Genomic DNA, 60948 nt, shown 5'->3' with positions numbered 1-60948 from the left:
TGAAGAACCACAGTCCTTCAAGGGAGAGGAAAAACAGAATTGGAACATTCTAGCTGGGTCATCAGGACCAGATTTGTACAGTCCCTGCCATGGTATATGAAAGGTGAATAAGGAAAGAAATACGTATTTCTCCTTTACCTTCCCCCCAGCCCTAGACATCTCTAATCACAAAACAGCTCTCAACACCTGATTTAAACTTTCAGCATCAAAGATCAAAAGCTTCAAGACTGGACTATGTAAAGGACAAATATAGGATATATTAATGACACAGCCCGTTGGGGGTGGGAGGTGGGACAGTGTGACTCATGGGCATTTGTAGGTGAAACTACGTGGGTGATCTTAGATTAGTAATGTTGATAACTATTATTTGGCCATTTAATATAGGTGGATACAGTGGACAAGCTTTGGAACATACAGTCCCTGGGCAATGGACCGTGCACAATGCTGCAGAAAAGGATAAAACTATAGGAAGCAGAGACATGTTGGTACCTGCTGAAGAAATACTCTTTCCTCAGCCCAAATCTCATGACTGATTTAAATCTGTCTGTGTGAAGAAAACATCATATAGTTACATTACTCACAGCACTACAGTGCCCTCATGTCCTTCAGCATTGGGTATCCCTGGGAAGTGTCCCCCTCTCTGAGTCACTCAGATCCCAAAACAAAACTTTGCCATGCTGAGCTAGATCTGCCACTGTCCTGGTATAAGAGTGATGGTCATCAGGACATGGTGTCATTAAGACTTTTTGTACACCAAGGAGCTCTGCTGCAGATCAGTGGAGAGCCAGCAATGCTAGCACATTTCAACAGACAGCAGACTCTTCTTTAGTGGATACTGATGAATTTACACTTCTTTCTAGATGTATAGCCTAGAGTGTCACAAGAATGCTGTTCCGTGCTTGTTCAAGGTCAGAAAGGCACATATTTGAAGATATCCAGGGATTATATATCTTGGTAATACATGATATCCATTGAGTCATATATGTGCAAGGGTCTGCCCACCTGGGGTAATTCCTCTCCATCATCCCCACCCAGCAGTCTAGAAGGAGTTACAATTTCTCTTTACAAGAGTTAGAAGTTGTTTGAATAGAGGATGCTAAAAGGCCTGAACGATCATGTTGGGTAGGGAGCATCAGCTAGTTTAGCTTTGTCAGAGGAGGAGGATGAAATAAAGGCAGGCAACTGCTATTCTGGCTCCTGCATATGCTCAGTAGCTAGACCTAGTTAGAAAATCTACTCTGACGTTCAAGGCAATACAGTCTATTTGTCAGCTGATTGGTTTGATGAGGACAATCAAATCTGACAGCAATAGATACAGCAGAGTGAGTAACATCCATAACACAGCAGTGCCATGGCAGCTCATAGAGAACATGGGACTTATGGTGTTCTACCAACATGGAAAGAATACCTGAATCAGGATCTGTGATTGTGATAATTCTGTGTCACTAAGGTATCTCGGGGATGATGACAGAGAGATGAACATCTAGAGATGCTTTCCATAAGATTAAGAGAATAAAGCAGAGCACTACAGCTCTTCCCATGGGAAGACCAGCGTTACTGGGAAGCCTAGCATGCTTGCTTTGGGCCACCATCCTACGATCTCCTAAAGATGACACAACATCAACATCCAGATTTGTAAGAAGGCAGCTAGGGAATACTGTATCAAATTTGTGTGCATAGCAATAAAGTGTCTGCTGAAATGGATATTGAAGTTAGAAACTGAACCTTCCTAACAAAGCAGTAGAGTGTCTAGTCCCCACCGGGTTTGGTTCCCAAACAAAAACTGTCAGGGTGAAGTAGCATTAAAGGAGTTCATGTGGAAGCAACATATTTAGGACATAGGAAGTCAGACTTACCATTCACTCAAGAGTCCTGGATCAAGCACATGGCACATGAACTCAATTAGAACATAAGAATGGTTATAAGATCAGAGGTCAAACCAGATCCATGTAGTATTCAACTGTGAGACTTGCCATTCACATTTCTACGTATCCCTCTAGCAGCACACTGTGAGATTTGCCATTTACTCTCTATTTTACACATTTTAAGCTATTTTAATTCATGCAATAGTCTATCCTCTTCTCCAACCATTACTTAGTTCCCCCAAAAGCACTATAGTTTTTAGACATCTGGGTAATAAATACATATTGGCTTTCTCTTATCCACGTGCTTGCTCACCCCTTCAAAGAACCCCAGTAAATTGTGATGCGTGAGCAAAAAAGGTTCGTTTAGTTTCTCTGCCAATCAGACACTGGCCAGTTGTCTTATGATGATGTGTCTGAAGCAATAGGTACTTTTATTCTTGATGCCCTTGAATAATGGTTTTTAGGGTGTTGGATCAAAGTACTCTGTGGTCACTATTACAGAGTAACTCCTTGATTACTCCGTGATCTATTTCTTCAGCCATACCTCCAAGATATTTAAATTCCCAATAAATTTGCAGATGGTACTTTTTTCACTTCCTTTTCTGAGGCAAATAAGATACTTAGACTCATCAGTTGTGGGCAGACAACTTGACATAAAAGGTAGGGTTCAAAGCCTGAAATTTTCTGCATTCTAATTGCCAAATTGAAACAAAAATAAAAGATCTTATCTGAGATAAATTACTGTTACATAATTAACACAACTTACATGAAAATATGTTATGTTCTAAAAATGCTAGAGGGTAAAAAAAAATACAACAACAATGATGAGATGAAGGAAAAAAACAGTGTACTCCAATTTTCAGGCACGAGTGGGAAGGAACTGCAGAATGCTGGGACAAAGATGTGTAGGACAAATATATCGCCTGCTTGTGTACTGTTACCAAAATACTCACTGAAACACATGGGGCATAAACAACCCTATTTAGAATACAAGATTGCACACATAGTTAAAAAGCTGGGAAAATAACTTGAAAACCTAATGAGCATCAAATGGATACTGTGGAGGAAAATGCCAGAGAAATGGCAGGTGTGAAGGCTACGTAAGATCATCTTCGATGAACAAGTCAAGAGGGTTATGAGTACTTAAGATTTGTATCACTTCTTCAGATCATAGATGATAGCTCTTAACAGGAGGATGCTACTGACGAATTACATTGTCAAAATATTGTTGTTATATAGGCATGAAGGGTAAAATATGTTTAAACACACAGTTTTGGATATAGTGAGATATCTGTTCAGCTCAAAGGAAGAGATGCAGATATTGCTTAAAAAGTAGGATCCTTTCCACAATCAGAAATGTGCATGCTGGGATAAAACCATTCATGTGAGCTGTAGGTATGACACTTCCAGAAAGATACAGAGTATAAAGAGAATAAAGCATGAAAGGTCATGAATTTATAGACCTCTGACCAAGAAAGTAATGTTGACATTACTGTATTTGGAAGAGGCTGGGGATACATAATGGTCTGCAAATATGCAAAAGATTGCTTTGCAGAGTAAAGTCAACATTTGTGTTTAACTGCTTTAAAATTGTGACAAAGATTAGATTGATATCAGAAAAAACTTACTAACTGTGGGGGTAGGGAAGCTGTATGATCACCTAAAATGACTGAAGAATCCCCACAGTAGGAGCTTCTCTGCAAGCATGTTAATAGCTGTTGGGAGAAATTCAGGTGTGGTTGATCCTATTCTGTACCAGAGGACCCCTCTAAGTCCCTCCAGTTCCATCAATGATGTCTGTATTTTTATGAAGTTATGTACAACGTCAGGTGTTTATGAAAGGATGATGATGACTTAGCTCACCATATTTTTTCTAGATCAAATCTACATATTAGAAATATTCATTTAAAAAAAGGTCAGAATTTAAAAACAGATATTCCCCTGAAAATTATTTTTGTTTCTAAAAAACTAGACCCCTTCTCAAAATTTTTCAAATGAAAACAAATATTCTGATTGAAAAAAAAAGCTCCAATTTAGGATTGTTTCCCTGGTAACCAGGAACACTGTCATTCTGTGGTCTCATTCTTCCCATTCTCCCTCGTGTGCCAGGCTTCCAGCTTGCCCAGCACTCCTGTGGCCAGGACTCCTGTTAGGGTTGCTCCCCCTTCTCCCAAAGGGTGGATCTTGAAATATCATGGTATGTGCAGATCAAGGCAGATGCATAGCTGGAAGAAAATAGGATCAAGAGGAACAACACAGTTTCAGTGAAGTCAAAATATGTAAAGAGAAATAGGTTTAGGAGAGATTTTTATTAAATGAACCTCTTGGTTTTTTTAGGGAACAAATAGCTGTCTCTTGTCCCCCATAGACAGCTGGAGGACAAATAACCAATTTCTGAGAAGCTCTGGACAGCAACTTTTGTATTTCTAATACATCACAAGGAATTACCTGATTCTGGTGTTTGTTTTTTTTTTACTTCTTTGATTTCCCTCAGATGAAGAGATTGCTTTTGCCAGCATTCATTGCAGCCATTGGAAGTGTCAACACAGTGCACTTCCCCTAAAGTGAGATTCAGCCTCTGCCAGGCTATGCTCAGGGGCTCAGCACTCAGCTCAAAAAATGAGAAAACAAACCACTGATAAAATAGACATTCCTTCATCCCAATTCAATGGGAAGTCTATCACTCCTTATTAATAATGTCTGTTCCAGATGACTGATCCATCAGGACAGCAGTTTCACTGTCCTGTGTTCACATTTCAGAGGGGTACTCTAAAAGGAGCAGCTGGTCCAGCAACTCCAGCGGAGCCCAGAGGGGTATTTTAGGAAATATACTTCAATAACAACTTCGCATAGTGCTCAGGTGAGTGGTGTTGCCCCACCTAAATATTTGACCTGAAGTTGCTCACTGAGCAGGCTCTCTGGGCTGACTTCTTTGATAGATCAATTTGGAACGTGTTAATGGCATTACTCAGCACAATAAATAAAATGCGACTCACCTTAACATTTCTTGGAAGGAGTCATGGAGTTTATGACACCCAGTGGGAACAGCAAGAGAGGGTCATCTGGAAGGAACAGGGAAACATGCCGAGTGTTCACAAGGGAAATTTCGAGAAACAGATGGAAAAAATATCAGAATTCTCAGTAGCCTCCAAGAAACAGATGAAAAACTTTTGGGTCAATAAGCCAAAGAGTGAAAGGCTCAGAAACAAGGTTTGTGGTCAAATTATCTAATCCACATACTGGAAAATACTAGTAATCCACTAGCTCCTCCAGTCTTCATGGGCACAAAATATTGAAAAACTTCTGAGGTGAAGCAGTAGAAAAGATAATTCCCATGTTATTTATGGGAAATAATTTTTTTTGTTAAGTGGGAAGGAAGGTTTTTTATCCTCAGAAGGAATATGAATTTTCCTTTTTTTTGATGATAAAATCGGTAGGAGAGAAGGAATTTTCTATCCTGATCATCAGATCTGTTACTGAAGGCTCAATTGGTGCAGAAACACAACACAATAACAATTTTAGATGGAAGTACCATTTGTAGCTGTTAAATTACCCAAAGGATCTTTCACATGAATGCTCCAGACTGAATAGCATGTGCGTACACATTCCAGTCATGGATCCAAAACAAATTAGGAAGCTAATACGCACCCTCCACTGGGACTTAATTGACCATTAGTTTCCTAGGTTCTGAAAAATCATGTCATTATATCTAACTTATTTCAACATTGCTTTTTACCCCCATAGGATCCAAGTGCTATACACATTTTTAAAAAATGCGTCCTCCACCACAAAAATACTATTGCCTTTTGAGGGTGAAAGCTTCTGCTCAGCAACACTTCAGAACTGGTGTGGACATTTTTACTCAGGAATTGAAAGATACCATATCTCAGTACAATTACGCAGAAGAATGTAGGTCAGACAAACATAATTACCAATTACAGAGTTTAGACGGGGATGTGGCAGTAACAAGCTCACTGCTGGGAAACAGTATAGCTAGTTCTTAATAATAAATTTCCTTTAGACATCAGCCTCTCCCCAAAGATTCACACCAATAAAATGTAGCAGAAATATAACACAATCCCTTCAAACGTCTGAAGGGAGTTTATGTTTTGGGAAGAAAAAAAAAGCAGATAAAAATTGAAAGTAATTATAATTTCAGGGCTAACTGTAGCCATTCCAAAACTAGACCTTTCATGAGCAAGTTCTGGGATTTTAGCAGTGCAGCCACTTGCACAATAGGCAGCCCAGCTTCACGTTTGAGATGAGCAACAACCCCCTAGGAGTATGACACCTCTAATAACACTGAACTGGAGACTCAGTTCGATACTGACTTGCAAAGTGCCAGTACGGACTCAAGTGTGTAACTTCTGCAGAAATAACCCAAAATATTCTTGGCAGATCATCTCTACTTGCATGCTCTTTGATCTTCTGAAGCTGGTTAGCTATGCTGTGGGGTAAGGTTGAACTTGAAGGTGATAAGCCAAAGGAAGACCTGAGCTTTGTGGTTTGTTTGTGAGCTCTTAACCTCCCTGTACGCAGGGCTCTGGAGCATGAGTTGGCAACATATTGCTTGGCTGGTTTCCTTTGAGCATTCAGTTTGCCACCTTCTGTATTCTAGTGAGTGATGAGCCAGCCCCAACCACCCATAGCACACCCCTGATTTTATGGTCTCTTGTATTCCTCATGAAACAGTTAATCATGTGACTATCTGAGTCTGAAGATTTTGCAACTGTCACAAGGCTGCACCAGACAGGTACCTCGGTCAGGTATTTGGACTTTCTTTAAACTCCATAAAAATAACAAACAAAAGGGTTGACCTTGTGCTGTACGTGCATGAACGCAGGATTTAAACAGATGCAGAAAAGATCAAGAATTTCAAATAGGCCCAGGAGAATGCCATTCTGCAGGAGTATATTAGGGTTCAGTGTAAAATCTCACCATAGAAAAAGAAATTAAATTAAATAAAAAATAAGTGTAAACCCCAGGAGTACTAGTAAGAGGTTGAACACTCTATCCCAGTTTCTGCTTTCTGAAACTAATCATAGATACAAAAACATTTGTCCTTTTCACAGAGCAAATGACAATACTTTCCTAATTCCAACAGTTGTAGCTCCATCCTCATTTGAAAGACATTACAGAAAAACGTAAAACATAACAATCAGAGACACAGTCAGTCAGCCCCTGGACATGTGTCTAACAAGTATGGCACCATAAGCAACTGGATTATTTTGTGTTTTTTCATGCCTCTTTCATTAAGCATCTGTAACTCTCAGTGACTTCCAGATCCTGAGAACAATATCCACTTGGAAGAAACTAAGGGCAGTATTTTAGGCAGGGAGAAGACAGGTACTGAAACACAGGAGTATGACACTGTTGCACATTTATAGACAGCCATTGGTACTGTGATGTTTATACATCACCAAGAGACTGAATTTTATTCTAAATAAGGAAAAATATCTAAGTGACAGAGGCTTTACGTGTCCACGAGATGCTTTTCTAAAAAAGACATGCCGTGTTTCAAGTATGAGTTATAGGGCCAGATGCTTGAATCCGGGTGAAGAATTATAGGCTGCGTTTATAGGAGGTCAGGTCGGGTAACCACAATGGCCTGAAAAATATATTAATCTCATTTGAAAGATGGAATGCAATCTTTAAGTTAATATAAATACACCATCTGCAGCAGTGAGCCCTGAGGAAGGCATCAGAATATGGAGCAATTTAGGCAGAGAGGAATGAACCGAATGTGAGATAAGGCCAAAATGAAAAGCAAAGCCTGATGTCTGTTATTCCCTGGAGAAGGTGAGGTCCAGGCCTGAATCCGGTGCACAATTCCCAGACCTAACCTGTGTTTCTGGAGAAATCTTAATGATCTTGTTAATCCTGAGTGCAATACAGTTCATCCAAATCAGTGAGGAAGTGATTGTATGACACTCTGCACTTACACATTTACATAAGGAAAAGATACTGCATCCAACATGAACTACTTATTTTGCAACTCACTCTGATTAAGAGAACGTAGCAGTCATGCAGCTGGCAAGGGACATTATCCTAAGAGCTCATAATTAAAAGTGGACAAAATTAAGACAATTGTAGCTGGTGCTTCCCAATGGCTAATATCCTCCAGCTGACGAAAATTATGAGAAAACAGTGAGTGGGAGGAAGAAATCAGAGAGGAAAAATGAATGGAAATCAGAAGTTCTTTCAGAATAGAGTCAGTCCATCAGCATCATCAAGGACAGTCTGGCTAAGGCTCAACTACTCCAGTGGTAAACCAAAAGTATTTTAAAGATTCAACAAATGGGAAAAATACAGCAACTGTCTGAAGTGAAGAGAAACTGATACTGGAAAATATAGAGATTGTGAAAAATTGGTCCATGGTGATGCTGAGCAAGATTTTTGAGGAGCGTTTGAATTGCATAAGGCAAAATTGTGAACAACAATACAAAAAGCCAGACTTGTTCAATAAATATTTTTGTTTGGTATTTTGCAAAGCAATATCTTGATAGTATTTATATGAGACCAAGGTTGAATAAGTACTTTCCAGCCCATTAGGAAATAAGCAGGATGTTAAACATCATCTAGTAGAGATAAACATTTTTAAATCAGCAAGCCTGGATAAATAACACCCAGGGGTCCTAAAATATTTGACTGAGGAGAGCTCTGGCTTGCTAATGTTAATTTTTAATAAATTTTAATATCGGAGAGATTCCAGGTGACTGGAAGCAGGGTAGTAACCTGGAAAAAAAGAGAATGTGAGAGACAGAGATAAAGAGAAAGGAGGGGAGAGAGGGAGAACAGGAAATCAAGTGCAATTACAAGGGAGTTATTGAGCAGCTAACCTCACTTCAATCCCAGGTAAAACAGTGGAAAAACTGAGACAGAACTGAACTGCCAAAACATGAAAGAACAAGATTTTAATTACTGCCAGTCAATGTGGGTTTATGGAAAATAGCTCAAATAAAACTGGTTTCATGTTCTGCCTGCAAAAAAAAGCCAACTGTACAGATGTAGCAGGCTTTCTCGAGGCTTTAGACTTAGTGCATGACATACTTACTAGATAAACACTATATAACATGAAGGAAACTTATGTTAAATGGCTAAGACATGGCTATTTAGCATAACTCAAAGCCCAGCTGCGTCAATCAGATCATCATCAAATGAGGATTCTTTACTGGCTTTCCGCAGGGCTTTGAAGTATACTCGGTTCTATTCAGCATTTTCACTGACGCTTCTGCAAGGGAATATAAAGTCAGCACTGATAGACAGATGGCTGAAACAAATATTAGCAGCCTGGTAAATAACGATGAGGAGAAAATACTAATGCTAAGAGTATTTTGGGTCACTTGTTAGAAGGGAACCATTTGAGTGAAATGCAGTCAGTGCAAAGGTGATCTAAAGGCAGAGAGCAAAATAAACCTGATAGGACCCTGGATCCTGGAAAGTTGTGATTTTGGAGACTGGTTTGGGAATCACAGTGGGCAAGTAACACAGCATGAAAATACTAATTCCAGAAAGACTGAAAAAAAGGACAAGTTGTCCCATGATCCATATACCTACAAATAAGGGAGCAGCGAGCAGTAATGTGGTTTTATCTCCTCACAGTACATCTCACAGAAGTCTAGAGTCCAGTTTTGACCAACCTCTGTTAACAACTTAAATAGCAACTAGGAACAAATGCTAGACTGAACTGATGAAGGAAGGAGACACCTGACCTTGAGAGGTTTAGAAACCCATCCACTGAGTTTATTGTGAAGAAAAAAAAAAGAGTGATGTCTTGATTACACTGCATAGTTACTTCCAGACAAGAAAGTACTGGATACTAAAGGGTTCTTACATCTGGCAGAGAAAAGCATAATGAGAACCGGTGACTGGAAGTTGAAATCAGAAATTCAAAACGGTCACAATTTTTCAAACAGTGACAGCGATTAACCACTGTGACAAACTTCTAAAGGAAGTGATTGATTATCCATTTCCTGATGTATTCATATAAAAATTAGATGCTTTTCCAGAAAATATATTTTAGCCAAAATAAAAGCTATGTTTAATTCAAATGCAAAGTATTGGGTAACAGCATGAAATATAAAAGTCTATGACATGTGGGAGAGAAAATGTGATGACTATGTGGTCCTCTCTGAGTGCAGAATCTCTGGATGTCTGCAAGGAAGATATCTCTAATCTGATACAGCAATGCAATCTAGTAGGGGAAGAGATTTTTAAACCAAAGCTGAAAATTAACTAAAAAATAATAAAGCAACTCTAATTAACTGGACATGTTGTTGGTGATACAACTCCAACAACTGTACATCTAGGCTGGATTTTTAAAAATAAAATAAAATCTTAAAAAATTAAATAAAAAATCCACAATGAGAGACAGAGAAATAATTGTTTCTAGCTGTAAGCATTGCAGATTAATTATCTGGGGGAACTGTAGAATCACTGGCCATTTTAAGACTTCTTTGCATAAACAATTTCAGTTCCTTGTAGAAAAGGGAGCTGAGGGGCCAGCTCATAGCTCTGTACAGCTTCCTGAGGAAGGGAAGTAGATAGGGAGGTGCTGATCCCTTTGCCCTGGGATACATGGGAGTGCTTCAGAAATATTCCAAGAGGAGGTTTAGACTGGACATTAGGAATTATTTTTTTACCAAGAGGGAGGTCAAAACCTGGAACAGGCTTCCTGGAGGGATGGTCGATGGCCCGAGCTTGTCAGTGTATAAGGGGCATTTGGACAATGCCCTTAACAACAGACTTTACCTTTTGGTCAGTTCTGAATTGGTCAGGCAGTTGGACTAGATGATCATTGCAGATATCTTTCAACTGAAATAGTCTATTCTATGCCATTCTATTTTATTCTATTCTATTCTACTCTACTCTATTCTATCCCTATCGCACTGATTCTGTGTAGGGCAGGGATAGGACTCGATTACCTTCTGAGGTCCCACCCCCATCTACTGCTATAATTTCTGTGCTAAGATTCAACTAAAAGTCATGGTCGTGATGCTAAAAGTAGGGTAGATAGGTCCTCTGTTATGCAGAAGATGTAAAACAATGAAAATTTGAACAGAACATTATGTGATTTTACAAAACTTCCATATCTGAGTTACTCTAGAAGGTATGTTTGCCTGCTTTTTCATTCTTTCGTTATCCTAGTGTCTGAGAGAGATCAGAAATGGAGGTTCTGGTTATCTAATACCTATCTCAGTACTTACCTGCCCTGAAGCCCTGTAGCAGTTCAAGTGCTTTTTGAGAAATGGTATTTTTCAGGTCATCTGAGGCCAAATTGGATCATGGTGAACTTGAAAATCAAAGCATCATGCAAAGGTGGCAGGGGCTAATGTGTCCTCCCCAGCAGAGACACATCTGAGTCAAGATGATTCACAACCAGGCCTGTACAAATAACTAATTTTTCAGTTTGCCAGGTGAACTTGAAGGGAGAAAAAACATTCATGCTACCCTGAAGAGAAGTTCATGTCTGTTTGTTGATGGAAAGAACTATGAAAAAAAAAAAAAAGATGTGTCCATCAGTCTGACTAAACTGTTTTGTTTGATCTGAAATTGTTTTGTCTTTGTGGTCTGTTGCATATAAACATAAATTTATTGGAAAATTTTCTTCAAAAGTCCACTCATAACAGAATTTTTGAGTGGTGAACAAATGAATCCCCTCCCAAAATTTTTGTGGCTTTGTTCAGACCTTTCTATGCATTTCAGCTTCAAGAGCTACACCGCTGGATCCAGACAGTATCAAAATAGATCAGAAAGTCACAGCCCTTCAAAATCCAGCCAGAATACACCTTGCAATGGAAAAGTCCCTCGAAACTTATTGAAAGGAGTTAATCTCTGGAAATTTCCTCAAAAAACAACATTCAGGTGGAGTAAGCTTTGTGCAGCTAGACCTTCTCCTTAAGACTGCTGGATATGACTAAAAGAAACTGGAAAGTCCTGCCTTTTTTCCCTGTCTGTGATACTGTCCATTTAGCAGGAATGATTTTGTTTTCTGTCTTCCCTCTAATGTTGCAGCCAAACAGCCATGAGGACCACAAAGTGTCACCCCTTTCTCAGCTACCAGACAGAAAGCCTGGTACCCAGAGGGAGCCAAGTTGCAAGACTTTATATGGAAATTTCTCAGCCAAAATACATTGAAGAAAGAGGTAATGTTTTTCAAAGAGAGAAATCCATATAATTAGTGCTGCAAGATGTGCTTTTCAAACACATAAACTGAAGAAAGATAATACCTAGTGACCACCTACTTCAGTTCAGCTTGGGATATAGCTGTGCAGAAAAAGTGCTCCCACTAGTTTGGACAACCACATGAGACTTGATGGAAAGTTCAACACCTTCCTATGAAATAAAAACAGCCTCTGAAAGTGCAGCACAACCACAGCTGGCTGAAACTTACTTATTAAAAAAAAAAGGTTAAAAAATTATTAGAAAATGGAGAAGATGACCTCTGCAATAAGCATATCTTGGGCATGATAAGGAACAGATATTTAACAAAACAGTCAGAAACACTTCTTTTTCTGTGATTAAAAAACTCTCAGTTTGTGAAAATATTTTTTTTTCAGAAACATGTTGGTGTCTAGAGAAACTACACCAAGAGCAAAATGCAAAATGCAGTTTTGAGTCTACAGACAGAAAGATTTTAGATTTATTTCAAGCAAATATGGTAACCAAAAGGCCTGAAAATCCTTGTACTACCTTTTTCTGTTCTGGTGAATGATAATCATTTTACAAAGTGGAATAACTTAATGCAGATATGAAGAGAGACTTGTAGCCCAGATTTAGAGTGCCCACCTTTAGGCAGCTCCAGTTTAGCTTGTGTTCAGTTGTACTCAAACTGTGCTCAACCCAAAAGGGTAAAGGGTTTAAGCCTGAAGCGATTCCATATAGCAGCTATTTTGATTTATTAGACATTGAGTTACTGTTTGTGTGGGCAAACATTGCAAAACTTAAGATTGCATTGGTCTGTCCACCCAGTGATGCCCCAGGAGTCTGAGCACTGTTGAACAGCCCTGTCCCTCCACAGAGTGCAGTGCCCAGCAGATGTCTTTTGTTCAAGTGCACAGTGGGAGCATTTTACAAACTGCCAAGTTTTACTCTTGAGGTGAAATTTTGTTTTTCCAGCTACCCTCTAGAATGGAGTACCTACATTTGATTGAGGACTACATAATTCTTATCTACGTTCTTTAAATTATTTGAAATACATTATTCTTCGGTTGGCTAAGTATCACACCAGCTTAAAAATAAATATTTCCTAAGACAGTGGATTCCCATGATGAAGAGCATTAGATCACACACTTGAAATACTCGACTGCAAGTGCATTGATCAGACCGAGCTTCAGTTTAGTTTCATAGAGCTCAACTGGATTTACAATGCCAAGAAGAAAAAATAAAAATTAAAAAATTATAACAACTCCTTTTCGTGCCATGAAAACAGACCAACTTTGCCATATACTCCAAGTGCAAATCCCCTGGAAAATGAAGGTGCCATTTTTCCAGCCTCCTGCTTCCAGAGCCAAATTTGAGGGCTGTACCAGGAGGGGGCAGGAGAAAGCCGTCCGTGCCTTCCCACCGAGGGAAACCCTGGCAAAACCGATTGAAAACTTCCCCAAGCTCCAAGCTAGCTTCTGTGCTCCTGGCACCATCTCTCTTTTACACACATCAAATGATACGTTCAGAGCACTCTGAGTGTGGATTATTTGCAAGCAGAGATCCTGCAAATCCGGGTTTGTAATGCATCCCACGGTGTGATAGCCAGGCTCCCTGAAAGCCTCCAGCTTGGTCCAACTTTGCTTCCTCCCCAGTTAGCAGGAATTTTGACATAGAGATAAATGAGTTTTGGCTAATTTTCTCTTACAGCCCTTAGACGTTAAGACCATTTCAGCCTCAGCATTTTGCAGTGCTTCTAAAGAGCCTTACCATGCTCTGTGCAGTAACCCACAACAATAACAATGCAAAAGATGAGACTGAATGTGGTCTTGTATAGCTAAAGGCAGGGCAGATCAATTCTGATAAAGCACCTGGTGGTTGTCTGAATAGAGCAGCCCTGATACACCTCAGAGTCACTTGCACATCACGTTCAAGGTGGCTGAGCAGGTCTCAAAGGGTGCAGGGTACAGGCTGCATCTGGGTAAGTCTCAGTTTTCAGAGAAAACAGATTCAGACACCTATCTGTGCAGGGGGGAACTGAGAGCTGGGGATAGTGGGGAAGACTTACGTTTCAAAACTTCCAGCTTCTGGGAGGGTCAGGAAAAAAAAGTAAAAAACCCCAGTCTTCTCTTGTGGTATTTGGAATTTCTGCTTTCAATCATAGCCAGAAACCAGAGATGTGAAGCCTTATGAGAATTAAATATGTAAGGAAAAAAAAATCAACCAACCTTTGCTGAACAACAAAGAAGACTTGGCTCACGTTGGTTTCCAACTATGGGTGAAGGTTCAAGTCACTTACTTCAAAAATACATTACTCATGAATGAGCTTTATTAAGAAACCTTGTGCTCCTATAACTCTTTCCATGTGAGGTTTTCAAGTACTTTATGGAATTAAGCAAAACAACCCTGGGAGGTAGATTAGTTCTAACATCCCCACATTACAGATGGGAAAACTGAACACTAAGCACATTTGTAGGAGAGCCAGAAATAATATTACCTAACTCTCGTGTACTGCTTTTCAGCAGTATATCTCACATCTTTACAATGGAGGAACCATTATCCCTGTTTTATAAAAAGGGAAAGTGACTTTCTTGGTCTGGCCAATAGCTGAGCCAGGTGGAGCAAGAGGAGCCAGTTCTTCCCAGACCTGGTAGTCTCAAAGCCTGATTTTACTAACTAAACAACCAAACCACGCTCTCTTTCTTTAATATTAAACAATTATGCAAAGACACACAAAAGAAAAATGAAAAACAAAGAATATTCATTGGGGTTGCTTTTGGGAAGCTAAAAATCTGGTTTCTAATACTGAGGAGTTTCTTGATTGACTGTATCTCATATCCCACTGATACACCGCATCTTTGCTTTGCTAGTGAACATGGGAAAATAAGCAAATTGAATCTTTTCAGATTAATCATGTCGTATTACCTGACCACAGACAGCATCAGCAGAAAAATTTAACATCAAAGGAGACTGTTCTATGGTCCTTTTGATGTTGCAAACCAGAATACAGAGGAGATAGTTCAGATTTTCACAGAAGTAATGACACATGAACATGGAAGGGGTCATGATAGTGATGTTTAAAAGAAAAAATAAAAATCCAATAACCCTCTCCCTCTAAATAAAACTTTCATTTCCTTTTGATAGCCTTTTCCTTTCTTACAGGACAAGAAAACTCTTGAGCTCTCTTACTCTAAAGTTGTCTTGCATTGCACCCAATTGCCTTTTGGCAAGATCTCTTGTCCCAGAGCAAGTGCCCAGTGAGCTGGGCACTCAACAGACAAATTAGGAAGACGGTCCCCAAAGAGCTCTCCATCTAGATGCATCAAAGACATTGTTCCATGCCAAGCAATCCCCCATGCTTCCTCTGTGCTATCCCATTATTTTGGGCCCAGAAATAAGAGTCTAAAAGCAGGCAGTGTAGAGGCTTTTGAACTAGCAAGTAAAACAAGGAAAGTTCATCCACAGTTCTGGGAGGAAAAATTATGACCAAGAAACTCAGAAAAGCAAGTTGAAGTTGCTGGTTTCAAGGCCATTTCTGACCTAGAAGAGTGACAAGTTAGAGGATGCTGCCCTGGCCCAGCTGTAATTCTGTATATTGGGATGCACAGTGGTGCTTTTCTGCAGAAAAAATGAATCTACAGCAACCACACTAATATACTGTAATTATATAAATTGTAAAGATTAGGGTCATTGCACATAAATGATAAATATCACCATATAAAGAGATTTCATGAGTCCCCAAAATGGGCTGAACTTAAGCCAATCTTTAAAATGGTTTTGAGAGTTGCTTGTGGACTGAGCTTCCTTCTCTAATTCAGTCAATCAAACATCCTTCCCAAAGGCTAAGCCAAATTAAAGCCACTATTACACTAGAGAGAAGGATGCAGAATCATTTACACATGACTTAAAATGAAATTCAAATGGCAAAAGAAACAAATTCCCACTTCTATTTAATGCATTTATCCATTTTTGTAAGATTGGCTTTTAGCACAGGCAGGCAACAGAGTCAATTTCATTTGCTCTTTGCTGTGCCCCAGCTCTCATGTGTGTATCTGATGAGTCACTTCTTGCTTGTGACATGTCTTTGCCACCTGCAAAATAGTCACACTGGGACCCAGTGACTGGGTGGGTTTTTTTGAGTTTTTTTTCTTTCCACTTGCAGAGTCCTTTGAGATCACTGGAAGGAAATTCTGTAAACCTGTGTTGCTACTCCTCTGAATTACAGAGAAGAGATTCCATTTGAGTGATGTAGATATTATTACTGTTGCTATTTGTCTACAGAAACCAACCTTTTACTGTGCTGAAAAGAGCCAGATGCTGCAGGAACTGGTGAGGATGACAGCGGATGTCCTCCACTCTGTCTGACAAATCCAGAGGACTTCATGTGTGCCTGACTCTGCGGGCAGACAGAAAGCAATTACTCCTTTTTCACTTGTGTTAATTTAAGAAGAAAGGTAATTTTGAACACCTAAGAGAGTTTCTGTAATAATATTTTACTTATTTAACCAATCCTCAGTTTTAACAGATTTATATCTTAATGTCCGCACTAACCGTCTATTCAAGGACCAGAAAAATGCTTTTATGTCAAAGCACTATTACTCTCCCTTAAGTACAGATGTGAAAATGGAAAAAGAAAGGTATTTGAAGATTCTTTTGTGACGTGGGAACAGAACTGAGATTTCCAATTTTTATGTGCTTTTCCATAGTCTCTGCATTGTATTCATGCCCAGTTTTAAGCTCCCTAAGGCAATGCCAGCTGAGAATAACTTTTGGGCCAAGTGCCATGCTATACCACAGCAAGAGACCCATGTTGAGATCTCTGCCAGACCGAGTGTGGAAAAACTGTCTCAGGGACTCAGCCTGAACCTCTGTGTTGCACAGTGTAGGTGCATCCCTTTCCCCAAACAGCCTTGTTCTGTACTCTGCAGAGAAACATGCTCATAGTTAGCTGTCTCCAGTGTGCAAAACTCTGGCTCTAAAGCACCTGGTGTGGCGGTTTTAGCAGAGACTAAACAAAGGTGGAAAATGCTGCAGCTCTCAGCAATGTTAAGATCTCCCAGGGCTTGGCTGATACACTTGTTCGAACTCCCAGGGTTAAACCATTATTATTCAAGAGTTCAGTGGAAAAGCCTGCAAAGAAAGCCGGGGACAGGGGAGTTTGTCTTCCTCTGTGCAGTAGGCTAGGGCTGCCTGCTGGGATCATCAGGGAGCTTTATACAATACTTTAGGCTCTTGCAAAGGTCTAGACTGTTGCTAAAACTCTCTATCACTCTTGCTTTTTTTCCTTTGATTTTCCTTTCTTTTTAGTTGAGGTTTTTGGGGTTTTGCTGTGAGGTTGCAATGATGCAATGGAGCCTGGGGAAGCATGGCCTGCAGCCCATGGATTGCTAGAGGCTGGGTGACTCAGAAACTGGATACCATGACCCAGATGGTCCTTTCCAGCCCTATGTTCTTAGGCTTATAGTCACTGATAGCTGCAGGACACTCTCAAAACTAAAATATGGTCCCTTTTTATACTAACCAAAATGCAACCATGAAAGAAATCTCTCTTGTTTAGTCATCTGGACTGCTGCCGGAGAAAAAATGAACAAGAGGTTTTCTCTGGGTCCACTGAGCAGAACCTCGCACTGTTCACATCCCTGAAGGTGATATGCTCTCATCTAACTAGTGCATCTGCTCATTTATTGTCCCCAGGAGTCATCACCTGGAATTGGGAACATCAGGGTTTCGCTTGAGCGTTCAGCATTAAGTTGTTGGCAAATCTTCACCATAACATTTTTTCTTATCTAATGATAATTTGATGTATGAGAAACCTGCCGAGTGAAAGCATGACTATTATGTGAGCAAACAATACAGCAGTATGTCCAGTATTATCTGTGAAATGTATTTCAATACCTGTGTGATTAATAATGGATTTGGAAGGACAGTGAAGTATAAATAATCCAAAACAATATGCAAACTTCTGTGAAAGAAAGGGATTAATACTAGAACCAAATGAAGCCCTGGAAAATGTAGCACTCAAAATAAATTATCCAAAATGCAGGATCTTCCCTCAATGTAATTAAATAATAACATAAAACTCACAGATCAACAGCCCAGTGGTTTTCTCCAGTAAATATAAAACAAAGAAACTCAGCAACAGTTGAGTTGCTTTTTAATTATACCAACCACTTCAATAGGAAAACCCTATGAGGGTTAAGAAAAAATTGCTGCTAAGGCTGGGCTACGGCTTGCTTTGTTGTGCAGCATTCCAGGGAGGGAATCTGGAAGCAGAGGGAGCAATTCAGTTCTACACATTTGGTCCTTTTAGCATGCATACAGGAAAAGAACCATCTTTAAAAGACGGCATCATACTTTTGCAGCCCTCCGAAGAGGACCTGAGAAGAAATTTGACCTAAGCACTTACTAACACAGGACATAAACTTTGCTCTGTTGCACTCTTCAGCTCCTCAGAAACCCTGAGATCTCTCTAGTACAAAAGTTAGTCCTGAATATCTGGAACAAGCCAAGTCTTCGCTGATAGATGCCGTCTGCTTTGCAGGGTGAGGAAGGCTGATCTGTTCCACTTCCCTCTACAAGATGGTGTGGCACATTCACTAAACAGTTTTCAAACACGTCATCTCTGAAGACATCTTAAATACGGTGAATTACCTGAATGCACAGAATAGTGGGCTGTTCGGGAACACAACTGATGCTCAGAAAATGGTGCCAGAGACCAGAGAGGACGCTGGTCCCTTCCCTGATCAGCAGCCAGTAAGATTATTATTAGCTATTGTTTTAATTGCCCTGCTGATGTGAATTTATGGCTTTGCAGGATTCTCTTTTTTTTGGTTTGACTCTTTTTAACACACTCACTGAAATACAGGTATAAATTAAGGAGTTACAGTTCAAAGTGTAAAAAGCTGGTGTGACAAAACAGCATGGGTACAAACTAAAAACTTTTTTTAAAATACCCAAGAATTGCCTCAAGACAAATCTTCTTTCACTGAGTAAAATGTTATTCACTAAATGAAAAAATACATAGTACAAGAGTAAGTCCTTGAAAGGAAAACAGCCTCCTAAACCCACAAACCCAAGCAAATCAAAAGACAACTTGTTCACAGAGATAAAGGGAAAAAACAGACAGGAACGTTTTTAACAAGGACTTTTTTCATTCTCTCTTTTTAATCTAGTATCAGTATCAAGAGCTGAATGGGGAGAGCCTTTGAACAGCACCTGCATGGGCCAGCAGTGAAGGTCACATACCAACCTACAAATCTCTCCCCCCTGGCACTGGAGAGACAGTGTTACATTCCTCCCTTTGTACTGACATGAAGTGGCTTCAAGTCCATGTCCAAGTCTAAATAGTCATGAGCTGTAACCCAATCATAACTGGTGACTTCTGTATGCTGGCCAGCAGTGGAAACCAGAGACTGCTGGTCCCCACTCTCCTGCACACCCCTGAGCGTCCTCCCTTCAGCTCAGCTTTTCCCCTTCCCCACTAGCAATGTCAGCTCCAATTCTCTCAGGCTGGCACCAGTTTGCTGGGATATCTATGCAATTAAGTGTTCAGAAAAAAACCCCTAACCTCCAGCAACTTTATTAAGGAGGGCTATGGGCAGGAGTAGGGGAGTAGGTTCCTTTCACCAGGTTCAATTGCATGAGAGTCTTGGGAAACTTTCTGGCAGTTTCCTGCAAGGTTATTGAAGCAATTGCTGCATGCCTCAGTCCCGCCTCTCTTCTTTTTTAAGCAAAACTTAATGAAGGCAAGTGGAAGAAAGAACTTTTAGTCACCTTCACTGACCTACTTTGACTTTTAAAAAGGAAAGTGATAGTGCAGTTGAAGGGAATTTTAACCATTGCTGCTGAGCTGCTCAGCAAAACACTGTACAGTTCTTTTAGAGCTTTAAATCACAGGCAGTGACATTCCCAGCAACATACAGAGGAGTTGCTCAGCACTTGTTCTACCACAATTATTTTGTAGTGATACATAAAATGCCTTTTTCAATACATTGAGACTTGCCGCAGTAAAAATACGTCAGGTGAAAAATATATACTGTAGTACTCTATCTAGCTTTCTTAATTAGCTTTCTTGATTACATTCTTAAATGATGTAATTAGGGATAACAGATTGTATTCAGTTTTAAAAGAAATGTCAAAGATTAAAGGATTAGTTCATATTAATATTTTGGAAGACTTGATAACCAAAAAGAAATACTCACACAAAGGGAAGAGAATACTAACTGACCCCAGCACGCTCACAGTCCATGCTGCCTTCCTCTGCTCAGGCTCTTTTTGTAGGGGATCACACAGAAGATTTGTGCCCTGGTAAAGGAAGAGGGCCTGGATGAAACCCCGAAGAATCTGTGAAAGCCATTGTGCAGGAATGAGGGTGTAGATTTATCCTACGTGTGTGAAGAGCAATAGGCCATCTTCAGAGAGGGCTGGTTGAAAGAATTGCACGTGCTGCAGACAGTCTGTGCTTAGCAAGATACCATTGTGGACCTGAAAACCTAAAAACTGACCTTGCCAGAATCTGAGAGATAACAGTTATTCTTCTGACAGCCATTGCACTGAGAACATTTTACCTCAAGCAGACATTGTGCTCACACAATGGATCTCCTTGCCCAAAACCCTGGTGCGACGATGCTTATTATGGGGCTGACAGTCCCATTATAGAACACAGCCTGAGCTGCCAGTCTTTGAAGGAAAGACGTTCTGTGCACTGCATGCATGTGACAGGCTCAAGTTCAAGCCCTCAGGGCAACACGGTTAAACCTAGGGGCACCAGTGACTTACTTCCATAGGTGCTTGTGGATCACCAGAGACTAGGCCATTGAGTTTGAGTAGGATCACTGGAGTTTCACGAAACACCCACTCTTTCCAAGCAGCTGCCTTGTGCTTGGAGCTGTACAGTTGAGTGGTGATGCACAGAAATTCTAGAACGTGTCAGTTTAATCAGCAGTCCACAGCTAAAGCCCTCTTTAATCTCAGTTACATATTAAAACATATTTATTGGGTATTAAAAATATTTCAATTCAAATAGCAAAGCCTCCTTGCACCACAGAGGATGTTTAAGACCACTAAAGACCACTTAAAGCTAGCACAGTTTTTTTAGAGGTGTTTAAATAGTTGTAGAACAGGAAACCATGGAGAAACTGAAGATCAGCAGAAAATTTTAAAGAAAGAATTGTACTTCCAGGCAAACCACCCACTTCCCAAACATCATGAAGGTAAAAGGCATCTGCTGTGCAAAGTTTTCCATACACCCCTGACAAAATTAAATATACGGCCACACATAGTGATAGAGCATCACAAAACCAAGCACTTAGAATCCTTGCTGCATAAACTCCCAGTCAGCTAATGAGGAGCTTGCAAAATAGGCCTCTATTTTCAGATCTAGATATTGTGTTTACTTGGAAGGGTTTAATGTATCAATACCAAATGACAGAATTTTTTCCTTGTGATATTCTTCATCCCAATAAACTACATACAAATATTCTATGTGGCAATACTTCTTCAAGTAATTTTTGGCTCATCAAGATCCTAAATCTTATCATTCATTTAATATTGCTCAAATTAACCATTATGCAGTGGGTGAGGTGGCAAAGTACCTAACGTCATCATGACATAATATTGTCAAGCAGTGTTGTGACAACTTTTGCATTTTAGAAAAAAATAGCTTAGCCAATCTTGCACTGATTGGATTGACAGCAGCTAATTATTGGGTAGTCAGATAAAATTTGAGTGTATCCAGATGAAACTGAAGTAGGAATGGCAGCTATTAAAAATAGCTTTAAAGACAGCAGCAACTTCTCAAATTGTTAAATAAGAAATAACAGTTATCTTCTGGATGTTATTGACAGTTGTCTTTATAACGTCAACAACCATATCACATCATTAGAGTATAGTACTTTTCAATATTTCAGAAGATATAAATTAGCTTTTCAAGGAAGGTTCATGACCCTAATTTAATTTTCTCCAAATAAATCCAATGCAATGTCCTCAGAGAAGATAATGAAGATCTACGGCTCACCTGAGGAATCATTTAAAAGACCATTAATCATCTTTAAAATACATTGTGGTGACATGCATTACCAGATTGTCCTTCTAAAGAACTGTATGTAAGATATTCCTGGCATGCAGTAGATTACACAATATTGCCATCAAACTTGGTCTCTCTTTACCGGCAGATGTGGAAACTGGAATATCAGACTCAAGGGAAAACATCTTTGATTTGCAGTGTCCCAGGACAATGGTCAGAGGAAACCAAACAGGCAAGGAGAACAGAATAGTTGAGATAAGGATGGCTTAGGAAACAAGACATACAACATATGCACACAGCCTGATGGAAAGATAAATATTTGTTGTGAAAAAACATGCACAAAGGCACATTTAAAAAAATCATGATCTCATTAAATCTCTGTGCAAGGTAGCCCTCAGCTGTTTGAAAACTCCAGTCCGTTGGGTCTAGAAAGGGTCCCCACTAATTTAGCAATTGCATAAGTAAAGTAAACATTAAACGTGGAACAGAAGCTCACTTCATTTCATCAAAACTGGACAAAAAGCTGTCAGTTGAAAAAATCTTGAAATTAATTCCTTTGTAACATCATTCATGTGTAAATTATCTGTTTCAACACTTTTCTTAAATTTATAGTTATATACAAAATTGGTAGCGATAGTCACGCTTTGAAGTTATGTTTCAGTAAAAAACAGAGCACTAAAATTACGTCCACTTACAGCATTTTTTCCTGTGGATAGTCCCAACATTTAAGAAGTATTAGTAGCTGTTACTAAATGCCAGATGCTGTCAGAAGTGATGAAGATGTTAATTTTTAGTCTTCACCACTTCAGACATTATCTGATATTCAGTTTCTCTGACAAATGCAGATATTTATGAACTGACTACAGTGATCTTCCAGAACTGGAAATTGGTCTGCACTGTATGATGATGACTAACAAGTTGATCATGATTAAAAGCAGAGTCCTGTAACTAAAGTTAGCCCTGAGCTTAACTGAGGGGCTGTGGTTGTTCTAACTTCAGTAAGTAATTTTAACTGCCAGTAAAATGAGAATTATAAAATCAATTACTTCCAAGCTGAGTTATTAATCAAATTTCTTTGCTGTATTTAGACAATCAGTTTCCCATGTCCTTATCTGCTTTTTTTAATAGAAATTTCTTATCCCTCTGGAACTTCAGGAACTTTTTGTACAACTTCAACATTTTCTGGTGAACAAAATCCCAGGTCACTGTTCAGATCCGATAGACTGTGGTCAATTAAATGTCATTTCCCTCTGGTCTTCATGCATTTATGCTCTTGTGCAATTCATACTAGGTCTCTGGCAGAAACGCAAGTGTGGCTGGTAAGACACCGTACACAGGTTCATTAGGTGAACAGATTCATAAGAGGAGTGAACTTTAAAAGCAGAAAAGAGGAAAGGAATGAATAACCTATTGATATCAAAACTGACCAAGGAGGATGAGAAAATAACCAGACCTTCAGTTTTGGCCCAGAAGAGGAGATCAGAGACTACAGGAGGAAATGCCTTGTGGGGTTAGAGGCAAAACACTGAAGATCGAAACAGTACACAGAGTTTGTGCTTTGTTGAATCATGGTTTGGTTTTATAAAAATTAAATTGAGGCATTCAAACAATTTCTTTGTGTCTATAGAGACCACTTGAACATAATTAAACTACAGAATTAATGAATTCCCATTTTGACATTGCCTGAATTCCAACAATTGTTTTCAGCAGACCTGAATGATATCTCACTTTCACAGGTTCTATCAACAAACTACCTCCAGGCAGGGATTATTATTTCCTTCATATAAAATATTATAAAAGTATAGGAGCATAAGGCATAGCTTTGAAGTGGAAAAATTTTAAATACACATAGAAAGAAAACCACATATGGAGATCAAGTAGGACTGCTATGGACTGGACACTAGAAGCTTTAAGGACTGTTATTCAATTACGTATTTCTAACTATCTCAACAGTGTCACTTGCTAATGTATACAAAGCAAATTCTGTCTGGTGAAATACAAAGGGGGTCCTGCCAGAAACAGGGGTGCCAGAACACAGAACCTCAGCACAGCAAGGAAACAGATCTCCATGAAGGTTACATTACTGCCTTATTTCAGTAGATGGCTTTGTGCTTCAAAAACATAATTTAAAAAAAGTCTAGTGAACAATAAACAGTAACTGCTCTCCACTGAAAACTGGGAAAGATAACATTTTGCACTAATGAGAGAGAAGGAATGTCTCAAAAGCAGAGTCCAGAGGTCCAAATGCTGTATATGCAATGTCATAATTCTGATTTCCTGCTGCAAGGAGCACATATGACTCAAGCTGAGACCACTTGGTTTGTTTGGGCTTTTTTTAAGAAAAAACAACTGACACTGAAGAAAAAAACAAATTTCAAAATATGGAAGAAAATAATAACCAATTATTATATGTAATTTTCATGGTCCAGACCTTGTACTGAAAATAAACTTTTTTGAACAAGTGAAGCGTATGCTTTTACATGCAGAAGATGACAAATTCTCTTTAAATCCTCTTTTTTGCAGATGGAGGTTTGCTGTATTTTTTCTAAATAGCCAAAAGTATAAAGACAAAATGACAAGTCCAGTTATTCAATATGATAATGGCTTTTTAAAGCAAAGGGAAAACTGAGTAAGGAATATATAATTTGGAGGCAAATAGCCACAGACTTGCTGTAATGTGAAACAAGAGCTAGAATTGGTGACAGAGCAGCTCAAAACTCCTGTTTCCTCTCCATGTTCTGCACAGTCAACTGCAGGAAGAATCAAACATCCTCCTATAATATCTATGTCAAATTTAAGAAGCTTAGCTCACTTTACTGGGATATTTGGGTGTAGGTCAGACATCAATCAGCTCATTTCCCAGTTTCATTTTGATTATCAGTTACTCAAAAATCAATATTCGGAGCTTGCACTTTTACTGCCAGATAAGGCTCTTCTGCACGACTGTGGAAGGAGTGGCCTGGGTCACAAGTGTGTGCCTTGCTGTGGCTAACAGCCACACTGTATAATCCACTTTAAAAACTGCATTTCAGCTCAAGTTAGTCAGGTTTTAATAAAAATGGGAGAGAAGCTGGAAGACTGTCAGTGCTGTAATAGTCACCTTATTTTCAGCCTACATTTATCTACATCCACTTTTTTACTCATTCACTCCTAGGCAGCGTTTTCCTTTAGCTTCAGTTGCTACTTCTTTCCTAGGTATGTATGTACTCACAATACATTTATGGAGAGAAATTTAAAGATTGGGGGATGCTGACAAAGCCCAGTTTGGTAGATAACTTTTTCTTATAATTCAGGCTTCTCTTCTCTCCCCATTCTCTATTGAGGTATTTTGGTACCAGCACTTTCAGGGCAACTGCGGTGTGATGGACGTGAGGGGTGGGAGGGCTGTGGCTGGGGGGGGGGAAAGATACCCAGCTTCACATACTTCTTCCCTAAGCCCCTCTTCTTTCCTTAGTCTTTACATTTCCGTGGCTGAAAAAAATCTTGCTATTAGTTTCATTTTCACGTCAAACTCAGCTGATTACTAGAAGCTCTCAGTTTATTCCTACACCTTCTGAACTACAAGACATAGATTTTTTTTTTCAGTATAATTACTCTCAGGCTTTCTGGTTTGTTTGTTTGTGGTTTTTTGTTTGTTTTGTTTTGTTTTTTTTAATTACATTCTTGGTTTGATCTGGAGCCCTTGTCTATATTTTTCTTTTTCCTCTTCCTCTAAACAGAAGTTCCAGATAGACTTTATATAGACTTTATATCACTGACAAATAGTTTTTGCATGTCCTCTGTATTCAAACTTCTGGTCTTTTTAGTTCTTTGGATTTATTATGATCTCCCTAAATTGTTTTCAAGTTCAAGCTAAATTCAGTGACAGAACTATTTGTCTTTTTCAGTTTTAGATGATTTTAAGTGGATCGAGTCAGGATTTCTTAACCTAGTAACAATTTCTTATGATACCTTCTTTTGAAAATTGTACTTTCTTTGCTTACTGAAACCAAGTCTTAAAGAGCATTGATTCTGGCTGATTCATTAACCTTTGTGGACTAAGTGTGTCCACTCTCCCATGTTGGAATACCTGGAACCCACCACTACAAGTATTTGCATTTCCACCGTATGCCAGGAAATTATATTTTTCTCTAATAAAACAGTTCTTATGAGAGAAGGAGAATTTTTAAGAACAACAGAACAACACAGAAGACTATAACCAGTTCCAAGATGTTTCCAACTGATTGGAGACTCTCAGAAACACCTAGCCGCCAACGATGTGATGAAAGCACTCTTCTTCTTGCCATGACCACTTGGCATAACCTGTTCCTGCACACACAGTGCCTTCAAGCCCTTCCTGGCTACTCCAATGGATGTAGAGGACCAGTGGAGGCTCCTGTCTCCCTCATTCTCATCCCACACCACAGTGAGCCCCTGCAGCAGGTACCTCCTGAGAGTGTATCATCACGGGTGGCCTTTGTGAGCCAGATCATTCAGCCAGTAATACATGCTGGGTCATAAAGTAACAATATAAAAACCAAAATCATCGTCCTCCTCCCATTACCAGGTATCTGTCAACTTTTACTAATTTGAGTCCTTATCTCTCAGAGGTTAATTGGAACTGGCTCATGGTAACGGGACTGTAAGAGCAGTCGTGGTGCCTGTGCCGCAGCTGCACCACAAGGTACATTGTGGCCATAAGCACAAGTAAGAAATTGGGGGAAAGAAGAACAGAGAAAGCAGGCAGGCCTGGCGGGGGGGAAACTCTGAACAAAATTAATTATTATTGCAGGGATGTTTTAATCAAGAGATCAGCTTTGTTAAATAATACAGCAAAAATTTTTCTTTGCTGCACTCTGCTCCAAGTACATCTGTTCTGTTGAGGTAGGGAAATTGTGGTGGATATAAGTTCAGCTCCCTATAACAGCAGTTTGAGAGTGAAAAGTAAACAAAAGAGGCACTAGAGAAAAATATGACTATTTCATAAAATGTTCCCAGCTTAAAGCAAGACAGCTAAAGAAGTAGCACACCTCGGTTTCAGAACAGCAAATTAGTCTGTTTGCTGGCTTATGCTCAACTTAATTTGGCTCCAGTTCCCCCCCTTGGAAAAAGAAGTGAAGAAGGTGACCTACAGGAAGATATGACTTTCCCAGTGTGAATCCACATATTCGGTGTCTCAGAAATGCTGTGGCATCAAGGTGAGAGGTTTGCAGAGCAAGGACTGTGTGAGCACAGGGTGCGATGGTGGGAGCAGCCCCACACTCTGCCCTTGGGAAGGGGGCAGTGAACACCAGAGCACCCACAGTGCCTCAAGGGCCACCAAGCTGTAACCCATGAACATCTGTGAAACCCTGAAAAAGTCATGCATGCAGAGAGCCTGTGAAGTTAATGTAACAAAGACCTAAGTGAAATCCTAGTGAACACAAAAGTCAGCTGGTATAGTATAGATACATGTAGATACAAAAATATTTATATCCATATACTTCACTGTCATCTGGGGGAGTCTCTCTGAAAGCTGTAGCACATGTAATAGAAATTATGTGCAAGCTGAAGGATTTCAAATAATCCAAATACCTCTTCTTTTTATCCTTTCCACAAAATATGTACAGGCTTTAAACAAATACACAAATCTAAACAGCAGAAAGCAGAATATATATTACTTAAAATTTACACATAACATCGCCAAATAAGATATGAGAGGCATATCTTTGTAACCATGTAACAAAATGAGAAGGAACATTAAAGATCATTCTTCCTTAAAAGTATCCTTAGTGCCAACAATTCTCAAGATTATACTTAATCAGTTTCCCAACCCTTGGGGACAGGGATTGTCTCTTTCTAAGTGTTTAAAGGAACCTTAGTTCAGTGGCATCCCAGACTTGGGTAGTCATGGATAAAAAAATACCATTTAGCAATGGCTTCAAGTCGCTAACTCATCTGAGGATGAATCACTCTCTGCTGTTTGGATTTTGTATTCTTACTTGCTATGAAGTTCACTGGCTGGCTGAAATTACAAAGCAAATAAGATTTTTTATGGGGAAGTACAGAAGTAAAGGACTTCAGCTTCTGAATGAATATTTCCAAAAATAGGAAACTAAACTATAACAACAAAAGCTGAAAGGAGGCCAAGGGAATTAGCTGTTTAGCTGTCATTCATTTTCTGAATTCCTGCTGCTTAGGCTAGACTTTTTAGGGGAGAAAATTTTATCTTTGCACATTGGTGAGCAATAAACTTAGGGAAAAAACTTCATGCTCTTTGCTTTGGGGGAAAAATTCTGTGTGTGTATATATATATATATATATATATATAATTTTTTTCATTACAAAGACAGAAACTGAAACAGAAGTAGTGGTATAAAAATTCCTTTTGTGTTGTAAGCATAGTCCATTTTGAAAGACAGGAAATGAGACATTCCTTTGTCTTGGTAATTTGCATCAGTTAGCCATAGGTAGGAAGTATTTTTAAATCATACCTTTTTAAATCACACCTTTCAAGCATACAGACAGATGAGCACAATTTATGGAATTTTCTGTTTCTGATGGTTGAGCCAGCATTAACAGAGCCTCGTATTTTATTGGTTCACTATTTTTATTACATCAAATGTCTCTCTTCAGTTCTTGCAGCACACTGCATAACTATGGAAGCAAGTTCATCTTTTCTATGACAGAAACACTAAAATACAGATCCCTTAGGACAATCTTTATTTCTAAGGTGGAAAGTTGATACTCAAAGATGTGAATGATAGATGCTGACCTGCCACTGAGAACAGATGGACTCTGATCACTTACTTTTTATTTGACCATTTGAATCTCTCTGTTTTATGGTCAAGTTTATGACTTTGTACATTCAAAACTATTACACTTTTTTTAGCATAGTCTGATCATTTGTGCATGTATCCTGTCCAAAAGCTACCAATTAAAGTCATGCTACCAATCACCCAGTCAAAAGATAGGATTCAAGAGTTCGAGGTACCAACTCCAAAGAAATACAGGCATGTAAAGGACTGGTTTTTAAACAAAATTGCATGACGATATTAACACCATAATTCAGCAAGTGAACTAAAAATAAAAGTACGAAGTTTACACTAAAGAAATACACGTGACATTTTTTGCTTTCTGGGTTTCTGAAAAAATCCCTGAATGAAATATCCAAGTACTTTACTACTAAAAATATATGGGTTAGTATTGAGAAACACTAACAGGTAGCTGGTATTTTAGGTCTGAATTTTACCAATCCTTCAGACATTGCTAGGAAAAACAAGAGCTTCAATGTGCCCACAGCTGAGAACCCCGGGATGAAATTAAGTTAGAAGCCAGAAGAAAACTGTATCAGGATAAAGCCCTTTAAAAACAAAAAGCCTTTGACTTTAGTAGCGAACATTTTGTTCAGCGGCATGATGGACCCTTGGTCTGTTTTCTTGGGTTTCTTGATCTTCTAGGAGACTTCTGATATTGCCCTAAACTTTAGTGACATGCATTTCAGCACAGATTTCTGGCAAAGCATGTAAGTCACCTTCACGTTACTTGTCTCTAGACTTTAGCAGGTCCTTGCATGATCGCAGAGAAACAGAAAGGTGTATTAAATCTGCCTCCCATTCCTAAGCAAGGGTGTTCCACACAGCACCTGAGCCACCTCTGCTTCCTACAGCTTGTGGGTACAGTGCAGGGCTCCCACCAACCAAGCACAGCAGGTGGGTCACAGCTGGAATAAATTGTATGTTTAATAAATTGTGCTGCAATACAAGTCTTTCAGACTCCTCAGCCTACTGTGTTTAACTAATCTTAAATTAGCTAATACAAATAGTCATCTTGAGGTTCATTCCCTCCCAAGATCAGCAAACTGAATAAATGTCAACAAAGAGATTTCAAGATTTTAGCTTCTCTGTGAGACTACAGCAGAAAGTGTCATCAGTGAAGCATTATTTTTGAGACTCATAAAGGTAGACAAACAGTAAATGTGATAGTTGCATAATATCTACTGGGCCATTAAAACTACTTGCTGGTCAATACCTGTATTATCAGTCACAATTCAATGAAGCCAAGTGCAATCAAATATTCAATGCCACTTAGTTTTTGTACAGTACTTTTCATCAGAGCTGTTCATCAGCACCTAGCAGTCTATAAAAAAAGAGTGTTTCATTATCACATTTTAACAGGTAAAATGATAGCTGAGACAAAAGAGAGAAAGTGACTTGCTGAAGGTCGTTCAACAGGCACAAGGCAGAGCTGGGAATGGAAGACAAGTCTCACGAATTCCCATCCAACGTTCTTGCCATCAGATAGCACAGTCCTTCACAGTAACTCACTGTTCGTCTGCTCTCTGCAGCCTGCTGCAAATTACATTCTTCACTCTAGATAACTGTGTCCTTATATATTGGAGGAGATAAATGCTGGTAGTATGTGGAAAACCTAGAAGGTTTCATCTACAAAGAAAATGGCTAAGAAATAACAGTCAATCTTAAGCTACGAGCAGGTAAAATAAATGCCATTCCCTCCCTCGTTTACTAGAGGTTGAAAAAGGTCACAGAATAAGTTATCACAAGTGTCTTTGATTTCTGTTTTTTCATCTCAAGGCCTGAATTTAAAGTTAGCACTCTGGCAAAACAAGCAATGAGGTGGACATGAGATGCCTCAGAAAACCCTCAAGTGGACTGCCAAGTATTCAAAAACAACACAAAATGAGGCCACAACTGGATTTATTTGGAGGGGGGGATGAGGGGGGGTGGTGTTCAAGCCAGATGCCTGTGGAGTTTTGCACATTTCCATGGCCATTCTTTAGCAGGTGTTGAAATAAAAGTTACCACTTCCTGCTCCTTAAGGGTTCTTAGAATTAGGCTTCCAGCCATAGGCTTATCTAAAATCCATGGAATCCAATTAAAACTGTACCAAGGTCTAGACTGAATTATCTTTTCAGGAACTATTGGTAACATGAATTAGAAGTTTGCATTGAGCTTCTGCTGAAAGCATCTATTTCTGGTGAAGCAAAATAAATTCTCTCTTCTGAAGTAACATCTGATGGATATGCATGCAATACAACTGAAAGATGATTGCTTAGCTTTTTAGGTTTTTCAGTTGTCATTTGGCAACTAGTCCTGCACTTGATTTCCTTTCCTTAGAGTTTAAGTACCCATATTCATGATAGTTTTTCTAATGTAAATGCTGTGAGCATCTCAGCTTTGCTAGTCAATGTTGAGGCTGTATGCTGAAGAATTAAAGGAGCTAAGAACTTCTTGCATTGTCGCAGTCCACATAGAAATATAATCAACCTGAGATACCTCCAAAATTTAGGCATTTTCTTGCATTCTGGCTACTCTACTCTCATTCTTCATCTCTAGATGCAGGCTTGAAATAAAATAAGCTATGGGGCCCTTTCTTCACTGAATGACTCTTGAGAAGGGATAATGCACTACTAGAATTCAATATGCAGTGGCATAATCATATCGCTGACCACTTAAAATCATTGAAGTCTACAGTTCTTATTGCAAAGTTCTAGTTATACCCCAGCAGGAAAAGTTCCTCACTTTAATTTCCATGAATGCATTAATAGAGCAGTTATTTTTTCACTTTGCTAAAACTCAGTTGCACCCCTACATCTAAGATACAGCCTCCAAAATAAACAAAGTAGTAAAAAAAAGCAATTTGTTCCTGAAATAAAGATACTGGTTTGTAAGGGAAGTGACCAGTAAAACTGTTGTTTTCCCTGAGCTTTTCACTCAGAAGTCCAAAAGTAGTTCAATCTTACAAGATCCTCTGGAGACTGGAAGTGCCATTATAATAATTTTAGAGATTCTGAAAGCTAGTAATGAAATGTTCATTTTTATTACTAAACTTTTCACAAGCACTGTCAGTGTTGGGAACAGAGTACAAGAGAGCTGCCTCATCTGTCCTTATTACAGAACTACTCCAACACAGCAGCATCTGTAGCAACAGTTCCTTGCTACTTTTCTTTAAAGTTGTGATCAGTCTTACTGCCAGACTCCTACCACTGTTTATAACATATTGCTATATTGTTGATATAAAAGTAAAATAAAATAAAAAGTAGGGCTGACAAAGTTATAGAGCTGAATGTCAAAGACCAAAAGAAAACATGGTAATAATAAAATTATTATAATAGAATGCAGTAACAGCCAACATCCAGGACCTTTCAAAGGTACCTCATACTCAGTCTCTTCCAAAGCCTTTCTCTTCAGCCATATCAAATCAATCTGACTACTTCCAACGCAGTTATATCTATATAAAAAAATCTTATATTACAACATAAAGCACCTCTCATCAGGCAGGGAGACACAGCAGGAATTACACAAAGACAAGCTATTTCTACTCTTGAAGATTTCTGTGGATTAAACAACTGCCTATGTCTAATTCTGTAAGGAGGAGGAATTGATTTTAATAATAATATTTTACAAACTACTACAATTACTTAAAAAGATACAAACTGTCATTTCTGAAATATGAGCACATGGGGTGTTTCTCAGTGAAATCCTAAAAATACTCCAGCTTTTAGAGTATAAAATCTAGAATTCCAAACTTAAACATCAGAGAATATCAGTCATAAGACCTCTCACTATTATTTCTCACAGGTAAATATTTTTCACCTGTTTTCCAAGACAACATATAAAAGGCAAGGAAAAGTACACCCCTCGCTGCTGCCTTAATCTACGTGGTATCTGCATCAGTAGTTCTGGAAGCAGAGTTTCAGGACACAGAAAGGAAGCTGATGATCACAGGACCATGAAAAATACACTTTTTCACTTCACTGAAATTTATGAAATGTGCAGCACCACTTAGTGTACCACCAGCATCCCAGATGTAGACATTTGCATACGGACACAGCAGTGAACATGCCCACCTGGTATGTTCTCTCTTAACGTCACTAAACAAACAGTTCAAATGCAATACTGTCAAAAAACAATGAATACCATTGACCTGAAACCCACGAGATACAAGCCAAATGGAACAAAATAATGTCTTTTATAAATGAGCATATAGCGATTGCAATTAAAATGCATGCCTAGAATAGAAAATAAAGTCATTAGCTGAAAAAGGATGCCTTAAGGTATCTACCTATTCTAAAGGTACTGAGCAGTATACAACTTCTTTTATAGCTATGCAATATCACTCTTAGATAGACAACTCAGCACTCAGCAAGGGCAAATTTTGACTCTTGCACTTTGTGGGAGAGTTTGGGTTAGTTTTTTCAGGGTTTAAAAGAGAGGAGGTGAAGGGCAGTGAAGGAGTCTGTTTTTTCTCCATAAGGATGTTTTTTGTTTGTGTTTTAAGGGGTATTTATTGGGGGGTGGTAAAATGCACATCCTTTGAATTTAAATGGGTAGCTATGGGGAGTAACAGGTCACCTACCTGTCTATTGGTTTTATTTTTTCTCCTTTCATCACAGATGTCACAGGCATAAACAGAGCGTGTTTATACTTAATTTTGTACCCTGTTTGTGGTTAGGAATCTAGTTTGGTTCAAATTCAAGACAAATTTGGACACAAAATGTCTCACAGGAAGAGGTATTGAAAACACGCATGTGACGGGTCAGCTACAGAAGGAAAAAGCAATAATCCAGCTCTTAACATTCTAATCTCTCACTAAAATCTTTGGAAATAACTTCTATAGAAAGATATCTAGCAACAGTTAATTTATAATATTATGTTAGCATAATTTTCAACTTCCCATGGAAAATACAACAAATCATTCCCATAAATAAAAGAGAAAGATGAATGACAGGATTTTATTACCAAAGGAACCACTGACACTCTAATTAGCAACCCAAGGATTATACTTAGGGCAGATGAATCCTCTAAAGTGTGAGCAGTATTTTTACCTCCTTCTATCAGGAAAGGAAAAGTTTAGGTCATCTGAGGGAAATCAAGGAAGCAGAGAGAAATACAATTATACCTCCTTTTCTCCTCCTCCAAAGACAGCCTGGACATTCCCAGGCTGGGTGTTGGTCTCAGCACACGCCAGGAGGTGAGTGTGCCCATGCACTGCACAATGCTGTAGGGAAGGCGGATGGCCCTCTCCCCAACAATCACCCTCTGTTAATATTTGATAGACAGCCAAAGCACTTCTGTGAAGAAAACGAGTGAACCACCTATGAAAAAATAAACTGCTTTTCAAGAACATCCATCACTGGAAAGGGCTCATTTTCTTGTCCTCAAACAACCTTGTTCCTAAGGCTCCTGGGCTGCCTCTGAGTTGCAGGAAAGAATATATTGGGGGTTCGCTATATGGTGTGATCTCTTTTGTTAGACTCATTCACTCATTCATTTTCTCTTTCCTGCATCGACACAGGGTGCCTGACTGTGAAACCAAGGAGCAACTAAACTGACCCATATTGCTGTTGTGACACTAGTAAACTACACATATTAATACCAAGGCATCTAGCATGGCACTAATAGTTGGATTATTAGTGGCTGAACAAGCAGGCTTAGGCAGCCTTTATTAGGCTAATGAACAGATTTTTCCAACCAATGTCCCTAATCACCGTGCCTGCCTGCAGTAAAATAGCATGAATAACTGTTAAACCAGATACAATTAAGGTCCTCACTGGGATTAGAGCTACGGAGCGGCTGTTCCCAGGCACCTAGATCCCTGTTTCCTAATTCTAGTTAATAGGAGACCTTCTGCCTGCTTTCTGCCTTAAGCCAGTAAAGGAGAAGGCAGGGGGGGGGAAGGGGGAAAAAATCCTTTGCAGAATATCAGATCCTCTCTCCTAACCTTTCCTAGATGAATAGAGATGGATTGTGAATCGTGCAAACCTAACATCTTCTAGAACAATGAGGCCCTTCAGCGATAACAATAGTACTAATCATAATAGTAGGCAGCTCCAGCCCCTTTCTATCATGTGCAAACAGTTGGGGCAGAATATGAAATTGCTTTAGAAATAGATACTGACTTCCCCCCCCCTCCCTTTCACTTGCCTACTAAGAATAGCCTAATTTATTCATGCTTTTATTTGGCAACAGAAACTAGGCTGACCTGCCTCCCTTTTTATTCACACAGATAAAAGGGCTTTGGCAAAAAGGCAGAGGACACTCTCTGCATTTAAAGGTGTCTAGTGTTGCTCTCCAAAGGAATGACAAAATGGTTACTGCTTCTTTCATTGGTCCTCCTCTGCTCTCTGGCCTTCATCTCTTTTCTCTCTGACTTTCTTTGGGGCTGTTCATGCCATAAAAACTAGGTTAAATCTGGGGCGGAGGGGAGGGGAGAGAGTAAAAGAAACTCAAGTGCCTTCAGCATCTCGTTCAGAATAGTGTGGCACTGTGCGGCTACAGAGGTCCTATGTGTAACTCGCAGTCTTGGAGCGCCGGGAAGAGAGCATGATTTAGAGATTTTGCTGAGAGCGTGTGTGTTTGGCAGGGGGGAAAGAAGGGGGGCTGAAAAGGGCTTGCGTTAACCCTTCTATCTTTGTATAACAAGAGTTGCTACTCACAAAATGTGAGTCATTGTAGAAACACCTTGCATACCAAAAGCAATCCATATGAGGCAGCCTCACTGTATACATCCTGCTGACATCCTCGGCTGGGTACTCACGGCAGAGCCCTCCCGAGGAGCACACGCAGCCAAGCCGTCACACTGCAGACAGATAACAGCGAAGTTAATTGCTGAGTACAAACACAGGGATCTTTCAAGCTGGACAAAACCCCTGTGCATCCAAACATAGCTTCAGTGGCTGCCTGCACATCCACTTGGGTGAGCAAAGAGCTGGGTTATCTGTCTCTGGATAGGGGTAAGAGGGCTTCTGTCTGGGTGAGTAAAGTTCAGCTGCTCCCTGCTTGATTAGTAAAACCTCAGGTTCAGCTTCTCCCTACTTATCTAGTGAAACCTCAGTCTAAATAATAATTTTTAAAGATATTTCAGAGGTGGTTGGTCATGTTTTTTGGCATTCCTGATGGTGCTGCAAAAAGCAGACGCACTGCCTGACTGTTGTGCCAGGGACTGTCTGCACAAGATAGCTACAACCACAGTGACCTGAAAAATCAGGTCTTCTCCAGGCTACTAGAGCCTACCTGCCCCACACATTTCTTTCCATGGTGATTTCAGATTTGTTTCAGATGTTTTTCCCCATGATTTCTGAGCTTGAACTTATCTCACTGCATGCAAAATATTTTTATAAAATGTGATCTAGAAAGTCACATAAAGAAGAGCCTGAAAAAACAAACACTAAGGACATTGCTGTGCAAGATCAGCTGAATAGTATCTCCTGTCCTTTTAAATTCAACCGCACCCACCACAGACTAGTACTTGCCCTGCTCAACATCCGACTCCTGGTTTATAGTTCTGATATATCACCCAAATGACTGATTTTGTTCCTTCTGCACCTTTTGGACTACCTCATTTTCTCAGCTATGCCAAAATAAATATGAATTCAACAGATATAGTATGGCTTACTCCACTGTAACTGAGAGCAGAATGTGACTTGTCTTCTCAGATGCATTATTAAGGAACCTAGCAAGAGCACAGATTTTCCTGCTATGTTATCACATGATAAGGTCGAGTTGATCTGCAAAGTGAAACCTTTCAGAATTTTATTTGGCAGTTTGCTTTAAAACATCAAGTGGTAAATGGTTTCTGCTCTATTTCAGTTCTCGTGAACACAGTTCTTTTACGACTGAACCCTTCAACAGGTTAGCAAACATTGTCTCTCTGCCAAGACATGCCATTTCTTTTTTTGTAGAATACTTCTTTTCTTCATTCCTCTGCCAACCCTTTTCTCTTCTCTACACACTGCTTTCAGATTGCCAAGACATGATCGTGTGCTTTAAAGTTGATTTTGGAATTACTTGGCATATCTTCTTAGCTTTCATCTATTTCCCTATCTGGAAATACAATAGAAAGCTTTGACTTTCGAGAATTATTATTTTTAAGCACCTCTTTCGAGAACCTGTCAAAGTGCTAGCTACCACTGATTTTGTGTAAGAAACTAGACCATCAGGATTAATATTCTTTTTCATATTCACTTGAGAAAGGTTGAAACTTCAAAGCTAAAATCCAGATTTAACCTCTCTGCAAAGCTTAGGTATTGGCATCTTCTTATCAATCTGAAAAATGAGATGTAAGAGGTAAGTCTTGTGCAAGAGTACATATCCTAATCCACTCCAGCACTGTCCAAGAAGGATTCAGACACCATCTAACCATATAAAATGCACCAGATTGGGCATCCAGAGGGTTGTGTCCATAAGAAGTCTATTAGTAGAGTTGAAGCCACAAATAGTAGTTGTGGGCATCTCATCTGTCATTCTGTTACACTGGTAACAAAACATCACTCTCGCTTCTCCCACTGATCAAAAGATCTTTCCAAGTCCTCAACTCATTCTGGTAGCTCTGTCCTAAATGCTGTTTCTATTTTTTCCACACACTCTGTGAAGTTGAGGCTCAGTAACCCCAGACTTATCTCCCTATCTTCCTACTCCTTACACAACCAATAATCATATTTGCCATTTTAAGAGCCAGCTTTTATTTGGGAGCCCAGAATTACCTGGGTTTCTGTAATTACCCCAATCCCCTTTTCATGTCACCTCATAGATGGGAATGATCTCCACCTTTTAAGTGTGACCTATGCTCTCTGTCCATAGATGTAGGATTTTTGCATTTGGCTGCATTATTTCTGAGTGCTTATTTCTGCTACCATTTTGTCTTAACTCTTCAGGGTTAAACCTTTCTGGACAGTCACTATACCTGGCTATGTGTTATTGTGGTGTCAAACACAACAGACCTTCATGTTCAATGAATTTTACTGGCCTTCTTTTCTCCACATACCATTCACATAGCCGTCTTTATGTTGAGCTGCTTCTCAATGTCATTACGTATTCAGATGCAAAGATATCACATGAGCCACCACATGTCTGTTCACTGCCTCCCTTCTATTGCCTTGAGTTCAACACAAAAATATGCTCGTTTACATAACCTCTTATCAGACATGCATACTTAAAGGCTAACCTGGCCACACAACACAAAATCATGAGCTTGCTTGCCAAGACCTTTCACTCCTACTCCTCATAATAGGTTTCAGAAGCATCTACAGAAGCCAAAAATGCCTTTTCTGTCGGTAGAGCACGGGATGGTCAAACTCAGGACATTCTTAGAGCTGCAGACCTCCTGTGTATTTATAAACCAAAGATCAATACATATTTCAGATGTACCTATATTTATATAGGTGGGACTCATAAGACATAATGCAGAATACAGGTATTCTCTTCAACTAGTTCTTACCATAAACACTGGCAACCATTCTATCCTATGAGGAAATGACCCTCAAATGAGGTTTTGTGGGGTGTTGTTTGCAATCTATCAGCCAGAAGAGTTTAGGCTTCCCTGTGTAGATGAGAATCCAGGATTATAGAATGAGAATATGTTTTAATGCTTTTTTGATCCCCTTTCCATGGGCTGTTGCTACAGGTTTGGTGGGATCAGTGAAGGGTTCAATGCATGACCACAGAACAGTAAAATCTCTGCAGGTTCAGCAACTATTCCAAGCAGTAGGGAGTCTATACTTTCTCGAAAATAGTCCAAGAGAATCCACCAGAGCATAATATGGAGAGAACCAAGCTACTCAAAACATACAAAAATCTCTAAGTAAAATGTGACTTTGTTAATTTTTCCCAGAAGAAACATATAAATCACTTGCTACCACCTGTTGTCTTCTGCCAATTGAAGGACAGTGTTTTTTAAATTAATCTCTGCAAATTTTTCAAAATTCCTTAGTATTTCATCCCTCAAACATTTAATTGCATCTGACTGCCTTCAGGAGTTGTACTGGAAGAAAAACCGTTGTGCAAGGCAGCTGGGAGACCTCAAGCAGTTCCAACTTTTCCCAGTTAATTCTATAGTCTGAAAGCAAGCCAAGATCTTGGATTAACACTAGAAGGGCGAGGATTGTGGCTTCAGAGTTTGTTAGAAACAAAAGCACATTGTCAGTGTATAGCATCAAATGGTACTTCAGTGAACCATCCCTGATACCCTTGAGTGAAAGCATACCAAGATTGCCATTTATTTCAGGGCATCAGCAAACTGATGTTGTTGCAAGCCCACAGGGAGCAGGCATTTGTAGTTTAGCAAAAAACCCAAACAAATGCAACCCCCTCTCCAGCAGAAAAAAAAAACAACAAACAACTCCAACCCAATCCAAATTCCCCACACTGCAAACAAAACAAACAAAAACCTACCTTGCTTGGTAGCTTTCAGGACCTTGCATGCAGGACCACAATTAGACTCATAGCGATTTTAGTCAAATTAAGAAATTGTATTTTATAAGCTTGATGTATATCTTGTTATACGTTATGCCTATCTCAGACTGTAATAATCATTCGCTCAGCTGCTTTTTGCTTAAGATGGCAAGTTAACAGTCTACCTACTTTTCCCCCGACTCCCAGAAGTCTTAACAATGTGTAAATTCAATGCAGGCCATATGCAGTTTATTTAACCTCTCCAGGTGCTCTGGGAAAGGACTTTTAGCCTGTTGCTGATCTAATTTCGTCTTCTGTCTTCACCTTTTCCTTAAAACCACAGCAAAACTAATAACCTAGCCTCAAAGCAAGTCTTCAAAGCAGCTTGTCAATTTTTCTTAAAGAAAAACCGAAGAGATCTACTAACTTTTTTTTTTCTTTTCGTATAAACAACTTGAAATGGGAATCTAAAATGAGCATGGTATTAAATTTCTGTTTTATTTCATGCTCAAAGTGCATGCGGTATGTTTTATGGTAATGAATGCATGGTCAGAGATTAGGAGTACATCAGCTGAGGAGTTGAACACAGCTCCCATGAGGACAGGAAAAAAAAGAATAATCAATCTATGAATACAGCCTTTATTACAATACTACAGCTCTAGAACATCTTATTTATGTACTAAGATTTATGTACTAAGATTTATGTACTATTAGTTCCAGATTTCATTAGGCTTATGTATAGTTATGATAAGGATGTGTACATCTCTGGAAGCTTGTCAAAATGTCTATGAAAATTCTGCATAGTGAATTCCCCTGGTCACAGACCACGTCTTACATGATGGCTTCTCAGGTAGACCATGTTCTTCTCCTAGTTTATACTTAGAAAGCAAACTTAGCAGGTAGAACTTTTTTTTCTGCTCTGACTGTATAAACCCCAGCACAGTGGGATTCCTCTAAACTGGGATTTTAAAGTGTTAGGATAATACATATAATAAAATCAAAACAATAACAGTATGAAGCAACACAGGAAAACAAATTCAGCACTGTACAACATATACAGCTTGCAAGAAACCTGACCCAACTCAAATCTGCCCTTTGCTCTACAACTTCCCCTGTAAAGTCTTGAAAACGCATTATTTTGAAGATGGGACTGTGACAAAAAACTTCTCTTTTTTTTTATCTTTATTGTGTAGGGTGGTTTCTTTACCTGAGAATACAGAGAATTTTATGATCTACTTTCAGGGTTTCATTTTGGGGCCAAAAACTCTTGGTCCTCAACATCTTGTGTGAGGTCCTCATACAGATAATTTCTGGGTAAGTACCAGAAAAGTTCCTTGTTGTCACAGGCCTTGGAGCTCCCTGTGGTTCTGAGGCTGTCTCTGCATGATCTGCTCTCTAGTTCAGCCCATTTACATTGGGGGTTTCCCAAATCTGGGCAGCCATGCCATGTATTTAATCCTCTACTGAATACATACAACCCTCCTGCACCACAGGCATTGAGAGTGAGGGAGATACTGCAGATACTATTGTACCTCCAGGGAGGAGGGGTTTTAGCTGCAGTTGTTTTCAGCGGGAGGAGAGGAGCATAGCCTACAGGAAGAAGGAGTTTGGAGGAGTCAGCTTGCTCCTGGCTTGACTGGTAGTTAGTTAAATAACTGTATACAGAGGATATAACTAGTAATCAGGTAATGAATCTCTGCATATAGTTATTTTTATAAGAAGCCAAACATATTTGGCAAGCCTGGCGTTGTCTCATATTAGCTGGCAAATAGTATACGAGGTCTTTCAGCCCAGTGAGAGCAACAGCAAAGAGGGGATTGCAGTTGACAGGAAGACAATAAAAACATCTCTGAGCACAGAACAAAGAAGGGACTTGGAACAACAGGAGCACTCAATTTTAAGCCTTGTATAAGCATGGAAGGAAGAATTCAGTCCATGACCAAGTAGATCATGGGTATTCAAAAGTGAATACTTTAATGTTCTACTAACTTGAAACACAAACAATAAACGAATAAGATCCAATTTTCTAAAATATTTGGTGAATAGACAAAAAATGCATTTGAAAGATAGTGACTGAGAATGGAGAATAACATTTTAGCTCCAGGAATAAGCAGGGAAAATCAATCCTTTCTTAAAATGCATTGCTCAGAGTCTTGATATCTATGTCTACATTTAGAGATCTGAAAGATTCACTAAACACAGGCAAGATCACTCATGAGATGAATAATTCAGGTGATTTCAACAAAAGGACTGACCACCAAGAGAAGCAGCTCAAACCCAACTACGAGTTCTTCTGAACAGAAAACACTGAGTTACTGAAAACATACATCAAAACTAGATGAACTAATAGCAAAGAGCAAGTATACCAGAGGCTGGAGCAAAAGGTATCCAGGTGAGACAGACATAAACTTGTTAAATACATAGGCACCATGACATCAAAATTAAGATGAAAGGTAAGAGTGGAGCACACCTCCATGACCCCAAAGTACTTGGAAAAATCTCTGTGAAAGGCATTTAGCCTGGCACTGTAACCACAGGAAGTACAGAAAAGCCACCAGGACACCAGGGTATGCAGTCAGTCCTCTGCAGCAGAGAGGGCAAGGACTGAAGGCTCCTTTAGGAGAGTCTGTCTCAGTCTGTCTCTCAAAATTACCCAGAGTGACCCTAAACATGGGACCCTAAACCCTGCCACTGACAAGGCAGGGGCAGAGGAAAGGAGAGGAATCACACAGAAGTGGGAGCAGGAGCAGGGTCTCAGCTGCCAGAAGCAGCTGGCCTTGAGAGAAGCCATGCCTTCCCACCCCCAGGCAGGGGGACCCCCCAGCACCAGGACCCTCCAGCCTCCCCAGACAATTCCCAAACTTGAAGGTGGAAGGGCACAGGGCATGTCCCAGGAGGCACCAAGGAAAGCCTGGATTTACACAGAGAGCACTGACTATCACTTTGGACAATTTTATTTGCATCAGATCAACCAAGGAACAGGCAGTTGAGTTTTACAAGCACTCTTACCCTGCACAGAATGAAAGAGCAAGCAGGGATGTTGTCTGTAGCCAGGCTTTGAGCAACCAGCACAACCCCATTACTTTCCCTCTCCCGAGGAGTGATTTTCCTTATCTATGTCTGTGGCCTGGATCTTGCTATTACACCAGTCCCACTGAAGTTTGCTTTATTGTGATGGAAAAATCAGCAACAGACCCATATCCCCCCAGGGGACACCCTGGTACCAGTTACTCAACCCATGGTTGTGCTATAAAACAGCAACCTTCTGCTTTGCTAATGTGCAGACATATGAGCTGTAAGCAATTTGTATAAAACATTTTAAGATACCAAGAAAAGAGCAAAAAAGCGAAGATGAGAAACAATAGCATACTGTTAATTTTTGGGTCATTTAACACAACTCCCAGTAATTTTCTTGTCTCTGTGCATCAAGTTTAAAAGTGGAAAAAAAAATAATCATCATATCTCCTTGTGTACATCTCAGCAAACCCTACCAGGATACTTCAAGTTTGTCTCAGTTGGCTTCTGTTATGTTGACTTCTGCTACAGGACGAGTGAACACACTGAGGAATGGAGCCATAATTCTGCTCCAAAATCTAATGCCAGCTGGAAACAGTGAAATTATGACATTGGACTTGTCAGTGGGGATGTCAACAGCAGTAGCATGAAAAGGTTTTATGCAATACTTTTTTTGCAGTCCACCAGATCCTGTAAAAATGCTCAGATGTGGCCTGTTAGGGTCTGATATAAATTCGTAGAAGTCTTTAAATTCATAGAAGTCTAATAATGGGCTTTAATGATCTCTGGATCAGAACCTTTAATGATAAACCTGTCTAGAATAGCAATTTTTACATCCCTTAAAAGTAAATATTTTGGTTTATGCCTCTCTTCTCCACAAACAAGATGGGAAATAGGCTGCAACTAGCCTGTCTCTTGGAGAGATTCCTTTTGAATTTCTATGTGCTTTACGAGCAAATGATATAAACAGTAATCTGTAACCATGACTGAGCTAAAATCTAAGCTAAACTGACATTATTCCTCTTGGCCACTATTTGAGGAAGAAACTGGTTACAGGTTGGCATAGCATTTGCAAAAGAGTCTTTTATGCAGTTGGTTTTGTAGTAATAGTATTTAAGACACTGCCAGGGAATTAGTAAAAGTAACTAAGGTTATTAAGAGTAATGCTAACTAAACAGCTCAAGACAAAGCCTCCTATGCTTTACAAACCTTTGCATTCTACCAGAAGAATGTGGGAAAAGAGTTAATCAACAAAAGACAAAACAGAAGCATTACCTCATCGTGATGAAAACTCTCATAGCCTAAACACTGATCCAAAAGGAGAAAACTGAACTAGTGACTCCAGTGATAAGAGTAAACCTTTGGTCACATCAAATGCCCCACTATAGTTAGAGAAATACTTGGCTCCCACTGAAGTAGCAATCTGGTTTTATCCCACAAAAATGAAGCTAGAGATAAAAAGCAAGTACAAAATTGAATTGTTTTTAAAATACAGTGTGATATCTTTAGGCCAGACTATGCCTTACAAATTATTCATAGATGGCTGATTGCAGAGAAGCACCTGTCATAATTCTGGCCTCTATGCGTTGCCATACCCTAAGTAGCAATAACACATGCCCGTTACTAAATAGCTAACAAATGATGTAGCAGTATGTCAGTGTATTAGCCTCTAAGCATACATGAAATTATTTTAAAAAAGAAAGAATCAATTACTTTAAAGCTATGCTCTCTTCCTGGAATGAAGTTCTTTGTCTGAATCGCACACTAGAAAGCTCAGTGTGCACCAGGGAGACTTTTCAGAATCACAGAATCACAGAATATGCTGAGTTGCAAGGGACTCACAAGGATCGTTGAGCCCAACTCCTGGCCCTGCACAGGACCATCCCCAAGAGTCACACTATGTGTCTGAGAGTATTATTAAACTCTTCTTGAATTCTCTCAGGCTTGGTGCTGTGACCACTTCTCTGGGAAGCTGTTCCACTGCCCAACCACTCTCTGGGTAACTAATCTTTTTCTAATATCCAACCTAAACCTCCCCTGACACAACTTCAGGCCACTCCCTTGGGTCCTGTCACTGGTTGCCACAGAGAAGAGATCAGTGCCTGCCCCTTCTCTTCCCCTCATAAGGAAGTTGTGACTTCAATGAGGTCTCCCCTCAGTCTCCTCTTCTTCAGGCTGAACAGACCAAGTGACCTCAAGTGCTCCTTATATGGCTTCAAGAAGTTTCTCGGTTCCCTTTAACATCACCCAGACATTTGTCATCTGTGCAGCTATGAGGCACAGACACTGTCAGATCAAGTTCTGTTTCGAAGAAGATTGTGCATGGTGTATTTTGCCCCCCACAGTCATACCTACTTTGAGCAGCACTGTCAAGATTTGATCCTTTCTACCATCAGAATGTCTGGAGGAATAAAAACAGTCAACAAAACTTTTCACAGGTAAAAAACATTGCACAAATGTCCTCACTTTTTAACTAAAACTGAACTTCTCAAACTTTCTATACGCTCAGCACAAATTATGGTTCAATTCAGACTTTAGGCAAATGCAAACAACAACCCCAGAGCGGACAACTCCACAAACAATGCTCATCCACTTACAGCAGCTTGATCACTTGAGTGTGCTACAGCTTGCCTGTCGTTTGCTTCATGCTGCTTTTGGAGCTGTTTTTTCCATTTGTTTGTGTTGAAGGCTGCATTTGTTTTCTTTCCTTGTACTGAAAAAACTGGAGTACTGTTGACAGTAAAATTATTAGGCCCTTTACCCTAAAGTTGTCAACCAGTCTTGGCTGTTAACAGATCTAACAATTAGGTAATTAAAAGTATGATTGACAGGCAAACAGCGAAAGAAACCAAACCTGTTATTGCACCCCTTCAGTGCAACAAATAAACCCTCTGTACGTTTTCAGTATTCACTGGCTTCAACAGGCCTAATTATCCCTGGTTGATGAGTATGTGCATAGCATTCAGAAAGTGTAAGGTTTTCATGTCACTTGGGTTTTTTCTTTTTTTCCTTTTTTTTTTTTTTCTATCTAGAGTCCTTTTTCTGATACGTGTGTGCGTTTTGAATATAATGCTAAAATACTGGATGTCACCCCAACTGCTGGAAATAAGCCAATGTATAATAATATCCTATCAGGAATGCTTAGGAAAAATAAATCACTCCAGATCCTTGGAGTCAGTGATACAACTGCTACTCCCCTGTCAGAAGCAGGCAAGCGCATATGTTTAGTGCTGCACTTCAAGGTACGCAGTCAGGGCTGGTCTGCCGCACGGGACCAGCCTGTATGACTGACAGTAACAGAGCTGTCACCGTGTGTTTCCCATTTTCTGCAGTGTGTGGTTCTGCACCCTGCTGCGTACCTCTTCAGTGGCCACTGATTTGATATGATGTATTCTGAGAGGCAAACCACCTGACGAGTATTTAAAATTAAACTAAAATCTTGCTGCTCTTTTACAATTTAGACATCTAGGGAGAGCTCTGCACTGTATGGGATCCTTTAATTTTTTATTCTTCCCCTTTCAGATCACATTCTCTGCCTTTCTCACACACAGACCAGGCAATAAATCTGTGTGTGCTTCGGTTTTGGTGGGCATCATTCAAAGGCTGATTTGTTAGGTGTAATTACATTCACAGCAGTTTGAAAGAATTGAGCTAAGCCGCCTGCCCTTCAGCTGTGAGCCTTGGTTTACAGTGCACCCTATTAATATGCAACTGGGCAGACAGATGAAATGCCCTCAACAGGTCTTAGATGTCTTTAGCATCTTAGTCCACTAACTCTGTAAACATTGATTAGCTCTGGGAGCAGGGACTGCTGTGCTGCACAGGCAATGCCACACTGGGGGAAGGGGAGTTGAGGCTCAGGATCCTTCCAAAAGCCTGAAAGCCACCTGAATGGCTTCAGGGACTTCTCAGATATTTACCCTTTCTTGTGGCTAAAAGTCTGAGCTTGCAACTGTCTCTTCTGGCCGAGCAGAATTCACCACACACAGCCAGGATGAGAGACAAGGGGAGAAAAATCCTCTGAAAAACCATCCCAGCAACCTCACTCAGCAGGGCCAGGACCTTTAGGTCTTCAAACTAAATGACATCAGAGCAGGTGACTACACATAGGAGTTTTTTTTGGAACAATAATCAAGACAGATGACAATACAGCTACGCTGCTGTCTCTCTCCTCCCACTGTATTTCCTCCTCTTCCTACACACTATCGTATCTCTTTCATGTCCTATTCAAAGCAGCATTTCAAACCAAGAGCCAGAGTTAGAAATGGCTTGTTGGAGAGAGACTGTTCTCTCCAGCAGGATATAAAAACTGAGATGGTGAGACCTGCTATACAGGAGATTACATTTTTGTTTACACGTGTATTTTATAAGAACTTGGCCAATCCTGTTGCTAGGGATGAGATGCAGAACCACTGTTAATGCAATACCTTCGGTCTCTTAGCTTCGCTGCTTCCTAATTAATGAAAAAACAACTTCACGGGCTTTCCAGAGCTGTATTAACCTCACTGCTGAGGCTGACACACAAAACAAGAAAACAAGGAGGTTGCCCTGGAGCAGAAGATTTGCCCACCCCCTTTCTCTGATGAATTTGAACCATAGATACCAGAGGCTATTTCTACACTCAACCCTTACTCCCCTCCTGCATATCCCTGCACCTCCACCTTGCTGCTAAACACCTCTGTCCCACCACCAACTTGAAATACCACATCAGCTGCTAGGGGACCTGGACAAGGGGAAACACACAGCAGCAAACACAAAGCTGTGTGCAGGTGGTCTGCTGGCAGACACACCATGTCTTTGAGACTTGAGACATTCCTCTTACCTTGTGTCAATCACAGCTGAAAATGGTTCACAGGCTACTAAGGATACAGAAAGGATGGGTGTGCAGTCATGTATTCCTGCCCTTTGCTCATACATCCAAATTAATTTTTTATATATATATATATATATTTACACACACGCCCTCCTTAATTGAAATTTGAGGAGGAAATGGCATTTTTAAGTGGCAAAACTACGAATATATAGAGAACATCAAAGGTCAATTAGTAGGCCAAAAGCTGCGTAAGAGCAGATTTATATCCATATAGCAGAGAGAATGGCTCCATTATCAGGCCAGGTTTGACCTAAGGGGAATTAAAACAAACAAAAACCCCCAACCCTAAAGATCAATCTCTGGCTCTCTGTAAGATTTAAGGATGTGAAAATTTCCTAAGTAACAAGCTATTTTTATACCATCTATTTTAAACCTTTCTATTCATGAGATGATTCCTCTTTTATTCATGCTCCTTCAATCTCTTATACAGGCCATACTTGCCAGCTACTACATCTTAAGACCATGCGAACTGTAAATATTGGTTTGTATTAAAGACAGGTCTGAAGATTTAGCATTTGCATACAGAAAAAGTCTTTTCGAAGTTCATAGGTGTTTTGATTCAGACCCCTTAAAGCCCTTGATTCTGCAAGACGCAAAGTGTTTTCAGCTCCCACCAAATCCAAGGCAGTTGAAAGCACTCTGTACTTTGAAGGGTTGGGCACATAATTTAAAAATCTCTGTTAAAAAAAACAACAAAACAACCAACCAACCAACCAACAACACTTTCTTCAATGATCCATTATTTAAGGGGCATGAATTTAATTACTTACTGTAACTAAGCTCAAGAAAGCTAGTCTTCTCACTTGGAAGGATACCAAATTTCCATGTCTGCATATAGGCACAATCACATACAGTGTGACCTTAACAAGATTTATGGTGTGGTTTATTAATTCTCTAAATTGTTTCCATAAATCTACACTAGCCTTCACTATTTAGCTGAGTAAATGGTCTTTGATCTCTGCAGAGAGAAGAAACATACAAATCAGATTTCTTTCATAAAGGTACTGGGCCAAACCCTGCCCTTGTTGGTATGGCCAGCAGCTCCTCATCCCCCTCTCCATGGCAGAAAGGCAGGGCAGAATTTTGTTTCCATACGCAAATCACATCTTCAGTTAAAATGGTTTGAATTTCTAGATGATGGGCATTTTATCTGTGTACTGCTGCTCATTTTGCAGCAAGTAACAGTCCTGAGGAATTCGGGAGCTTTTTTCCAGGAAAAATTTAACCTGGAATCATTTTACTTACAGAAAGCCATTACAAGATAACACTGTCTACAAATATTTCACTTACATCAGAACAAAATAATCATTTTAACAAAGACAATTTTATTCAAGATCTAGTCCCTAGGTTTAAGCAGTGGACTGACTGCTCATGCTCCACTCTAGACCAAGCTCAGGTCTCTGGACTTGGACAGCACTGTGCTGGTATACTCTATGAATAATCTCACAGTTTTCACACAGCAGTTTTTCTTCTTGCCTACATAAAGCCATACTGGGCCTAGATGTGGCTTCATTCTGGCAGATTGCTACGACAGTTAACGTTGCTGCTGCCACCCTTTAAAACAAGGTAAATCACAAGCAGTTCCACTAAGTTTCTAGAAAATTTCAATAAGAACAAAAGTCAAGCATTCTTTTAGAGCATGTGAAAAGTGAACTCAAGAAACACATACCACTCTAAGATACCTCAAGTTTGTTTCATGTTGATCAGGAAAATGAGGGAAAAATTAGAGTATATTTTACTTTTACAGACATTCTGAAATTTTACTTCACCAGTCAAATTAAGCCATAATGTGTTATTAAATAACAGTGTGTTTGCAAACTCATAAAACCTGAAAATTATTCCACTGAGTTAAAATCAGAATGTGACACAACACATCTTTTGCATTTGCACCACACTGAGCTTAGAAAGCAGCATCATGTTTAGTACCATGTCTGGGGAAAACTGAACAAATGCCATTGCTCTTCAGTTCAGACTTGTCCTCCTTTATGTTCTTAACCTCCTCATAAAATTCAGATTTGAGGTTTGGTTAGTTTCATTTTTAGTCTCAGTCCAAAAGCATTTTCAAATAGAAGCTGAATAATCCCATAGGCTTATGAGTATATTAATGTAATTCTTCCCTGTACTTTCTAGTTTAACTATGAGATGCAACAGCTCAGCCTATTGTGTTGGAAACACAAAGAAACCAAGCTGGTCTGCCTCTTTTTTTGCTTATAAAGGGGGCGAGTGGATTCTTATCAAACCGGATGTGAAGAATTAATTTTAATAGCTGTATTATTCTTTAATAATTTCTTTAACTTTATAGTTCCATCAGGTAACACAGTGCACAAGAGGCAGTATTTACCTCCCTAGCTGTGCACCTCGCACAGGTGGGATTTTTTGCAGACACCATTTGGAGCCAGAAGACTGAGGACAAAGAGTGGGAGACAATTTTGCTCAAATCTGTGCCAACTATGCTAAAGATAGGGGAGAAGAACGTGCAAAGAATAGATTTAGAAAATAGCTAAAATAATCAGTTACACTAGAAGACTTGTCTCTGGGAGGTTGGTCACACATATACTGCTTCTAATGACTCCTGAGCAAGAATTCATGAACTCTAAATGGACTCCTAAATTTTACTGAAAAAAATGAAGACACAACACATATCTGTCATGGTGGGAGTTGGATCTGAAGAGTCTACCAGGCTATAAAAGGCTAATTGAAGGGATAAAATATCCTGCAGGTAATGTTTTACCACTCTCTGGAGCTGGGACACATTATACTGAAGTTGCAGAAGCTAACTGAGTGCTGGAGGAAAAAAGTTTTTGCTAGATATGTCCATGCAAGCTGATGTCTAACAAGCTGTACCGGAGCCAAAGGCCCAGGATCTGTTGTTCAGGTGGATGCCAATTCTCCCTTTGTCTTATTAATATAAAAAATAATAAGAATAAGAATAAAAATACCCCACCACTCTAGAAGAATTCCTGATACCATGATAACATGTTCTTCTCTTTGTTTGATCAACATCTTATCTAGAGTTTAAATCATCCTTGTTTTTCTCCCCTGGACTCACTCCAAAAAACCCACTTCTTTGTTCAAAGGTAGTGCCCCAACCTGAACACAATATGTGGCTGAGGCTGCATTAACACAAAATGCGGTTAAAAGTGTCCTTTTTTGTATTATATACTGGTTAAAGTCAATTTTTTTGGCTATTAAAACAAGAGCCAGCACATATTTTTAGACTTCTCCAGGTACCATGATTTCTAAAGTTTCTGAATCAGAGATGGTTTCTTTAACTAGAGGCACTCCAAATCCAAAATGCAGCTTTAATCTTTATAAAGAAATTTGCCATATCTGTTATAATTTTATTCCTGTGAGCATTATAGTTGTTTCCCCATCTACATTTTCCTTTTCTTCTATTGACAGTAAATTTCATCTGCCACTCTAGCATGCTGTCACTCACTCCTGTGAGATTCTTCTGTAACTCTTTATGCTTAAGTTTGATTTCCAGAATAATTTCCTATCACCAAATGCTCTCATTATTCAATTTAATATCTGAGTTCATTTATGAATATGTTGAACAGCACAGCTACCAGCTGGATACTCCTAAGTTCCATTTACCATGCAAGCTGACCGTTTATTCCCACTTATTTTCCCCCTATCTTTTATCTAGTTATTAACCCCTAAAAGGATTGTCTCTCTTGTTTTATCATGGCTGTTTCTTTCTTGCCGGGTGTGTGCTGCAAATACAACACAGCAGAGAGGGAACAGTCTAGGAGGTTCCTGGAGTGTGGAGTAGGGAACCTCCTGACACAGCTGGTGAGGGAGCCAACCAGGGGAGGTGCCCTGCTGGACCTCTTATTTGTGAACAGAGAAGGACTAGTGAGTGATATGATGACTCGAGGCCATCTTGGGCACAGTGACCACAATATGATACAGGTTTTGATTCTTGGAGAAGTAAAGAGTTGGGTCAGAACAAATGCAAGCTTGGACTTCTGGAGGGCAGACTTTGACCTGTTTAGGAGCCTGGTTGACAGAGCCCCTTGGGAGGCAGTTCTGAAGGGCAAAGGAGTCCAGGGAGGCTGGACATTCTTCCAGAAGCAAAATCCTAAAGGAAGAGGAGCAGGTTGTCCCCACATGCCAAAAGATGAGCCACCAGGGAAGAAGACCAGCATGGCTGAACAGAGAATTTTTGGCTGGAGCTCAGGAAAAAAAGGGGAGTTTGTGACCTTTGGAATAAGGGACAGCAACTCGGGAGGTGTGTTCTCTTTGCTGGGTAAAAACCGGCTGGATGGCCAGGCCCTGAGAGTGGTGATGAATGGAGTTACATCCAGCTGGTGGCTGGTCACAAGTGGTGTTGGCCAGGGCTGTGTTGGGGCCAGTACTGTTTAATACCTCTATCAACGATTTGGGCAAGGGGATCAAGGGCACCCTCAGTCAATTTACAGGTGACACGACATTGGGTGGGAGCATTGATCTGGTGAAGGATAGGCAGGTTCTACAAAGGGATCTGGACAGGCTGGATTGATAAGCCAAAGCCAATAGTATGAGGTTCGATAAGACAAAATGCCAGGTCCTGACCTTGGGCCACAACAATCCCACGCAGCACTACAAGCTCGGGGCAGAATGGCTGGAAAGCTGCCCTTTGGAAAACAACATGGGGATGCTGGTTGACAGTGGCTGAGCATGAGCAAGCGTGTGCCCAGGTGGCCAAGAAAGTCAGTCATCCTGGCATGTACCAGAAAGTGTGGCCAGTAGGACCAGGGGAGTGATCATTGCCCTGTACTCGGCACTGGTGTGGCCACACCTCGAATCCTGCGTTCAGTTTTGGGCCCCTTACTTACAATGTCCTTACTTACAGGAAGGACATTGAGGTGCTAGAGTGTGTCTAGAGAAGGGCAATGGAGCTGGTGAAGGGTCTGGAACATAAATCCTACAAGGAATGGCTGAGGGAGCTGGGGGTGTTTAGCCTGGAGAAAAGGAGGCTCAGGGGAGACATCGCTCCCTACAGCTACCTGGAAGGAGGTTGTAGTGAGGTGGGGGGTCGGTCTCTTCTTCCACATAACAAATAGGAAAAGAGGAAATGGCCTCAAGTTGCACCAGGGGAAGTTTAGATTGGAAATTAGGAAAAATTTCTTCATGGAAAGGGCTGTCAAGACCTGGAACGGGCTGCCCGGGGAAGCAGTTGAGTCACCAACGTTCAAAAGACATGCAGATGTGGCACCTGGGGACATGGTTTAGTGGTGCACTTGGCAGTGCTGGGTTAATGGACTCAATGATCTTAAAGGTCTTTTCCAACCTAAACAATTCTATGATTCTATGAAAATAAATTGTTTGGGAAAACTTTCTGGAAACTCAAAATACTCCCTTACCAGCTCCATTGTAGAGGTTTCCATTCGTCTGTATTGAAATGCCTTTGCAAAAGCCTCCAACAAATCTGTGAGATAAAATCCCTCTATAAATGCTATCCTGGGTTTTCACAATATGGAGGTCAGACTCACTCCCGCCCAGACATTCAACATTTGTCTTTTTAGTTCTCAGAGTAAGGAAAGGTTCTTAAGTACTATATTATTGATTCATATTCCATTTTTGATCCACAAGGACAACATTTTTTTGTAAAACTGATATCTAGCTAAGTTCCCCATCCTGTGTTTTTGTAGATGCTTGTTACACCTCTGTCTGAGATTGTTGACTGTTTTCTACCTGTTTTGGATCTGACAAGACAAGGAGCATATTTAGCCAAAAAAATTCTTCCAAAGGGGACCCTTTCACCCACCTGAACCCTTCCCAACTCGTTTCTAGTGACACCTGATAATGGAAGTAGGAACACATCCTTACTTATCAGTCCCCTCTGGCAATTAGTTGGGTCTGTGCTCTCTCTGATATGCTATGTAGGAACAAGCTGTATATTTATGTTGCAAAAAGATAGTTTAGGCATATCGATGTTTTTGCATTGATGGGACATGAGGAAAGTGATGATTGCCTGTTTGTGTATCTGAGTGGGGTGTGGGTTTTTGCTGGATGATTAAAACACAAAATATTTTATGGTGAGATAGATTATTTGAAGAATGTACAGCAGAGAAAACCACAAGAGGGAAGAAGGCAAAAAATTACATGATTCTAATACTCAGCAGTATGTGAAAGGTTAGGGAAGAAGACAGTCAAAATATAGTTTCAGGCCTTGATTCAAATCCCACTAAAATCAATAAAAAATTCCCCTTGGTTTCAATGGGCTCTGAACTTGATTATTAATAGCTGTCATTCTGAGATTGCACTTTATTATCAATGTGTTTTAAAGATAACAAAAAAAATTGGACAAATAAGGCAGCATGTGAATTGTAGAATTTGATTAATATATGGAAAAATTAATTTATTGGGTCCAATCCTACTTTCTTTGGAGTCGGTGAGAGCCTTGCCATTGACTTCAGCTGTAGAAAAACCTCACTGCTTCCTAGAGGGAGCTTTCCATCTGAATCTCCAGCAAGGAAATGCTCATTCACAAGCTGTGTGATCTAATCCATGGCAGCTTTAGCAGAACACGCTGACATCCCTAGAGTAGGATGAAGTCAGATCAGAGCTGTAAGATGAACCAAGGCCACATAAAGCCTTGCTTAAGTCAACATAAGGATATTATAGTTGAGATTTCACCACGGCCTTTCCATTGCAGTGGGAACTTGAAGCAAAGAGGGTTGAGAGAGAGTTGAAGCAGGGAGACCCGGTGATGCAGGGTTACGTAATAATCCAGCCTGCTAATCACAAAAGCATGGATAAGCATTTCAGCCTACATTGCACAGGCAAGCATCTAATCTTGAAGATGCTTTCTGGTAGGGTGTTTAATTCTACTTTCTCTTTCTTTCAGTTTTCCCCCGTTTTTTCCTTTTTTTTTCTTCCTTTTATTTTTTTCCTTTTTTTTTTCTTCCCCAATATTTACAGAGCCTAAGGTGAGAGGAAATAAAAGAAATAAAAGAAGCTCCCCTGCAGAAAAACCACAGCAATCAGGATAATGATTGCAAAGGATCACAAGTCTTCAGGACATGACCTGAGCATCACTGAGGGCTACAAGGACATTTTTCATCTGTCCCTTCCTTCCTTCCCTCCTAGTTTGTCACTACAGAAATGCAGGGTAGCAGGTAAACAGAGACGGTGTTTCTGATTCTTACACAAGGCACAAGATAAAATGCACAGGTCAGCCCTGTTGGGTCAAAACCAAAGGAAAAGGAGGAAAGAATCCCAGAGAAAAGGACTGAGTAGGAATCTTAGAAATCCCTGCCTTGATTCACTTGTTCCTAGAAATAAAAAGAAGCCAACTGAGCTTGCAATTGCCTTTCCCAGATGGGAGATAGGAACTTTCCAAATTCTTCATCTGTCATCAACCAGGGATAGAAAACCTTTGTCATCATCCCAAGGAAAAGAAGAGGATAAACATTTGTTAGGGAGATGCTCTGTGTCTCATTTGTTAAGCACCTGAAGTGCAAATAATTATAGGTCAAGCCCTGCTGTATGTTATAATGTCCTGTTATAGAATTACTATAAGGTAATATTTCAAAGGTTTTGTTTACAGACAAACCGTAACCAGGCTACATAAACTCCCAAACTAGGCTCAGCAAACTTATTTAATATACTTTGTTGATATGTATCTTTTATTCCTAAAGGACAAACCAAAGAAACCTGGCAGGGTTGAGAGTGCACTGAATGTTGTCTGAAAATCTGTAAGGCAACTTAAACAGATGATTACAAAAACATTTATCTGTTATTTTCACAAACTGTGTTAATCAAGCAAATCACATATAGCAGTCCCACGAGGGCACTAACAACAATTCTTCAAAGTTTTAGCATAGTAGGGATCTTACAAGGTCTTACCAGTACCGTGATATCTTAGAGGTCTTTTCCAACCCTAAAGATTCTATGATTCTATGATATGGGTGCTGCTCGAAAGGGTTTAATATGCCACAAGAAAAGAAATTAATTCAACTATGAGAGATGCGAAGGTGACCAGCTCAACAGGATGAAACAAATTCAGCGTGCAAGTGGAGAAGTCCAGATTTCATACTCTCTCTGCTGTGACTGAGTAATTAAAAACACATTTCAAGAAGCAAGATAAAAGGGAGAAGGGAAGCCCTCCCAAACGTCCGCAGTGCCAACTGTTTTGCAGCAGGGTTATAGGGAATATTCAGGGGACATCAAGGGGCATGTCAAGCCCCTGACATAACATTGAACCCCTCCTAAGGGCTGGGGTATATTAGAGACCTCGGCAGGGAGTAAGCATAAGTCCCATGGGACTTATACAAATTGGCACCTCTCTGGGTGGAATGCAGAAAAGATGGACTCAGACTGGTACTGAACAATCATATCCAGTCACTTTTGCCACTCCTGAACCCACATATAAGATATATACACAGCAAAGCAATTTACACTGCTCATATATAGCTGAATCCTATAAGTAAACAGAAACTTCACTAGACATCTCATCTGTGATGTTCTGCTGGCCTTGCAAGAGGGATCAAATAACTGTGAAATAGGACAAGAGATTGAATATACTTTTCTGTTATCAGACAGCTTTCATTGGGTTATTCTTCAGAACCACAGAGAAAAAATTGTTGTCCCATGTTTGAGACTTTGCTTATTCTCCAGAAAACTGAATGACAGAGGAGCAGTAGTAACAGAAAAATAAACCTCAACAAAACCTCCAAACTGAACATGCCCTTTTCACCACATTAAGATTCTCCCAGAGGTGAAAGCAAAACAAGGTCTTTGGCATTTTGGAGGTATTGACAAGTTTTTGTCAGACTGCATATACATTTATTAAACCACACTCGTATTCTTCAGTGCACAATTTACTTGGCTAGCAACGCTTCCAAAATGCATGGCCCATTGAAATTATTGTACAAGGCTCTTTCAGAGAGACTAACATGCTTCACTGCATCTGAAAATACACATAGCAATCTGAGGCACAGTTGCCACAGGTATCAGAAATATCTGCAAAGGGAAGATTTAATGCATGAAATATGCTAAAACTCATTTCTCTACCTAAATGACTACAAAAAGACTATGATATATGGTAATTCATTGTTAAGTTCTTCAGCACTATCACATCAGAGCACCTTTCAACCTTCATGTACTAACCTTACAAATTCACCCAAGGTGAGGTTGTATTTCTATTTCTGCTCTAGCAACCATCAGTGTTGAAGAGATGCAAAGTCAGGAACAAAAAAAAGCCCTGGATTCAGACAGGCTAATTTCCAGACTGCCATTGTGTCATGTCCTTTCCAGTTCAAGTCTTTAATGCACCTTGACCTCTGTGTCATGCTCAAGATCACCTTCAGATCAACTTTTCCTATCATGTAAAATTGAATCTGCCAATGTAGAAGAATAAAAGGATGTGGAGAGGACTGAAAAGAATAAAGCAAATACTCTTACAGAAACACTAATTATATAACCCATAATTAAGAAATAGATAATTTCAAAAAGTTGTAAATAAAATTACTAGATTATTTAGGGAGTTTTTTGTACTTTCCAAACCATAAGGTTGTTAATATAACTTATGCAATCAAATATATGTCTGGAAATTCTCACTTTATCACAAAACTCAGCCAAGTAATTCAAGAAAACTCAGGAGGTCACCCATATATTCCCTGGAAAAATACAGCTAAAAGTTAGCAGCACCTCCTTTGAAGTTGCTTACTATAAGGGCAAAATCTGGCATGGAAAAACTCACTTTCCTGATGTGATTTTTAAGTCTGGTGTCACTAGTAAAGCAATCACTGTTTTGTGCCTTGTTATTTGTTATGTGAATATATTACTCTATCTCAAGAAAAAAATAAAAGCACAGGTCCCACATAACGCAATGGCAATGAGCTTTCTGATTTCTCCTGCCGAGAAATTACACAGCACCAGAATGTTATAGGAGAAAGTGGCATCTCCAACCAACACTGCTACTCCTCCACAATAAATAATTTACTCTTGATGATCCATTGAAAGCAGATCTTAATTAAGTGCAATATAGTTGCACTTATTGATCTGTAGACGTACTGGATCTGTACAGGTCAAATCCTTATCAAGCTGTAGGCATAACCTTTTTTCAAGAGGCTTAGTCTAAATTAAATCAAATACCACATTAGATGCTTAGACCTTCTTTTTAGATTGGTGTGTGCTCTCCTGGCTTCAGAAATCTACTGCTAAAAATATTTAACTACAGAGTTTATCCAGATTTATAAATAATGTGGCTGGGGCAGCTGTTCTCCTAATGTCTGTGTGCTAAACTAACTTGCAAAGCCTGGTACAGCAAAAAGAGGTCCTTCAGATCACAGAGGCTATGAGAGCAGGATCTAGAAAAGCCTTGAAGTTCCACTACAACAGCATAAAATGCCCATCCTACAGTCACATAGCTAGTGTCAGTCACATATCTCCAGTGCAGAAGCACCCACCAGCTCATGGCTGCAATAGATACAACAACCAAGGCTGAAGAAGTTCACAGAGGTTGTCCAGAGTTTCTTTCAAATAGCTCCTAAGTCAATACTATCAGTGAGCAGAGGACTAGTTGCTAGAGGCAGTTGCTTTGCCTTAACTTTCACAGAAATAAAAGAGGGAAAAGTTAAATTGCCGTGGGAAATTTAGAAATAATGATTCTATAATCATATTAAGAGGAAGAACATATTACACATATGAAGATTTAATCCTTCAAAAAGACAAGTCCCAATTTCCTATTCCTCTTGGAAATCTTTATTGTATAGTGTTTTGTGTGCAAATACATATCTAGGAAACAAAGTAACAGAACTAAAATAGTTTGCTAGTAGTACAGGAACTACTAATAGCTTCTAGAAATTCCTTTTCTTTTTTTGTATTTAAGCTGAATTAAAATTTTTATATCTCAGGATACTTCATTTCACAGTGACGTTTCATTATGTTCAAGGGATTTTGCAAACATGAACCAAATCCAAATGTATAAAATTTGATTAAATCTTAGATTCAGTGATGATATTTTATGATACAAAAATATTTCTTAACAAGAAATTCAACATTAAAATAGGGAACTTTTTGTTTGTTCCATTAAATGCTGAGATTTATTTCACTTAAAGGGTTTAATTACTTCCTGTTCACTGATCTGCTCCAGTGTATTTGCAGAAGCTGATGTCACCTGGACCTTTGTACAAATTTACTTTTCAGCTTAGTGAGGTTGCTCATTATAAATAAGTTAAAGCAAATTCTAAATACGCTATTCGTTACTACTGCTAACACCAAGAACAAAGAAAAGAGGAGAGCAAGAAGGATACTAAGCAAAAAAAAAAACCTTCACAGTTCTGGTTTTCTTATCAAATACTGCCTGCAGCAGCTCAATTCAAATATTTAAATTATGTCAGCAATTAGACAGGTCTATTGTGTTTAAGATATTTCAGTTGGTCCTAAAAGTTTGAATAATTTTCAGTGGGGAACACTTATTTTGTTGAATTTGACACTTTTTTTTTTCTGAAGTAGGCAAGAGGGATGGTTTAAGAGCTGCTTCCTCTGCCTCAGTACTGGGGAACTAAAGAGACTGCATTTCTTTCTGATTTTTGTGACTGCTGCAGTATTGCTTCCTCAGAACTTCTTTCCCAAAGACCTACTCACAGGAGTTAAAACTGAAAATCCAATATCTATGCTGATAACCTCACCAGCACATTAAAGGTAGTAAAATCACAAAACCTAAAAAAGCTAAGTGTCCCATGGTTTTGCTATTTGTGGCTCTGTACCCGCATCACAGATGTACAAGTTCCATGTCGCTGTGTTCTCATGCAGGTCTACAGAGCCCCCAGTGTGCAGATCTGCAGCACCTTCTCCTAGAGTGTTACCACAGCCTGTCTATGCTGATAAACAAGTTTTTTGACTCAAATGTATGACACTAGTGCTCTTTGTAGCAACTATGCATTTTCTTCACTTACGTTAATGGCTATGGAGAGTGTCAAGATAATAAAAAGCCACTGTACATCTATTGTTCAACTCCTGCTTTAATTAACATTTTTCTTTCCAGTACTCTGTCCCTTTGGGCAGAAATTCTGGGCTTGTATTTTCTACAAAAGACAGGTTCTTTTTAAAATACCTTAAAAGAGAGGAAAATGCCAATAATCTGACCCAGAAAAAAACACTCAACATTTTTTACTTGATATATAACACAGTCTGAAAGCCTTCTGCAAATGTTTACCAAAACTTCTTCAAGAGATTAGGATTCATTGCTTTATAAAATGAAGTAATGGTAAGTAAGGTGCATTTGTTACTTTTTATTTGCTCTCCCTGATGAATGCTCTTGAAAAAAATCCTAAATAAATAGATGCGTATTTTTCACAGTGAGGTACAGCCGAGGTTTGCCTGTATTATCCAGACCAGTTGTGATGAAATCCAACAACCTTGAGTGGCATAAGTAAAAAAATTTTCTTATATTTTGCAAAACTAAATGAAGTCACCAGAGTAGTGCCATTAAAAGCAAGCAAGACATGGAGTCATTTAAACGGCTTCCCCTAGATGGCTAGGTTAAGCTCTGTTAAAATTAATCCTTTTTCATGCTGGCAGGTGTAACAAAGAAAACCTTTTTGTATGGAGTGCAAAGAGGGTATTTTACCCTCTCAAAGGAAAGCTGCTTGATATTTCCATGGAGAAAACAGCACAAGTGATTAACAATTTAGATTTCCCATTCCTAAGCTTTGTTTATATAAATATATGGGGGATCATTTCTGAATCTGTAAGAGGATTTTCTACAGTCCAATGTAAAGAACTTAAAACTGCCATAAATGAGATGTTAAAAAAAAAATAAACAGATTGCCTTGATAAATGCCAGTTATTGCAGACTGAGCTCCACTGTAGTAACACACAGAGCAGCTGACATTTAAAAGGAACCTGACTAGAGTGCTAGCTCCCTAGGTAGTTTTTTTTCTTCCCTAAAATAATCTCAAGTCTGTGTATGGCTCCCACAAGAGAGGATCTCTGTAGTGTTGCTCAGCCCTTCCCGACTCATGGTTATGACCTACTTCAGGACAGCCTTTTATACACACACAAGTGATCATCTTCTTGAGCTAGGTCCAAAGATGGGCATGTCATTGCTGGAACAGAAGGGACTCCAGAGATCAGGTCTTTGACATAAACATGGAGAGCAATATGAGCTTCACTCTCCTCTACTTCCCTGCTGACTTTCATTCCTCTTCTATGCAGGATTAATCCTTCCTCAGAAGTTTTTCCCAACTAACACTTCCTTTCCCCAACAGTGATTTCCATGAAGGACTGGACCCACTTTCCTTTGAGAAATAGTGCTGGGTTTTTTCTCTAAATGCAGAAACAGATGAAAATAGCAAGCAAAAGTAGTTTTCATCTTTTTTCTGCTTTCTTGCTCCCAGGGGCTTTCCCCTCAGCACAGAGGAGAGGATCAATATGCTTTGTCCTTAAGCTCTCACCCTGTGGGAGTTGATTCACTGACCTGCTTCTTGCCTGTTCTTCACAGGTCTCAGTGGCAGCTCTCCCACCAGTTTTAAAGAGCAGGACTACAGCCTCTGACTGACAAAAAGGGTCCCCATTTACAAAGAAGGCAGCCTTGGTGTCACTTGCTTAGTTGACTGCAAGCTTTTTTGATTATTTTAACCTTTTTTTTTTGCTTGCCTGAATGAACAAATCCCTCCACTCCCATAATTCCCCTTCTTCATTGGTTAGCAAACCTTGAACTGCCTCAACCACTCCTGCTAAGCACCAAACATATCATACATGTTAGTACATAATTTACATAACTGATCCCTCTCTCAGTTTCTAGTAAACATGCATAAAACATATTTCTTACTTGATAATAAGTATGCTTGTTAAAACAATTTCTCTCTGGCCCAAAGGAGGCAAGTCAAAGACAGGATAATAGAGCATTCAAAGAACAGAAGCAATAGCCAGGTTCGTGTC

General features: G+C 39.6%; 1 long non-coding RNA gene across 1 annotated transcript; it reads right to left on the bottom strand.

Annotated features, from left to right (window-relative positions):
• Positions 1–3845: 3845 nt before the first annotated feature.
• Positions 3846–44837, bottom strand: LOC120323293. Its single transcript, XR_005563615.1, has 4 exons — positions 44795–44837; positions 16298–16404; positions 4862–4927; positions 3846–4090 (listed from the first exon to the last, which is right to left on the bottom strand). It is a non-coding gene; the product is annotated as an uncharacterized LOC120323293 (long non-coding RNA).
• Positions 44838–60948: the final 16111 nt, after the last annotated feature.

The sequence above is a fragment of the Pipra filicauda genome, unplaced genomic scaffold (genome assembly GCF_003945595.2).
Source record: "Pipra filicauda isolate LSUMZ 115617 unplaced genomic scaffold, ASM394559v2 scaffold10_size6260569_pilon, whole genome shotgun sequence".
NCBI classification, from domain to species: Eukaryota; Metazoa; Chordata; class Aves; order Passeriformes; family Pipridae; genus Pipra; species Pipra filicauda.
The sequence above is the reverse complement of the archived record's forward strand: the minus strand, read 5'-3'. Positions and strand labels throughout refer to the sequence as shown.